Here is a 72,089-nt window from a genome sequence, read left to right on the forward strand (position 1 = left end):
TAAAGATATTCAAAACCCATCCTCTTCATTTTGAAATATAAAGCAATTAGCTATTGTCCACAGTTACTTTGATATACAATAATACCAGAATTTATAAATATTGTCTGTTGTAGCTGATAATTAAAGTGTAATATATGTTCTATATCTTGATGCACAATCTCATGACTTATGATTGAAAACACATACTAATGAATAACAATGCTGAAACATACAACTCGTTTCTTTAGTCAAGACTGCACAGTCTTCCAGGTTTCTGAACTTTAGGCAGATGTAAATGAGACAATAGACCCTTTTAGGCTATAATAGCATTTTTCCAGCACAAGAACCAAATACAACATATTGCCAATAAGCTGTGAATTAAAAATATTATAGAAACCATAAGAAAGACATGTTGTAAAACACTGAACCCTAATAAATCAGTTGCTCAAATGACCTTACAAGCATTACAGCTCCATTGCAATTCAGAGAAATTAGAATTTTCATGAGGGATCTGAGGCAAGCCACAGCTTCTGAAGGTCAGACACCACCTGGAATATGGAAAGAGAGCAATGCAAACTTCAGCTTCATTAGTTCTTCGTTGAGGATCTTTATTTCCAATCCCAAAAGAAAATACACTTTTTAATAATTGTAATATTACTGACCTTTCTCAACACCCTGCTGATTGATTGTATAACCTTTCAGTCGGCTGTGGTATTGTGTACTGTCAACCTGTTTCTTGGACAGCAGCTTAGCTCAATGGGAGAATAGCTGTGAGCCTCAGCTATGCAATTAAAAAGGTAAAACATTTAGGCTACAGGGAATGCCTATATCCACCAGAAAAGATAAAAAAGCAATTAACTATTGATCAAGGGAACAAATCAAGAACACAGAAGTGAAAGAATAGGTTTACTTTCCCTGCGGACTCTTAGTTACCTGGGTAACCAGAGCCTGCTTTTAGGTTGTAGATTCCCAGATCAGAGTTTGGAAAGAGAAATACCCTCTGGAGAAAATATATTTGAGTTCTGTGCATAAGGAAATCATCAATGAGAAAATATCATTTAAAAGACTAGAAAGGAATTAAGCACAGACGCCTAATAGCTGAATAATACAAAACTTTTCCTGGAACGGTAATTATTGCCAATTAGAAGGACTAATTAAAAATACCTACAGTTTTAAAGTGCAGAACAAGTTAAATGAACTGATTTCATTGAGGCATTTGGGTTCTACTGTCTTCTAATATTGACAAAGATGCGAAAATAGAAAAGAAAAGACAGCGATATTTTATTCTACTGTTTAAGATGTCAAAAACAACTTGATCTTTTCCCAATTTGATCTTTTTCCTTTTCTTCTGTACCTTTCATCCTACCTAGAAACCAATTATCAAATTAATATGCTCTACCTAAGCTGAGGTAATTCTCCATAGGGAATAACATCAAACTTGTATATTGTTTTGTCATTAGGAGCTATCCATGCATCAAATAAGTGTTCTATTTGAGCTTTTGCTATCCTAAATACCTTTTCCCATCAGTTATTACATTTGGACTACAGTTATTGGGGTCTTTGGGTATCCATTTCTTTCTCTAATATTATCAGAATCACTTCATGTTTTTCAAGCAAAATCTTTATTTGAGAGGGACTTTTAAGATCTGAAGAATTAAAAATATGCATCTAACAATCTCTTCTAAACATTTCTCTGGTATCTGTTATAATATTTTCCTGTCTGTATGTCTCTGATTTGTTTATTTTTTTGTGTATGGTATCTGAAGAATTTACTTTATCGTTCCAAAGAACCAGCTCACAGAAGTATTAATATGTATCAACATTATGTATATTTTCATTAATTACAGAACCTTCTAAAAAGAAATTTCTTTCATGATTTCTTCTTTGACCCATTCATCATTTAGTAGTGTGCTGTGAATTCTCTGTGAATTTGTGCAAATTATAGATTTTTGGCTGTTGATTTTAAGCTTTATTGCAGTCTGTTCCAGTAGGACACATGAAAATATTCAATTTTACTACATTTGTTGATATTAGTTCTTCCCCAGTAAATAGTCTATTTTAGAAAAGCTTTCAGTATGGGAGTAATCATAATCAAGGAAGTTAAATCTCTCTACAATTAAAATTTTAAATCCCCAAAGTAAGAAATTGAGAATCAGACTAGATGATAGAAAGACTTTCAACGCTCTTAGATTTGAAAAATAATATTGTATAAAGGACCATCTTACCAAAATCAGTTTACAGATTAAAGGAAATTCCATCCTACTGCCCATAAGATTGTTAACAAAAGTAGAAAAATATTCCTAAAATTCATATGAAACCACAAAAGATTAAAGTAATACTTTTCAAAAACAACAATAATGTAGAGATTACTATATTTCTTAGCTATATTTCATAGCCATAATAGATACAAAAAACAAAACAGCATTGGCACAACAACAGAAATGTAGATAAAGAGATCAGAAAAGAAGACCCCAACATAAGTGCACATAACTACAGCCTACAGCCATCTGATATTTGAGAAAGAGGGCAATAGCATACATTGTCGAAACAGAGTACTTTTAAATAATGGTGCTGGAAAAATTGTTTGTCCATGTGTAGAAGAATGAAATTTGATCCACATTTATAACCCTGCAAAAATAAACTTCAAATGAATAAATGTAAAAACATACAGTTTTAAAATTGTTAGAATAAAGACTACCCTACAAAACACAAGTATAGATAGAGCTACATTCATTTGGAATTGAGGTCAACAAGTGACAAATGGGACCTCATAACACTAAGAAGCTTGTATGTATCAGAGGAAACAATTATGTCAGGAGAAAGTCCACAAAGTGGCCGAGTCTTTTAAGAAAGGATTAATATTCAGAACATATAAAGAACTAAAAAATTATTGAATCAATAAAACATGAAACTCAATTAAAATTGGACTGTGGATTTGAGTAGAAAGTCTCAAAAGAAGGAATACAATGGCTAAGAGGCATCTTTAAATAGTGTTAAGCCTCCTTACCCCTCAGGGAAATGTGAATTCAAACTAATTTGATATTTCATTTTACCCTAGAATGGCTAAAACCAAGAAACCAGCTGAGAGCAAATGCTAGTGAGGATGCGGTGAAAGGAACCCCTTCACTGTTAGTGTAATTGCAAACTACTACCTCTGCTATAAAAGTCAATGTGAAGAATTCACAGAAATCTGAAAAAACTTTACTATATAACTGAGTTCTATCATTCCTTGATTTATACTGGAATGTCTCCACATTCTACTAGAGAGACACTTGCTCAGTCATGTTCATTGTCTCTCTATTCACGATATCTAGAAAATGCCTTAAAAATGTTAACGTTTTACCAATATATACTCACAGTATACACATAAACCCTGGGTTATTATAGACAATCTTAGTGTCTCTAGCAAAGTTTGTGTTTACAGAATGCCAAATATCTAAGCTTAAAAAATTAAGAGCATTCTCAAAGTCACTTTTTTCTTTCTTTGTCCTTTTCCTTTTTTCATTTAATTTTTAAATGTTTTATTGAGCCATATATTTTCCCCCTTTCCCTCCTTTCCTCTCCCCTCACCTTCAACCCCTTCCCATAGTTCCCATGCTTCCAATTTACTCAGGAGATTTGTCTTTTTCTACTTCCCATGTAGATCAGACACACTTATGTCTCTCTTAGACTCCTCACTGTTGTCTAGGTTCTCCAGGATTGTGAATCGTAAGCTGGCTTTCTTTGCTTCATGTCTGAGAGCCACTTATGAGTGGGTACATATGGTATTTGTTTTTCTGGGTCTTGGTTACCTCAATAAGGCAACTCAGAGTCACTTTATAATAAGTCATGTAATATACTTATTTAAACAGGTAATACTTCTGTCATGGCATGGTGGCCCTTGCATTGAGGTGTATAAATTTTTAAGCAATGAGAAACTGTTGGAGTTGTAGAGTTATTTACAGTTATTTATAATAATAAGTAATTACCATGCTTCTCTCCTGTAAAAATAACTGTGCTTTTCTTCATTAAAATAGTGATATATGCATTTGGGAATTTTTGGCATTATACACTATGAATATCTCCAGTTTTAAGTAAAGTTTTGTCTTCATCTTTAAAAAGCATCTAATTAATGTATAACCATAGAAAATAACCATGTAAGAATGAGATTTTCAGCTCTATCCAAGAAATACACACAGAGTACTCAATGCCTTACTCAACAAGCATGAAAAGATGTGTGGGAGAAAGGAAAGAACATATAATTTCACCTGGGACAACTAATTATAGTTATATTAAATATAAAACCAAATTACTGACCTTGGAAAATAACACAGTTTTGTTAATATACCATGGTTATTACAAAAATGACACAAATGTAATTTGCAATGAATTAAAAAAATCCACACAATGTTCATTTTGAATAAATAGAAAATATGGAGGTTATATTACATAAAATTATTAGTATTTTCATAATTAAATATTATTATTCAAGAAATTTACTTATATTTTTGATTATATTCTCATTCTTTTTAAAGCTATATTCACAAAAATATAGTAATTGGGTCATAGCATGCTAGTATTTTATACCAATAGAAAGCATTTTGAAATTTATTGCAAAATAATAGTACTTTATATCACTATAAACACAATGGTTTTCATAATGTAACCTAATAGTAATTCTAACAAATTTTTACTAATTCTAAATATGGCAAGGAATAACTAAAGTTTTAAAATGTTAGTCTAATTTACAGTCAATCTTAAACTTTATATATTTCTTCTTATGAGATTGGTAATGCATAGGTTTTTTTGGATTGCCTATTACTGTGGTTTTAGTAAGAATCTGACTTTTAATATTATGAATTTTAATTTTTTTATTTCATTTTAATACATTTTATACTTTACCTAACTACTATATTTACAAAATCTCCATCTCACACACTCCTACTTGCTCAGTTCTGTCTGATCCCTACCCTATATCAACTTTATGACTTCTTCTCTAACTCTTCTCTCTGTCTCTGTCTCTCTGTCTCTGTCTCTCTGTCTCTGTCTCTCTCTCTCTCTTTCTCTCTCTCTCTCACACACACACACGCACACACATTTTCCAGTTGCTGAGGTTACCCCCATGTGCTAACATACCCAGTTTATTCTGTGCTGGAAATTTATCCAGGGTTATATATATGCTAAGCAAAGAATCTAAGTGAGATACATTCACAGTCCAAATTAAGAATTTTATATCTGTCTTATTTGAAGCAAGTATTTCTGACATTGATTTTTCTTTCAGTTTTTTGACATAGCTGCATATATATATTAAAGCAGAGATCTTTTTATTAAGGCTTTTGTTTCCAAACTAGAATGTTTGCTAACTTTTTCCTTCCCCTCTTCTTTTCCAACATCTTCAAACAGCTGTCTCATTTGACTTTTCCTGTAACCACTTCTCTATCTTCTCGCAATAATGACACAGATCAGTACAAATTCTAAAATGATGTAGCTATTACATTGTAAAATAGAAGTGTAATGTATTAAATCACACCCCTTCCTTAATGGGCTCATATATACAATGTTCTCTATAATTGGTCCATGAGATCATCTTAGAGATACCCAGTGTAGAGATAAATTCATATATATCATAGATTTTATATCTATGACACAAGTGTTTCTATATCAAGGATATAAGTTTATTTGTTTATTTTTCATTAATAAATGATTAATTTCTAGTTGACTTTCCATAGTCTGTCACAGCTTCCTCTTGTAGATGTTATCCTTGCTGTCCACAGGCTTATGGTTATACACTGATAACTGATCATGACTTATCATTTTATTTTTTATTGTTAAATTATTGTTAGTTTTCTGTCCCCGATATTGTCAATTTTCTACTGCACTATTTTGTCTTTCAATTGTATAAAGTTGTCCTTGTAGGCATATTGCAACATATGCTTACATGTGTTACCATTTTTATCAACTATGAACTATTAGAATGCCATCTTCCTCTATTATATTTGTTGATTTCAAGTGTCTCCTGCTGTGCTTGGTTTTTAAATGTCAGCTTGTTTCAATTTAGAATTATGTGGGAAGAAAATCTATTTCCTAGGTTGGTCCATCGGCATTTATTTTTATAAGGGAGTGTGATAGTTAATTGGTGTAGGAAAACCAAGCTCATTGTGGGTGGTACCATTCTTTACAAAGGGGTATGTAAGACAGTAGAAAACTACCAACAATGTTTAAGAAAGCATGGATATATTTGTTTCTCTATCATCTCAGCTGTGCCTGTGATGTGACTAGCTGTGTGGAGCTAATGTCACTGTAATTTCTCTGCTATAATGAAGTTTAACCTGGAATTGCAAGATCAAGAAATTCTTCCTATCCTGTTTAAGCTTTTCAGGGTGCTCAATCACAGCAACATTAAGAAAACGTGCACATCTTCTAAGAGTTGTGCTTGTTTTAAATTGTATGCGTCCAAATGTCATTATTTTCTTTATTGTTGGCTTTTGTTGTAACGTTTCTTCCTAGCCTATTGACTTTAAACGGAGTCTAAGATCTCTTTATTTAAGAACTTTCAAATATTTTAATCTTTATTTTATCTGGATTTAATTTTTGACAGAAAGATCAATGCAGAGTCCTGGTTTTATTTTCCTCCTATGAGAATCTTCTAAAGGCTGTATTACTTCATAATTATTCTGCCTTTCATCTCTGAATCCAATTTGAACTTGGGAATTTATCAAGTTTTCATATATTCTGGATGTTTCAAATTCATATACTATGAAAAAAACTACTTCATGGTAATAATTATTTTGTGTTGATTTAGTGACAGTCATTTTGTAATGTTTTCTCAGGTTTGATAAAATATATTCCAACCTTTTAGAGCTGTATTTGTTTGTGGGAATTTCGTCAATTCAATCTTAATTTGTAAAACCATTTTATTCATTTTTATTTCAATTCTGGGTGTTCTGTAATTCCTATATTGTCTGCAACTGTCATAAATCATCTGTGGTGATATAGAACAATAGGAATTTATTACCAAGTTGGATCTGTAATTCCCAAATTGACTTGTGAGCAAGGTGTTTCTTTGGGATGCTTTAATGGAAAAAGCTTCTCTTGTTACTGTTCTTGCTTTCCAAGGCTCAGTGACTTCTGCCTGCATCTGGAGACGTTGTGGGAATCATTGTCTTCACGTCACACTTTCCATGCTCTCTTTATTCTCTATGTCTTTGCAAGACAAATTTCTCCTTCTTCTCTTATATTTTCCCCTAAGAATTCAAATCTTTGGATTTAAGTCTTCTGAATCCAGAATGGTATCCTCTTGAGATTATTGAGACTTTACATCCAAATAAGATCTCACTTTGGTCTTAATAGAATATCTGATATGGGTTTTGTTAGAATTTTTAATAGTAAAATTTACCAAAGTTTCTAAAATTAAAAAAAATCTGGGTCATGAAATACAGGGACAGGCTTGCTACTCTTATAAGTTAGATGAGAATATGTTCACACAATGACTAGGGACAGCATAATTTGCCAGATTACATCCTGCTGAAGGAAAAATAACACTATTTACAATGTGGCAAAACTCAAATAAATATTCAACTTAATGATATCATGACAACATCAATTTTTTGGGGTATGATAATTGTAGTGCTCACTTAAGATATAAACATTTCAAAAATTTAGAATGAACATACACAGGAAATCAACGTTCTGTCTTTGGAACTGTATGATTAATATGAAATATTTTAAGGTAAAATTTAAAAATATTTATTTATATTATTTTAAAGTTGTAGGAGGAGGGCCTGCTTGTTTGTACCAGCTGCACAGAACCAAAATAACCACACAGAAGCTGTATTAATTAAATCACTGTTTGGCCCATTAGCTCTAACTTCTTATTGGCCAACTCTTACATGTTAATTTAACCCATGTCCATTAATCTGTGTATTGTCACATGGCTGTGGCTTACCGGCAAGATTCTAACCAGCACTCATCTCAGGCAGAGAATCCATAGCTTCTGTGACTCCACCCTTCTTCCTCCCAGCATTCAGTTCTGTCTTCCCCATCTACCTAAATTCTGCCCTATCAACAGGCCAAGGCAGTTTCTTTATTCATTAATGCTAATCACAGCACACAGAAGGCAATCCCACATCAAAAAGAGGGTGTGTCTCTGTATGTGTCTGTGTATGTGTGTGTATGCATGTGAGTCCAGTTGCCTTCAGTGGTCAAGGGCATTAGATCTCTAGAGCTAGAGTTGCAGGTGGCTGTAGATTGCCTAATGTGAGTTCTGAGAACTGTACTATGGTTCTCTGGAAGAGCAACAAGTGCTTGCAGTCACTCAGCCATGTCTCTAGCCCCCAAATGAAAAAGTTAGACATGTTATATAAGGACATGTGAACAAATAAAACAAAAAAAGAAAATAAAAATAAATAATAAAATAAAATAAATGATGAAAAGAGGTGTGGGGAGCCACCAGAACATCAGCTACCATCTAATGAGATTAAGCATGTTTATTCCAAATAAAATATTCTGAAGTTAAACAACAATATTTCTGAAGACTATAAAATTTATTTAAGCATGTACGCTTAATACTATCAACCTAAGACAGCAGCTGAAATGTAATTTTATTGTTAATAGGAATGGAAATAAAATGGGACAGGTTGCCTGCAATTATCAATGAATTATCAAGATGATAGTATGAGGATATATGTCCTGGTAAACAGAGGAAGTTAGGAGAAAACTGATGCAACTCCTCTTGTTTTTAACCTGGCCACTTTGCTGAACTTTTCCAGTGGTTTTTCTTCTGAGAAAAATCTGCTATGTTCCTGCAGGCCACTGTAGTCAACAACAAAGGCTTTTTGAAATTCTGATCTATGTGAATCAACATCAGTCTGAGAGGCACAGGACCTCTGATCTTTGTTTTCCAAGCAGCTCCAATGTTCTGTAAGTGTGACTTACCTCATTCAATTGTCCACGCTTAAAATTTCTATTGTCCTTTCTAATTTTATCATTTAACACACTAAACATTTATTTATAAAATCATTTTATTAATATATTTTTTTGTTTATCAAAAGCAATTTCAAAAGTTTGTTATCCTGGCCTTTTATCACTGTGTCAAAACACTTGATATAAACAACTTCAAAAAAGCATCTTTATTCTTTATTTTGTCTCCTGGGTCAGAGATTTGAGTTCATGACCAATTGACTCAATGTCTTTTCTGCCCCTGGCAAAACAAAACTATCCTCATGGAAGGGTATGACAGGTTAAAGTTGTCCATCTCCACAATATAGAAGATAGACATGACTGAGCTGGAGACAAGATATGCTCTTCAAAGACATGTTCAGACATGTTCCTATAAACTAACTTCCTCCAACCAGGCCCCAGCTACAAAAAGGTATGAACAAAATGATAGATTAAATGTATAGCTTAAGAAAGTTCCTTGTTGATTCACTTATCTCAGTAGTATTATTTGCTTGGAACCAAACTTTTAACAATGCATGTGGCTTCTGCAAGAGGGCAGTTCAAATCCAATCCAAAAAAAATGCAATTTTTAAATTATAGCTTTTATGGCTGTACAATTTGGTATTATAAACAAAAATAAGTGGTAAAGCATAATCTTCTAAAACGTTAACTAGTGAAAAAGAGCAGATTATAACCATGATAATAATCTACTCTTGAATTACAAAAGAATGAGTATTTAAAGATAAATTCATGTGAAATCTAAGAAATATTGAAAATATTCTCTCAGAATGTATGTCAAAATCTGAAAGAATTTCAGAAGAATTGAAATACTCTGATGAGGGTAGTGATGAACAAACCATATGTTAGGAGAAAGCTAGTAGTGATGTTGCTCAGATGCAATAAACACAGAACCTAAGAAAAAAGAACAAAAGAAAAATATAAAAACAATCAATCCAAAAACAACTTTTACAGAAAATAAAAGTAAAACTGTTTGACACTATGCAGCATTAAGACAGAGAATAGAACTGGAAATTGAAGAATAACAATAGGGAACAAAATGATAAATAGGTAGGTAGATAGATAGATAGATAGATAGATAGATAGATAGATAGATAGAGATTAGATAGGTAGTAGATGATATAGATAAATAGATAGATAGTAGACAGATATATAGATGATAGATAGATGATAGATAGATAGATAGATAGATAGATAGATAGATAGATAGATAGATAGATAGATAGATAGACAGATAGATAGCTTTGTATGACTGGGAATCAATCATTTCATCAGTTAATGATTTTTATGTAAGAAAATACAAATTTTCACAAAGAAAATATACATTTAAAATAACATGGATGAAACTTCAAATCAATTTGTTAAGCTAAATAAAGCAGGCAATGAAATGTAGTACCTGCTATGTCTGGAAGATGCTATTTCCTTGGAGTCATCTGTTATCTATGACTATTAGTATCTTTCTACCTTCTCCTCTACTTAGATACCTGAGCTTCTAGGGGAGGGTTCTGAAAAATACCCTGGTTTATGGCTATAGCAATTTGTCATTAGGAGGTATTTTACTTTTATGTTCCTTTAGCAGAATAGTAATAGTGCATTTTATTCTAGACCTTCTAGAGTCAGGTTCTTAGATGCTTTACCAAGACAGATACACAGATGAACTCACAGAGATGATGAGAGCATGTTCAAGACCTGTTTAAGTTCAAACCAGACAAAATCCTAGTGCTGAGAAGAGGAAGAGCACAACACTCCTCACCTCTGATCAAGACACTTGGCAATTGATACCTTTTGGGGAATTTTATTTTTTCCAACAGAGTGTCACTGGGTGTATGGACCACTTTCAAGTACAGGCCCCATATCCCGGAATAGTTATAAGTTGGAAATAAAATGGACTCCATGAAATTTTGTAAGTGAACTTTCTTCTTGTTTGGGGATCTTTGTCTTATTGGTTTTCTTTTTTGTTGTTTTTCTTTGTTTGATGTTTGTTTTGATTTTTGTGTTTCATTTATTTGTGTTAACTTTAGGAATCATTTTTTTCCTTAGAGAGAGTGAGGACAAAAAAGAAATGAATTTGAGTGGGTAGAAATATGGGAAGGAGCTGGCCAGAAGTAGGGGAGAGAAAGAATAAGAGCAAAATATATGGGCATTTAAGGTTCACTTGAGAGGTCTACTGCTATTGTCCTTGTTCAGCTCATTTTTAAGCAACTGTGTTGGCAAAATGTAAGGGTGAAGCTTTTGATAATTCTGGCAGAACTAATCAGAGACGGCTTAGCTACCTGCACCTCCAAGCATAGTAGAGCCAATGCAATTGTCTTGCAACAGCATCAGCTGATTTTAATGGGCCTCCACAAGACTCGGCTTGTCAATGATCGATCACAGATTGGAGAGGGGCTCGCATTCTCTATTCGACCCTGCTGAACTAGTGGCTACTGATGGATTCTGTGGAAGGGACACACATTGTCTTTGGATGAATACCTGATGGGTCCATCTTTTTTCAATGGATATATCTAACTTCATCATCATGGGGATGGCACTGGCTAAACTTAGCAGGTTGCAAAACAAAACAAAAGGTCGTGAATGCAGGAAATGAGCTTCTAGCAAGGAGTGGAGGGTAGTAGAGGTGAAAAGGAGATAAGTGAGGATGGGTGTGGCAGCAATAATGATGATACATATATATAATATAGATGTGCATATACTGCATATATATATCAATTGTCAAAGAAAAAACTTAATAAAAGTTTAAAAATTAAAAGATATGATCTACCTCTGTGTGTATTTTTTCTGCTTTTGAAGAAATATAGTATATATGTGTGTATATATATGTATATATAGTGTTCCTGTGTGTCTCTGTGTGTGTAAGTGGAAGAGACAAAGATTAGTCAGGGTTCTCTACATTAAAAAGCCAAGAGAATGAGTATATATATTAAAAAGATTTATTATATTGGCTTATGTGATATAATCTGAGTAGTTCAATAATGGCGGTGTCACACCAGAAAGCTGGTATTGTATTTTTTCAGTTCACGAGGCTTGGTGTCTCAGGTGCTTCGATATGACAATAACAACTCAGAGCATTCCTTGTATGCCAATGGTCTTCAGTTTATATTGGAAACACAATGAAGTTGCTTTGAATATTAGCAAAGGAATGTGGTGGTACCAATAACAGAATGAACTTGCCAGCAAAAGTGAATGCAAACAGAAAAAAATTAACTATCAAAGGAAAACAAGCAACAAAGTTTCCTTCTTACATTTCTCCTTCATCTCACTTGCCACTAGAACATTCCTCCAGTCGTTTGAATGATAAACGTCCCAAATGGGCTCACCTATTTGAACATGTGTTCCCTGGCTGGTGGCAGTGTGGAGTGTTGTGTGATTTTTTTAGGAGGTTATGCTCTCCTGGAGAAAGTGTTTCTTTTGGAAAAGATTGTGAGAGTTCATAGCTTTGTTCCACATTCAGTTTGTTTGCTCTGCTTCATGTTTTGAGTTGAAGACTGGTCTTTGAGCTTTCTCCTCATGCTTCAAAGTTTTACCCACCAGAAGGGACTGTCTCACTGGACTAAAACTGCAGTTGGATAGCAACCATAAAAATTCTCAGCTACATAGTTTTCTTTAAAACGGTTTATAATAAATAAGGTTCAACTCCAGATGATTTCCTATTTGGAACTGTCTCTCAATTCTGGAGAATTTTCCCATGCAAAGTCATAGTAGACATAAAATATTTATTTCTTGATAGCTTACTGTCTAAAAGATTCTTAGGGTTTTATATCTCTAACAGGACTGTAGTCACTTAAGTACTAGTTAGATGAAAAGAGAAAATAAAAGCAGGAAGTTGTACATAGTGTCTGAACATTTGTGTATCGGTCACGAAGACCTGAACTTGATCACCAGCCCAATAATAGATATGTCTTGATGATAGAATATGTTGTTTATTTTCAAAAGCAGATATAAGAATTCAGTAAAAATTTCAGGCAGCTTAAAACAAGTGGGATTCATTATATTATTTGTTCTTCAGCTTAGAAATGCAATATACGGACTTGCTGAACATAGCGGACAATGAGGACTGCTGAGAAGTCAAGAACAATGGCACTGGGTTTTGATCCTACTGCACGTACTGGCTTTGTGGGAGCCTAGGCAGTTTGGATGCTCACCTTACTAGACCTGGAAGGAGGTGGGAGGTCCTCGGACTTCCCACAGGGGCAGAGAACCCTGACTGCTCTTCAGGCTGATGAGGAAGGGGGACTTGATTGGGGGAGGGGGAGGGAAATGGGAGGTGGTGGCAGGGAGGAGGCAGAAATCTTTAATAAATAAATAAATAAATAGAATAAAAAGAAATGCAATATAGTTCTTACCGGAAAGCAATAGTGGTACCTATAGGTTGTGGGTTCACTGAAGGTTCTAGAGTTAAGTCTTTCATTTCTGTTCGACAGATGGAGAATTCAATTTCTTGTATTTGGAGGACTAAAAATATTCATGTTTTGTTGGTTGATGAGTTTTGGAAATCTCAAGATGCTAGAAGGTGTCTGTTAGCCTCAACTCAATTTCCTTTCCTTTGTACACGTCAGCAAATCTGTACTCTTCTCTCGCTTGGAGTCTCTCTTGCAATTTCTCCCCTTGTCATATTTTTTCTTCACTCTCTTTCATCTTTCTCTTTTACACTAGGCCCACTGGACTGCAGAAGACACACATAAAATCTAGAAATAATCTCATTATTTTAAGATCAGTTTAATCACCTAATCCTAACTACAAATTAAATTAGCCCTTGCCATGGAAAATAATCATCTTACAGGTTCCAATGATTAGGGTGCATACATCTTTGGGAATTGGTTATTCAATCTTAAATAGAGTAGAATACATATTGCAGATCAATCCACATTCATGTGATCTAATTTCTCACAATGATACCTCCAGGAGTCCAAGTTTTGCTAACTCTGAATCTTGGAGGTCCTGTGAAAGCTTTGCAAACAATAATGCTGCCCTATGTCTGTACTTTTGTTTCAATCAAAATAAATATGCTTTACTAGTTGGCAAAATGGTTTGGTAGTCTCTGAAATATTTGCCTCATCAGTAGATAGTAAAACTACATGTTTTAGCCTCCTGAGTCTATGTTGGATCATGTGACTTTTGTTGCTCAATAGAATGTTGGCAAACATGGTATACACTTTTTTGATGAAAAAATAAACTCTTAATAAATGATCTTTTACTTTTCCCTCTGCTCATTCCATGAAGGAAATACAGTGAGGATGAGCACATAACAGCTCAAAGGGTCTTCGGTCCCTCTGTCACTAGTGGAGCATGCCATCTTCTCGCCTACTCACATATAAGATAATGATACTAAATAATCAAGGAATATACTTTTCCTATCAAGTATGTGAAATTAGGATACACTCTAGTATAGCTTTTATCACGTGCTCACTGGTATCATCTGCCAAATACTTGTTAAACATTTACTGTCTTGATGACTTGAAACAAGTCGCCAAATCAAATAAGTGGAAATAATTTAAATCGGTGAGCATAGGCTCAAGTGTGCTACAGGCACATCCACATGTACTTCTTTTCCTGGTTCTACTTGAAGGAATAAGTTAAAACCTTCAGTGACTTCAGAGACAATCAAGACAAACTTTGATTTTATCCAAATGTGAAAAGAACCAATACTCCTTTAAGTGATTGCCTCCCAGACTCTTGGTCACATACTTTACATTGTCCACTTGTATCTCACGCCAACTGATACTTTTTCTCTTCCACCTTTTCATTTTTAAGAGAACCCATGACACTTGTTGAAAGAAGAATAGAAACGATGTGTAAATTAAGTAATTAGAAGTAAAAATTTTAAATCCATGTTTTCAAAATTGTCCATAAGTTAAATCATTCATAATCCCTATTTTTTAAAACTCTACCTTAACCAATTGTGTAAACACAAACATCTGGGAGTAGACAACACCTTGGCATGAGATGCACTGTGTGGGAATACAACTTACTTATCTCCATTATATCAGGCACAATTTGTGAAGTCAATCTCAGTTCATGCCATCTTGCAATTAATTCTTTTCCTTAGAAACTATTTATTCCAGAGTTACTACATTTAAATTTTGCTTATCCATAGGAATTTCACCAAACATTGAAAGCGATGATCAGAGACAGCATGCTAATATTTAGATGAACAGGAAACTGAAAGCTGCCAACACTCATAGTATGCTGCTGAGCAGGTGAGAAGATTATTGAGGGCAGCTGAGCCAAGAGTCAACACCGCATTCTCACTCCCCCGCCCCATCGACCGGGAGTGCTTTATGATTTGCTTCTCTTGTCATCATCCCGAGGAAAATGTGAATTCTGTTTCCAAGAAGAGAAATGCTTTCTGCAAAACATTCCCCACCTATTGATGATCATATGTAATTCATCACCTCGAAATAAGTTGAAATATTGTTTAAATTAATGAAAATCTATGCATTCATACATGTAAAGCAGCACTCAGAGAGAGATATTCATTAAAATCTAGAGAGCGACAGCCCTACTTTATTGTCTATCTATGTGGAGGTGGAAACCCTACCTCTATCATAACCCAGTATTTTTCCTCTCAGCCTATGTCATTTCACCATGTGGGGGATGGTATTAAGTAATAGCATCGTATACAACAGAAAATAATTAGAAGAGAAAAAGGGGTGAGTACAGCAGAGCAGGAAATTAGAACATAAAATGTGGTTCTTCTGTCTTTGTTACTCTCGGTCAGCCACTGCAAGGAGTTGTCTATCGAGGTGTGTCACTTTTGAAATTTTCCAGGTGTAAAATTACTGATTTCATTTAAAAAAAAAAGCCTCATGAAAGTACCTATCTAGAATCAAACATACTCCAATTAAACTACTGTCTGGGAATGTGGTCCTGGTATTGTCACCAACCACAGGGTAGAAATTTGTCCAAACTTAAACTACTGTTTAAGCAAAGCAGATGCATAACACTGCATATTTATATAAAACATGATCTTATCTCCCCAACAAGAGCCTTTATTTTAGTCTTGCTAATGTCATGAAATGAATTAAAGAACTACACGATGGAAAGTCTATAAGGAAGGCTCTGACCAAATGAAGCCCTCAGCTCGAGGAAACTGCACTCCATACAGAGAGGAAACATTATGTAGGCAAAGCTTTATCTCTTGTTTGTGTGAAAAGTATTGATGGGTCCAGTAAAACTGGGATCTCCTCATTTCTATGTATTTGTAGCTCATATTAAAACACAAAATGATGGGGCACAGTACAGATGGAGTGTTACATTGATATTTTGGATTATATTATCTATTCTTGAACAAAGTCAATGTCATGTCTGGAGCTCATTGTTCATTATGTTTCCTCTGTGGTCTTCCTGGTTTTATCCTTAAGGCTCTACTGTTCTGAGAGAGAAATGTCAAAGATGACAGCTATCTTCAATTAAGCTCTCTGCTTTTTTATTTTAATATGAAAAGCTTTTGACAAAGAATCATGACAGTTTATTCTTTCTTTTTCCTCTTGGGAACTCAATGATGAAAGGCTTCTGAGGGTTCAGTGATTCAGAAATCTTTAATCAAATAAAAAGTCCTTTCATTTATCATGAAGAATATGACACATATGTGTTCTCCCCTTACTATGTTATACCTGGTATTGTCTCTCTACTAAAATAATGCCTTTATCTGACTAAACAAGCTTTGTTTAGCTGTAGATTTCCATTTTTAAGGCATTTTATGTGGAAAAGTTAAGAAAACAGCAATGTTAATAATATTCTTATCATTGAAAATTATTTCTACATACTGATTATTTTCTGTTAATTTTGAACCTGCTTATCCTAATAGTCCAGTGTTAGGTTTCATCTGACTTACTGTCTGCTTAATACTTTTATTTGTGTTCCTGTCCTACACAGTGGTCTCCGCCTTAGAATTGGTCACTTTGTATTCTCCTTGATTATGGGTCTTTTCCATTAATGATGTGCTTTTAGTAACCACTGCATATTTTTTCATCCCCATGGATCAATTTCATGGCTTTGCACATTCTAGAACAGTTCTTTACAACTGAGCTGCATCTACAACTCTTTGCTATGGGACAGTGATTCATCAGTCTTGAAGTCCTTATTCTCTGCCTCCACTTTGTATGTTCATATCCTAGAGAGCTGAGTTTACAAGGACATACTATCAGGTTGATTCAATAAAGCAATAAGTATAATGCTGTATTGCTACAGTAGCACTACCTGTTAAATAGTCATTGGGTTAACATTATTGAACTTTCTAGTGTAAAGATAATATCATCCAAATAATAATATGTTATGATCATTTCAGGCAACTAAGATGAAATTAAGTAGCAGAGATTTTACATAATACTAGTAGACAGAGGTGTCTATTACATAGATATTTTGGATAGGCAGAAATACTCTATGTAGTTAGTCTGCTGTTTGGCCTTAATGTTTATTCTGATATATTCAATATCAGTGGTTATTTTCATGATAAAGTTAATCTTCATTATATTTTAGGCTAAGAAAAGAGAAATTTGTATATTTATTTTAGTGGACAGATTTACACATATTTATAAGGCATAACACAATTTGCTACATATATGGAATTATTATATAAACTGATTAAAAATTTATTATTTCAAATGCTTTATCTGTGTATTTGTGTGGGTATGTGGTAAGAACACCTAAAAATCTACTATCCTCACCATTCTCAGGTATACATTATATTGTTATTAAATATAGTAATGATTAAGTTCACTAATAATCTGAAAAGGATTCTTCCCAAATGCAATTTTTTTATATATTTTACAAATACCTCCTCAGCCGTAACTACTCTTCTCTAGATACTTTTCTAGTTTCTCATTCTATGAACTATTTTTAATGAGTGGAATCCTGTTGTTTGTCTTTATATGCCTAGCGTGTGTTATTTAGTGTAATATCCTCCAGGTTCATCCACATTTTCACCAAAGCTAAGATCTCAGTATTATATAAGTATTTTCTTCATCAATTTATTCAATGACTGACCTTTAGACTGATTCATTGTCTAGACTGTCTAGGACCTATACAGTTAATAAACATAGACCTTGGCTATGAACAATTCTGCAGTAGTAAGACTGTAATTCTCTCTGGAATATAATAATTTCATGACTTTTGCATGTAAAGTCATTAGTAGATTTCTTTGTCACTGTTCTGATGCTGCAAAGAGACAAGACACCAGGCTACTCTTACAAAAGAAATCATTTTATTTGGGGGCATGCCTGCTGTTTCAGAAGGTTGGCCCACAACCATCATGGCAGGAGGCAGGCAGGCATGATGCTGAAGTGTGAGCTGAGAGTTTTACATCCTGATCTGCAAGAAGCAGGAAAAGAAGAGAAAGACACTGAGCTTGTCATGGTCTTTGAAACCTCAAAGACTATATACCCTGTGACATTATTCCTAACACAAGGTAACAGCTCTTAATCCTTCCCAGATCATCCCAAAAACTGGAGACTAAATATTCAAACATATGTGCCTATGGGAACCATCCTTATACAAATCACCATTGTAGGGTTTCTGGATCAGCTAGTGTTTTGAATTTTAAGGTTTAAATAAAAAGTCTTCCACACAACATTTATATCAGTGTTGTTTTGCTTACTGCAACTTAGTGGTAGATTTCAAATACAGTATTAGAAACAACATAGTTGGTTTTATTTTCTTGCTGTTTCCAATAAGATTGATCTTTGAAGCCTGTTGTTTTTAGTTTTCCCCTATTGTCATAAAAAATATCATTGAAATTTTGAAAGAGACTACATTAAAAGTGTGTTGATTTTGGCTGATTCTTTCACCAATGAATATGAGATAACATTTTTTAAAATTTGTTTCCTCTTCAATTTCTTTTATTATTACTTTATACTTTTCCATTTATTGTTGTTTTGCATCTTTGGTTTAAATTATTCCTAAATATATATTAAATTTGTATAAATGATAATGTTTAAATTTCTTTTGGGGTAGTTCATTCTATTTGAAGAAATGTTAATAATATTTGTTCTTTTATTTTTATATTCTATAACCTTATCAAATTTATTTATTACTTTAGCAATTTGTATACCATAATCAAAGATTTCTGTATATAAAATCATATCATATATGAGCAAAGATAATGTGCTAACATTTTTATGGTGTGGATGCTTTTTTATTTATTCCTCGTTGCTAATTTCTCTGCCTAGAACATCTATGTTAAATAGAAATGATGAGGGTGGGCACTCATGTTCTTTGGAAAAATATTTCAACATTCCATAGTTAAATATGATTTTAGTTGTGGCTATGTCATATATAATTTTAATTTTGTTGAAATATTTTCCTTATGTATATAATTTATTGATAAATAATTTCTAACATCTTTGTGCTCTCCTAATTTGCATTTGACCTTGAAGAATTTTACATTCATAAAAGGATTTTCTATCCAAAATATTTAATATAAGGTATTAGCTTGATCAATATATAAATTTAGTACTGATAGTTGTTGGGTAAATACAACTTTCTAAACTCAAATAACTACTGATACTCACTACAAACTAAGTCAATAAGTAACAAAGAATATCACACAAGACCATGATTCACGGTGTGAGAATTAGAAAGACTATACTACTCTGAGGAAACAACTGTATGAAGTTTACAATATTTCCATAACCTTACTAGAATAGATTAGCCATCAAAAACAAATGAAAAATAATGGAGAAAGAATGGGCCACTATATGAATCCAGAAAGAAACAACCCAGCTGTTTATGAATACAGGTGAAGTTACAAGGAAATATTTAATCCTTGGTTTGGAAATACTGGTTATAGTTATCAATAGACTTATAATTTCCAGCGGAAAAACCTATTTATTCTGGTAGTGGGTAGAGGTAAGATTTGCATGAAAAATAATCTTAGGGGTATTTGGGAGGATATTGACAACATGTTGTATTTTAAATAAATTAAAAAATTAATTAGCTTTATTATTTCTTAACATTTATCATATATGATACTTCATACCATGTCAGTTTTAACTAATAATACAAATTTTTGTTCCTAGTTAATAGAAAGTAACCAGAAGTAGTGAAAGTTTATGTATTGATCTCAAAAAGCAATAATAATATGATCTATCAAAATCAAACAATAGAATAAGGAATAGAAAAGACAATAACAATTTTGTTATTAAGAACATATGGTAAATTGTTATTTTTAGAATAAAATTACTAGAATATAGATTTTTCTTTATTACTTTCAAGTTATGTATGCTTAAACTTTTCCTTGATAAATTACTTCTGAAAAGTTCAAAGAAGTAGTGCCTATATAAACACAATATAGGCTGTAGCTTCCAAAGCATGAAGGGTGAACCTTGTCTTCTTTATGACACTTGATTCATGGGAATTCTAGTATTAGTACCTACTGCTTTTGGAAAATTAGGCTAAATTTTCAAAATTGTTTCCCCTTTGATGAGCATCTATTACCTTGAGTTTTTTTTCCTATAAATTATGATATGAAAACTTGAAAGCATATGAGCTCACACATTTGTTTACTCATTCCATTAATAATGAATTCTTATAATATTCCGGAGACTTTGCAGAACGTGAAGTAGTTTGATATTCTGCTGTGCTTTCTATTGATGGAAAGTTACTTGTGGAAGAAAGGGTTTATTTCACACTACAGTTCATCAGGAAGAAAAGCAAGGGCAGATACTCAAAGCAGGAATCCAGATACTGAAATGGAGCAGAGGCCACGGAGGTGGGCTGATTACTGGATTCCTCTCCATGGCTTGTTAAGTTTGCTTTCTTCTTATACAGTTCAAGATCACTATCCCTGGGGTTTTGTTTGCCAAAGTAGACTGGGACCTCCCACCTTAATTATTAATCAAGAAAGTACCCAACAGTCTTATCTACAGGACAATTTCATGGTGGAAATTTCTAAAACTAAGATTTGAGATTCCCTCTTCCCAACTATATCTAGGTTTGTATCAAGTTGACAAAAGCAAACAGCACAATTAGCTCCTTGTTTAGTTGACACACTGGCACATTACCATGAAATCATAATTTTTAATTTCATTTTTGTTTTAAGATTTTATGCTGATATTAATATAACAACATAATACAATAAAATATATTTTTAAAACCCCTGCAGTATTTTAAAAGCACCATCACTCCCAGTCATCTTGCCAGCACCCAACTTTTCCATTCTTGATTGCTAATATAGGAAGCAGTACGGTAAGTCCTCTTTTGGCAGCATTGGCATGAATATAAACTAAGTGTTCAGCAAACTATTTTTGAAATGATGTGTTTCATTAAGAAACTTATCTGAAATGACCCCAGTCTGACATTTGCTGTGTTTACTACAATTGTCGAGCTATTAAGCCTCTTTATGCTTCTGTTACTCTCGTTGGAAGCTAAGAATTATAATAGTATCTATTCACTAAACGTGGATATTTTATAAAAAGAGAACTAAATTCTTGTGACTTGCTTAGAATATCCTGGGAATGTGGCACCCATCCAGTGAATGTGGATTGTTATTATTATGTGGCTACTAAATATTTGATAAGACACATTTTCTACTGCAATCAGGTTAAGAACATTTTAAGTGAACTATTGCCTCTAAACACAATTGAGAAAATGACCTATTTGCCAGCACCCAAAGAATAAACATAATTCTATTCAGAATAGTCAAACACAGACAACAAACGAAATTAGTAATTTATAGAAAAGTAGAAGGGATGGCTAGGCTCCCAGGGACCAAGTGATATCAAAATTCCATCATCAGTCCATGAAAATAATATCACAAAGGTCTAAGAGGAAAGACTGACAGACAAGTGTTGTATATGCAAAGAGATATTATCATTACTGGGAACTTCAGGAACCAAGGAGTGTTCAGGGATACATAATGAAATTATTGAATCATTTTTTCAACTATTTTCTGATAGAGCTAGTTCCAGGACAAGAACAAAAGCTACAGACAAACCCTGTCTCGAAAAATCCAAAAATAAAAAGAAAGTGGGGACTTTTCTTTCTTTCTACCTGTCATGTTTGTCCCCTTGATTAAACCATAGAGTTGAGCGACATGTACAGTGTAGCTGCATTATGGCAAGGGGGATAGACTGCAAGGTTCCAAAGAATATTCCTGGTATGCAAACTTTATGCAAGATAAAAAATTTATTGCAAGTTAGTAGAAGCAGAATTATCAAAAGAAGTATACATAAAAGGCTGTCCAATGACAGCAAGATCAACAGGGAGAGTCTAAAAGGAGTATGGAAGTTCATCATGGCTACTTGGATGGTTCAGGTGCACATGGTTGTACTGAGACCGTGTGTTCCCTCCACAGCATTCCTTCACCCTTTGCTTACCAGAGAGGGAAGGGGTTGCATAGGTTAAAACAAACCAACGCTGTAACCATTTGCTTAGTTTCATTTGTCTTGTATGACCAGCATTATTCTACTGATTAGTTGACCTACCACCTTTGCAGGAAGCAAATCCCTCTAAAGGGAGCCAATGACACACCCTCATTTGTACTGTCAAAGCTGAGTCTTCTGAGTGTCTATTGTCCCCTTGACGTATCAAGGATCTTGGAAACAGGGAATTTATTTAAGGACATGGTGATAAGCACCTTACTTTTACTCAGTGGTCACATCAGTGTCCATTGTTAAAGTCATCACTAAATTTTCTGATTTCCCTGTGTCATAGGTAGTGCAGTGTGAGCCTAGAGCATCCTGAGCACTTCTTTCCAGAGGTCCCCAACTCAAGGAAATCAGAGTCTTGACTTTGCACAGGAAAGATTTTCAAGATGAGCTACCGTGAAGCTGGGTTTGATAGTCTTGAGCAGGCATTTCAGCAGAGTTTGAAGCAGGAGTATTTAGAGGGAAAGAAGCTCTGCCGAGAGTAAGAGCTGCCCTCGAGTGAGCTTCTCAAGATCAAGCCGCACAGTGCCATGCGTAAAATTCTAATTGCTCTCTTCACATCTCAATAGGCTTCAAAGACCATCCCCTGCCCTTTCCCCTTATTTTTCAATAAATGAAATATAGCTCTGGTGGTGCTGTGTGTAAAAAACACAGGTCCCTGAGTTTCACAGTGTTAAAACATTTCTTTTACTATAAATATCATTTTCTGAGAAATTGTAGGTTTCAAGATGGGAAAGGAGAAAACACATCCCTGCTTGGCCTTGCGCAGTATTGACTGTTACTTTAAATATTTTATTCAAAACACCTCTGTGTAATACTAGATTTGTCTCTGTCTGGCCACTTCACAAGAAATATTGATGATCATATTGCATTTCTTTGCTCTCAGCTAGCAGGAAGTTTCAACCCGACTCTGAGGTAAGAGGCTTCTTCCCTTCTCATGCCCCTGTAGCCTTCCCTGTTTATCTTGCCTCACTTGTACCTAAAGGTCTGAAAAGATGAAAGACTCTGAAGAAATTGCATAAGATTTTATTATTGGTTTAAGTCTGATTTATATTAAATTTTACCGGTGCTGGGCCCTTTTATTTTATTTGCAAAAAGTTAATAATTTTGTTTTATAACTTTTGTTTCATTTTTAAATGTCTCCACAAATGTCACATTCTCCCTGGATTATTATGCAGTGTTTAGTCACAAATGTAGCCTAGATTCATTTCCATATTCATAACAAAATTACTAAGTGTTTTAACTACAACTAATAATTACTAGATTAACTGCAGCTGTTTTTCAATGGCAGCAAATAGCTCTATCAACTTTTCCTAGAAAATAAGGTTGGTTTTTTTAAATAAATTGCTTCTTTATGATTATTTACCTTCATAAGTTAATTTTTCATTATTTTCATTCCTTTTAACTTTTACACTTAGTGTTTTATACTTATTTACAAAAATATATTTTATGTAGAAAATTTTGTTCAAAGTTTTTACATTTTAAAAATGTAAATGAAGAAAAGCACTAGCCCTATACATGCGTACATAGACTTCACTGTAATAAATCAGGGAAATTTCCAGTAGTTTAATGTTTGAGATTCACACTTAGTAATAAATCTCATATCCTATATTGTCATATATGTCTCTGTATAGTCTTTGTCTTTCCTCTGGATTAAGGACCCTATAATATGAGTTTTTTACAATGTATCCTAGACATTTACTTACTTTTGAATATCTTTTATTTCTTTGTAGAACATTTCCTACAAGTATACAGTGTGCCTTGATCACATCCTACCTCATCTCTTACATTCTACTTCCCCCATGTATCGCTTAAACATCCCTACCCCTCCACACTGAGGTTCTCTCTCTCCCACTGACCTTATTAGTTGTGTTCTCAGCTTAACATACCTGGAAAAAGAAGCATCAGTTAAGGCAGTGCCTCCATTAGATTGACTAGAGATATGTATGACAGAAAGTTTCCCAATTGCTAATTTATATATGTTAGCATCCCTAAGAATGTGGGCCTGGGATGTAACTGAGAGGCAATCAAAGGCTATGTAGAGAGGCCTAGAGAGGAAACATTAGTTTTCCCCAAGAGCAAATTTGGGGATAAATTTTCCTGATAAATTATCAAATGCTAAGTGGACAGTTGTAAACACGTGTACATATGAACAACTTTAAATGGACTCAGTCATTTCCATATATATATGTGTGTGTGTGTGTGTGTGTGTGTGTGTGTGTGTGTGTGTGTGTGTATAAAGTAATAATGAATTTAAAGGCAGCAAGAGTCATGGGAACATGGTAGGAGATGGATGGAGATAGGCAGAGGTGGAAATTCTATCATCTCTCTTTCTATATATACATATAAATGTATACATATAATCTATCTGTCTATCATCTATCTATCCACACACACACACACACACACACACACACGTAGCAATCCTCTATGGCCATTCTTTCCATTAATCCTTCTATGTTCCTTCCTTGAATTGGCTTGCCTTGATGAGGGATTGCAATCTGAAAGCCAAATGAATCCTTTCTTCCCTAAGAAGATCTTTATCATGATCTTCGTCATCTCAGCAGAAAGCAAATGGCAACAGAAATTGATACCAGGCATTGAAATACAGCTCAGATAAACCTGATCATATTGTTTTGGGGGAATGATTGCAGAAGTGTTCAGAACATTGGGCTACAAAAGCAGTTGAGCTTTTACATGCTTCAGCGGTTCTCAACCTGTGGGTTGTGACCCTTTTGGGGAGTCTGAGATATCCTGCATTACAGATATTTACACTGCAATATATAGCAGTAGCAAAATTACGATTATGAAGTAGAAACAAAATACTTTTATAGTTGGGAGTCATCACAACATGAGTAGCTATATTAAGGCGTCACAGCATTAGGAAGGTTGAGAACGACTGGCTGAGAGCTTACTGTGATGTTTTGTTCCACTGTGGATAATACAAAAGCAAATGAAGAAGATAGAGGTTTGGCATATAAAATTTTAGAGAGTAGGAAAGACTCTCTTAGAACAGTCTGTATGGTATTTTGGAGTAAGCAGCTGGGGAAATAAAACTTTGCTTTATTTGGACAATAGATTCTGGCAAGTTAGGGTGAATAAATCAGCTATAATTAAGAGAACAGCATCATAGAAGTGAAACCTTCTGAGGAATATTCCCTCAGAGTTGGCACACAGAAGCAGTTGTTCACAGAGGACCAAGGATGCACATCAACTGGCAGCAGGAGTTGGCAAAGTGTTTTCCACATGGTACTAGTACTGAAAGGCATGATGAGTCAGAGACTTGAGTCTTGCCACTGTTTACTAAAGTCACAGTCTTTCTCAAGAGAAGCCAGCATAGTTCACTGGTGAAGATGAAGTTTCAGTCAGAATGGAGATCTCAGCATATTTGTGATGCCAGGACCATGGGACCACTGTAAGTACAGCCAACCTTAACCTAGGAGGCAAGCTGTGTACACTGTGGGTGACAGAGTCAGAGATGTGCTTACCCAACCTCTTAGGAGTCCAGAAGTTTATTTGCAAATCTCAGACATTGTACCCTGAAATAGTTATACCACCAGATTGGGTTTGGCTGTGTTATGACTGCAAATATATACTGGCTGTTCTTGCCCTTTGAAATAAGAAAGTATATAACTCATTTATTATTTTTTACAGTTGCTCAAAATATGAAAGTTTGAAATTTTGTAGTCTGTGAGACATTTAGAAGCTGGACTGTGTTTATATTAACGTTAACATAAGATCTTGAGAACAAATAAAAGCAAGTTGGTTTCAGCTGTTTTGTAGCTTCTCTTTCTTTTGGTTTGCATGGTAAGTGCCTGATCATCTTACTTTTTAAAGAACTATTTGTTTCATTGATTCTTTGTGTTGATATTTTGTTTTTGTTCATTTCATTATCTCATTCATTGCTTATAATAATTTGTTTCCATCTCCTGATTTTGGCTTTGACTTACTTGTTTTGGATGCCAAGCCTAGGATTTATCATTATTTATTTGAGATTCCTCTGATTTCTTCATATAAGCATTTACAACTCCAGACTTTCCTTTAGGACAGCTATCATTGTATCCCATAGGTTGGAATATGTTGTGTTTTTGTTTTCATGTGATTCTAGGAATAATTTTATCTCCATCATGATTTCTTCGAGAGTCCCCTTGTTTTTTCAACAATGTGTTGTTTGATCTCCATGAATTGTATATACTCCAGGCTCCTTCTCGTCATTTATTAGTAGTCTTATTCATCTATGATCAGATACAAGGGATCATGTAGGATTTTAAGTAGAATGTTGAGTCTAACTTTGTGTCCTAATGTAAGATACACTCCAGAGAAAGTTCCATGGGCATTTAAAAAAAGAATGTATTCTGCAGTGCTTGGTTGGAATGTTCTATAAATGTCAGTTAAATGTTTGATCAGAAAAGTCATTTTATTCATTTCTCTTTCATTTGTTGAAAATGCCTGTAAATTGAGGAGAGCAGGGTATTGGAGACACCAGCTACTGTTTTGTTACGGTTAATTTATGGCTTTGCATCTACTAACATCTGTTTTAGGAAATGGGTACACCTGTGTTTAGGCACATATGTTTAGAGTCATCATGCCTTAGTGATGGGTTGTCTCCCTACACAGTATAATTACCATTTCTCACTAGTTTCAATGTGAAGTCTAGTTTGTCATATATTAGAAGAGCAACAGCTACTTTTATCCAGGGCCCATTTATTGGGAACTACTCCCCAATAAGCTCCAGAACATACGTGTTATTCAAGTACTCGCTGCTGTTCTAGCTTTGTGGCCTTCCACTCTAACTCAAAACTTCCCTGGCCACAAAAGAGACTCTAGTAGCTATTTTCTTTATGAAGCACATAATAAAAATGATAATAAAAAGTGACTGCATTTTTGTTTGTCTCCAGGATCTTGGTAGTAAGAAAGATATTCCTTTGTTCTATTTTACATACAAAACTATCCCTAATGAATATTTAAGCAAATGAATGCTAAATATAAATGAATTGCTTACAATGCTCAAGCATTAGAATACCCACATGGATGATATCTTAATGAAATCTCAAAGAAAACTAGTTTGAAAAATTAATTGAAATGATTTTAATTGGCCTATCTCTTTTGTTCATTGTCGTTGAATGCTTTTAAGTATTTTAAAACATTGAAATTGATGTTGTATTGGGTAGTTTAGACTAGTCATAGATATCAAATTTATTTTTCTCTATTGACATAAAAATAACTGCTCTCACCTCAGAGAGTAGAAGAGAGAGTTCCTCCGGAGGCAAATATAAGTCACCATGTCCTAAGGAAACAGATTGACGTTACTGCAAATATAAGGTTCCAACATGGAAGAGGGCTCACAAAGTTTTTATAGCAATAGGATGAAAGAAAACCACAAATCAAAGCCCCTTTGAAATTCACGGGTAGATATACCTACCTACCAGGTAGGTAGCCAGTCAAGTGGGAACATCTGCCACAAGCCGTAGATGCGGCTGAGCAACATTGTTAGCCTTTAAGTAGATGATAGCAATATGTTAGTATTGTTGACCTCAATACAACTCCTACATTAAGAGAATAAGAGATAGTTTATTCTAGAGACAAATTTACTTTACCATGGCTCAGAAACGAATTTAGGTTAGCTCAAATTCCATCTATTGATCTAGTAACACTTCAAAGAAGTTTTTATAGTATCAGAACAAAGAAAAACATAAATTAAAGCACCTTGCAATATTTGGTAGATGGGCGAGAACAAATCAGAGAAATCTCTGCTATCTGCCTCAATTGCTACATGAGGATACGCTTTACAGCTAGGATAATCTGTTGTATCTAATACAACTCAAACGTATTTCGCAAGGATGTTTGGTCAGGCACAGAAGTAGTGGAGGAAAGGTATTATGGGTTCTAAAGATAGCCTAAGACAAATTATATTTGGAATTTGTACCTGCAATAATACATCTCTACAATCATAGAAGTTAAATAATCAGACACTGAACCTTAAACCAAGGTTAGGCTTCTTTGTTTTGTTTTGTCTTGTTCTCTGGAATATCCTTTCACACTGGGAAAGGCCATCACTTCTCTTTCCAGAGCATCAGAGGATGTCCTTCCTAGGTAACTCATTTGACTTAAATCTTTTCCAGGTTGTTCGTCTAGTCTGCTTCTCCTAGACTGATCTGTCATCTCAAAAGCTCTAAGCCTCTACAAGGCCACTCATCTGATTTCTGTTTCAAAAGTTCAATTTGCCTGAAAGTCTCTACTATGGGTCCTTAAAGTTTATTTATGCCTGGGGGGGGGGGACTGGCCTACTGTATCTAGTTAGTTTCAAAGCTCCCTGAAGCCTTCATGGTATTTATTTCTGCACTGAAGGAGTTTCCTGGCAGGATGGAATGTTCCACCTCACCGGAGAAGATCCTGTTGCATCAGTTCCCTGTAACATCCTACATATGAATGAATTTCCCTGGATGTAGAATCTCATCTAAGCGGAAGCTACTACCCAAAAGAAGGGAACAAGGGAGGAAGGAGGCAGTGAGAGGAGAGCCGACAAATCTGTTTGAAATGTTATAATGAACTTTAATACCATGTATTTTAGTAGAAATTTGAATTAATATTTTTAAAGTAATAAAAATAAACAATCATGAAAACACCACTGATGAATTAATTCTAACAATTTTTACAGCCAGGTTTTGTCTAGTATGTCTAGGTACCTACTACCCGGAGGGGGACAGGAGAGTCTGTCTTTGATGTGCAGACCAACTCATACTTAGAGTCAGAATGTTGGAGCCAGGAGACATGTAAATGATGACTTAGTGTGATTGCTGTCTTTCACAGATGAGAGAACTGAGCCCTCAGAATGATGAATTGTCTTTTCCCAAACTGGTTAATGGCAAATCTGTCACTTAGACCAACAAAATGGTTGTAAAAGTGCCAGTTGGAAGTACTGTCTGGCTTATTAGGAGAATACTTCTGCCCGTTATTCTTTACTCCGAATATTGAAATGTCTATTCCCAGAGCATATCTGCTTTCTTTTCAAAGCATAGTCCACAAACAAGAGTTTCTCCCGAACAAAGTGAAACGGGGGGAAAGCAGGCATGTTGTCAGGAGGGAAATGTGTGAAGCACTGACGCATGAAAAACCTAGCCTCGGGCTTTCTCAGGATGTTCTACAAGTGGACAGAGCATCTCTGAAGACAATATGTGTTTACACGCTGTCATCTATGCATTCATTTGACTGGCATTATTCAGCGTGGCATATTTACGGTTTAGACACTGGGACTGTGTCTGGTTTAGAAAGCCATAAGCTCTCAGTAGCCTGTGTAACATGGTTATTTGAAGTAGGAGGACCAAAGCAGAAATTCTCAAATGTGTTTCTAAAGAAAGAAAGAAAGAAAGAAAGAAAGAAAGAAAGAAAGAAAGAAAGAAAGAAAGAAAGAAAGAAAGAAAGAAAAAACACATTTTCATTTCTGATCTTGCAATGTTCAACTAGACAGAGGCTCTTGGGGCTATCTGTTCTTTGCCATGATCAAACGGAAAAAAAATCATCAGCATGGCAATAGTCAAAAGCTTTTAATATACTCATGTAGTGGATTGAAAGGACACGCACAAAAAAATGAAATAAAGGGAAACTAAGGTGAATATTAGGCAATTAAGAAGATAAGAATAACTTCAGGGAATGAAAGAAGGTAGATGCTTTATACAAAGGACAAATGATAAGATTAGTGATTAATGCTTGTTTTTTGTTTTGTTTTATGACCCACAGACACTCCACATTTTCTGGTCACTGATTCAGATATGTATTCCAAGCTCAATTCAGGTCTGTCCTGGAATCCCAAACACATTTTTCTATCTAAGCTTTGCGTGACTGATTCTGAGGAAACACATTCATAGACTGCTGAGACTGTTGAAAGCAAGGAGGTTCCTTAAGTGTGTGTGATCCTTTATCAGCTTATGTACACCCAACTATGAGATGTAAAGGAGACATCAAGTAAACGGTTCTACCCTGTGGGTTGGGGGCAGGCTCCCTAATTCTATTCCTGCTCTTCCAGAAGCCATTCCTACTGCTATGATTGGCTGACTCCAAAAGAGGAAGGTACTGCCATATATCCATGCATTTGCTGGCAAGCCCAACACATTTAAATCCATTCCTACCTATTAAATCTACCAGCGGAGGTTGTACAATGAATTATATTTCATTATATATGTCCCGTTTCTGTGAGAATATGATGAATTCACAGCAATTCCCTTACATGTTGACATGTAGTCATGAAGGAAAGGGACAATATTGAAATTTTGCTGAAACATTCTAGGTCTGTCTGGCAGGCAGCCCTTCCCCATCGCTGTGAGCCCTGAGTCTATCAAAGAAAATTGCTGGGGAAACAGCAAACAAATGTCATAAACCCTGCTTTCATTTTGTTCCTTCGAAGAAAGGACTCATACAGTTTAAGCAGATTACACTGCTGAAAAGAAGCCTGGTGACATGATTAAAAGACAAAATTGCTCCACTTACATCACACCTAAATTTATCATTGTGAACTTTCTGAAGTGTACTGAAACTTCTCTATAACATGAATATTTTTAGTTCAATGGCAATAAGAGTAATTGAAACAATATTGAAATCAACATATAGCTTTTGTAATTAATTTTGTGTCAGATATAAGTTTTTTTTTAAAAAAAAGGAAATCAAGATCTTTTATAGCTGTGGAGAGCTAACAGGAGACAAGACCTTTAAAATTAAATGAGAATTTTGCAGCAAGGTAAATATACATCAGGGAGGCATGAAGGAACTGAGTCTATCTGTAGACAGATTGTCAACTAGTAAATCATTGCCTACTGCAGGCAACCCTTCATTTAAATATGGCTCACAAGAGTATCCCACTTTATGTACCAGCTACAGAAGGAGTCACCTGTTTTATAGAACATGGTAGCAGGTCGCTGAGTCGTGACACAATGACCAGCCGAAGCACCCATTTCCTGTGTGTATGTGCTTTCTTGAAATAGAACTGCATTTTAGAGTCTACACTTCAAGGCAAAGAAAACAGAACAGGTGGGAGACCTCGAGTCTTCCCTCACATCCTTCACCAACAATCCTAGAAAATCAACCCTGAGCAGTGCCCACTGGCGTGATGATAGCTGAGGCGGGCATAAACATATTGTGCATTAATCTCTAAACTTTAATTTTTCTTCTTCTAGGGGCATTTGGATTGCAAAGCATACTTTAAATTCTAAGTAAAGTGTCTTGTGAGAGAGGGAATGCTCAATAAATGCTCGGCAATGATATTATCTTCTAGGTCACTAGAGCTTGAGATAAGCACACGCTTATGCTCAGAAATATTTGTGCAAAATTCAAGCAGAAGTCTAGGTTTTTTGAGATAAGTATATGCTATGCTAAGAAATTCTTATGGAAAATTCAAGCATAAGCCTAGGTTCCCATGAAAACACTAACTCCTAATGGATACATGATTCCAGGATGTCCGCTCGTCACTCTCTTAGTGACATAAAAAACAGAGAATGCGCGTATTTCAGGCAAGAAACAGATATTAGTTAACAAGCTGAAAATACCCTGTTCAATCAGGACATATTTCTTCTCAATGGATTTTTAAAAAATTCTCTGTTGTCTCATCATTTTCTAAAGTTATATTTATATGATTTAGTGTTTATGGGAGATGAGGAAAAGGAAATGAGGGGAAATATGAATTTTATAGTAAGGGTTATTTAGAAAGAAAATTGGTCAAAGAATCTTTTAAACTACCTTCCTACAATAAAAAAGTATACTTACTTCCCAAACACTAAAACTATCATTAACATGCAAATAGATTATTTCTTCAAATAATAGAAAATGAGTTAAATTTCATACAGTCTCCAATTTACACAAGAATGGCAACACCACTCCCTCAGGGAGAAATAGTATATCTGTATCATGGTATTTGTTTATTTCATAGAAACATTAATAATGTAAAAAGATTGAGCCATAAAACCATCAATATTGATAGTATTGTGGTAAGATGATGTTGCTTGTGCAAGTTATATATGAACTTATGTACATGTGTGTATGCATATGCATATATAGTGTATGTATGTTATATTTATTATATTTGTGAAAACACATATAACAATAATATGAATGTATGTACATATATCTAAAGTGCTGTTTTACATATAAGTTAAGCAATACTCATCATATCACAATACTTTCAATAAATGATTTTTAAGGGCTTACACTTTCAAATTTACTGCTTATATTTATTCAATAGTCAATACACACACACACATATATACACATATGGATATATATATGTATATATTACACATACTTTCTTCCCTAAGTATATACACTGTCTTCCTTAATATTTATTTGAATATAAACATCTTTCAAACTCTCTAGTGGACTACTGGATAATAATAGTAAATAATATTTACTTGATTAATCATATATATATATACATGTATTCTTAAATGTTTCTTAGATGACCTTTGATATTTACTTGCCTATAAACATATTTCAGATTCTCTATTGGACTGCTAAATTATAATAGTAGTATTTATTTAGAATTTACCATTTGGAAAAAAGCTAAGTAGTACCTAAAATGCACTAATGAATTATTACTCACCAATCTCCTTGAAAGATGCTATAGAAAAGTTCAGAGACACTTAATAAATTGCTCAAATGCATTTGCTTATCATTTATTGTCCAGGGACTTGTCTCATCTTCTACTAAAAACCAAACTTAAACTAATGCTGTGTACATATGAAAGAAGAAACAGTAATAAATAACAGCAAAATAGTTTTGTGAAAGTCAATTTAGGAAAAATAAATCATTTTCAAAAATGTAATTTTTAACAGCAAAAAAACCCCAAGAATCTAGGATTTTCTTTCAAATGAAGATGTAAGAAACTAAAATATAAGATTTATATACTGAATTATGCATATAATCACATTTTTTGAGAAAAGTAAAAGCTATTTTTCAAAGGTCAGAGTTTGAAAGAATGAATTTAGGGTCTAGGAGGAAAATTACCATCTCAATCAGGGTCAGATAAGGACAATAGAGAAATGTTATAAAATGGCTTGAAGGGTGCTGTCAATCAGAAAAAAAAAGTTTGTGTTTTATAACAAGCTCAGATTATCAGATTCATCTAAGACTCTGTGTGTGCTTGTCCGTGTATATGTGTCTATGTGTCCTTATGTTGTGTTTGTGTGTCTGTGTGTGTGTGTGTGTAAATTATTAGCAGCACCTAAGGACTGGTAGCTGTACCAGGGAAACTTTGGAAGAAAACAGAAGTGTTTGAAACACTTTAACAGTTTACTGTTCTCTTATGCTGAGGACGATAGTCCTCTTCACATGTTTTGGTATTTTGAATGAGAACAGCTTCCATAGGCTCTTATGTTTGAATACTTGAACCCTAGTTGTTAGAACTCTTTAGGGAGGATTAAGAACTGTGTGTTTCTTGGAATAGGTGTGGCCCTAGGAGTGGGCTTTGACATTTCAAAATGCTCATATGTGCCTATCTCTGTCTTGTGGATGTGGATCAAGATGTGAGCTCTCAACTGTTTAGCTACTCCATCACAAACTCTAACCCTCTGAAGCTGTAAGCCAACTTAATAGCTTTCTTTTATAAGTTGTATTGGTCATTGTGTCTTTTCACAGAAAAGTAAATAAGACATTTGTCAATCTCCCTGTGTTCTTTGGTGTTGATGCACGGTGCTGGCATGTGGGATTCTGATCTAAGCTGATAGTGTTAGGCATGACATTCATTGACTTTTCTCTTTTCTGCATTGCCAGACGACGGAAAGAACCAGGCAGGAGACTGTCCACAAATCCTAGGTTTAGGAGTTTCTTCAAAGCACATATGAATGAGGGAAACTACGTTGGAATTTGACTGTTCCTCTTATTCTGGGATCATTAGCTCACTGGCTCTCTGAAACACACGTCTCAATCAGCCTGTAGAACTATTGCAGATATGATCAAACCTTTTTATTTATTATGATTTGTGAAATTCTGAAGTTCATCTTAATAAACAGAATTACTGTTTTGCTATATACAACATTTCCTTTACTGTTCTTGTTTCACTAACTATGATATTCACCCCTGTGTTGTTAACAGGAGACTGGATTTTTATTTCCTTAGTGCATTATGGGACGCAAACTTAAGAAAAAAGCCTATGACCAAACTTCAATGCTCACACACCAAACATCTAAGCTGCTGCTCTGTAGATCAGATCTGCAGCTTGTTATTCACTAAACTCTGATTAGCCACTAAACAAGAAAGAGTCACGTGTTGCATAAGATTCATCAAGATTGGCTTCATCTCGTCTTTTACTACGTTTTTCTCTGATGTCTTCTTACCAAGGAAGTACCTGCTCAGAAAGCAGACCTCTGGGGAAGAGAGTTTCCCACCCCCCCCCACCCAAGTCCCTGATGGATCCATCTCGTACATCTTCTCAGGTAGGTACAGTGCATTTTGAACTTGAAGCTGTCATTCTTCCCCTGGCATGGCCTTAAGTAGCTTCCTCTGTTCTTGGTGGTCTTTTAAATGTTCTTTCAAAACTCTCATTCATTTCCTTAGATGTCAGCTATGTGCTAGCTATCATGAAGAAACAGCCGTATTTGCTGTTCTTTTGAGGCAAGACCGCACAGGATAGTTCCAGCTGGCTGGTCAAGAACTTGATTATAGACCAGGCTTACCTTGAACTCACAGAGATTAGCCTGTCTCTGCCTCCTGAGTGCTAGAATTGAAGGGATTAATGGAATGGGCTATTATGACTTGAAGATTTGTTTACTTGATTATCCTTGATGAGAGAAAATACAGGTCTTTTTTGTGCTCCTCTTATATCCTTTAATCCTCTCTTATCAGGTACTTATTCCTCCTGCTGCTATTTTAACTCACCAGTGATCCATGGATTTTTTTTTAATATGCTTAGTCATGAGAAGCTGATGAATTTTTGATTCTTGCCTATCACCCCATGGTAGCACAGGGGGGAAAGGTGGTAAGAAAGCTAGTGGCTCTGAGTGTAAGTATGTAAATGCTTTGGTTACACCACTTCTGGGTCAGAACAGCAAACCCCAAAACTAGGTCAAGATGCTATTCTCTCTGATGATGAGGGAAGAAACACTCAGACTGTACAGGCTGATTTTTCCCAGGAAAGAAAAATCCATTCTGCTCACCAAAATGGAACTAGAATGAAATAATACGGTTAAACCCAAAAGGGAAGCTGTCCATTAAAATATAATATTTGATTAATAAAAATCAATAGGCACACTTGATTTAAAATTATAACTCCAAAATTGTTTCATTGCATAAAATAAACAGTTATAAAGTTTGATTAACAATGCGTTACAACTGCTCCTCTTTCCCTACAGTGAGATGATCTAATCCAATTTATCACCTTTGACTAAGTGTGATATTAAACATGGAATATTTCGAAAACTGCTCACAACCAACTGTAGTCAACAATCTTGCCTAGATTAAATAACACCATCAAGTCCTGTTTGGGGTTAAAATGGAAGAGAAAAGTCAGTTTATTGAACTACATCCATATATGAGAATAAAGGAAAGAGGACTCATAATAATAATAATTGGTGATAGCTGTTACTAATTACAGTAACATTTCATGATGACTTAATGTACTTTCTACATTATCTCATTGCTATGAATAGCTAGCTTTCAAGGCAGGAGCCTCTGCTGTCTGCATTTTAAAGGGTTTTAGCAAAACAATTACACAGAGAACATAGATGAAGAGCCCAGAGCATCTCATACTACTATGTGGTACTGACTACCACGTTGGTTGGAAGCATCTACTGAATTTATCTACATTATCAGTTCAGTAACAAAATCCAGAGCAACTGGCGACATCTAGGACACACCATCTTTATTACTTGCCTGTCAGCCTTCAGCTGGTATATAAGATAAACTGGCTCATTTCTCAGAAACAGCAACCTGAGATTTTATTCCTGGGATCATCAGATCAAAAGTCTCGTGGCTACTTTAGGTTACATTATGAGTCTAAGCAGTTTGTGCCTGCATGCAATAGGAAATACTCCTCTTGGTGATTATCTATGTTTAATTCATATTGCTTCTTCCCTTTACATACTGTCACTTCACTCTGTGACAGCAAAACTTACTTGCTCTGGATAGTGAAGTTGAGTCTATAGAAGTCTCAGTGGTACGCTCCCTTCAATCCTCCTGCACCAGAAACCTTAAACTCCAGCCTCCTCTTTCATTAGAATCCTGAATTTGTTCACTGATGATCACTACCAGGTTCCAAATGCTCATCAAGAATACAAAATCACTGTTAGAAGTGTATTCATCAAAGATTCTACCCCATTCTATGTCACTGCTCCTGAACATATATACAAACTGCAGGAAAAATAGCAAAGCATGTTGGTGGCATGTTTAGCTATTGCACCATATGCACATGCATATTGTCTTGTAACTGATGCCATAACTATGTGCTTAATAAGCAATTCTACGAACTACAAGACCAACTATTTCTGGGTGCTGATAGGTAAGATTTATGAATTATTTATTATTAATAATAGTAATAATATTCATTTTAGCTTCTTTCATTGTAAACAAACTTACTGGGTAAGACTCACTCTAATACAGTGATCTACACGACAGTACCACAAAGGCTTATAGAAAAATTAATTCATGTCTAGGACTAGTGTTTGTTCTGTAAAGACAAATAGTGTCAGGTAAAGAATGGAAGCGTCGCCGGGCGGTGGTGGCGCACATCTTTAATCCGAGCACTCGGGAGGCAGAGGCAGGCGGAACTCCGGGAGTTCGAGGCCAGCCTGGTCTACAAGAGCTAGTTCTGGGACGGGCACCAAAGCTACAGAGAAACCCTGTCTCGAAAATAAATAAATAAATAAATAAATAAATAAATAAATAAATAGAAGGGTCTACGACCAATGATCAAATTGCCCCCTGAAACTTAGGATCCCATATGCAGATTCTACCTGGTTGTTATTGGTGACACTTTCCCAAATTTAGAGTCGGTTAGACACCTACAAGAGAAATGAATAAAGATCCCCCTTCTATGCTGTGATTTTTGCCCTCACAGGACATTTAGTTTTGGCAGGCACAGGTTTACTGTTGCAATTTATGTTTATGCATGGGTTACCTAGTAAGCTATAATTGGGGTGAAATTTTCCCAGTGACTCTAAGAGAACACATTCTTCTCACTGGAAAAAGGACATATAAGCAGTCACATTCAAATTATCATTCTTACTTTTACATTATGTAATTATTATAGATATTGGAAAGATTGATCATTTTAAATACATTTATATATTTATAATATATTATAAAACAGGTAAGCTCTAGGGAGTCAGAGTAGGTTAAGCCAGGTTAGATATTTCAGTGAAAACATTTATGTTTCTATATTATTTTCATTTGCATATCTTGAGACAATACAAGTTGATTCAAAAATTACAGGAAATTACTCTAATTTTTGAAAGAAAAAGAAATCATAGCATGGATAATAAAGTCGTTTCCCCCACACGAGTGTAAGCCCCTTGAGAGATTCCAAAGTGCTTCACTACATTTAGTCTGCAGTGTTATTTGGTAATTATACAGCAAATTATCTATTCTTCCTTCCTAAACTCTATTAAACAGTTAATGAAAAATTTAAACACTGACATCAAATAGTTTATTTTAATAATATTTCTCTAATCCTGATCTATCAGTAATTAAACATTCATTTCAGTAAAGCTGTAAGACAAATAATACTGCATTTCCATTGTAAGCCTGAACGTGCATGAAGGCGGTCAGTCTTCTCATTTGCATGCTTTATTGTGATGATATCCTGAGTTGAGAGCCTCTTGGAAATACTGCATTAAATAGGCCAGACCTTGCCATCTGTTATTCCCATATTAGAGACACCCAGTCCAAACCAGAGCTTGAATCATGGCAGCAAATGATGTTACCCAAAAACGAAGGAAGAGAAAGGTGGAAGAAGAAAGGAAAGAAGGTGGTGGCATACAGAGAAAAAGATGGAAGGAGAGGGAAGGAGAAGCAATATTCTCTTATCATAGTTGCTCACACGATAACATTTAAAGCTCTATACTCCTTGCTCCATCATAAGACACTTGAAAAGTATGGGCCATTAATCTCTTGCATCACCACCACTGAAGAAACAGAATAAAGAGGTATTGGTTTTTTGTTTTGTTTGTTTGTATGTGTGTGTGTGTTTTAAGTGCACCGTTTGCATTTTCACTTAGTATGTGGTATGATTTAGATAGGAATTAAATATTTTTGTTACTATTAGTTGACAACTTAGGATTCTTGGAATGTATTATTCTAAACATATCAAGAGCGTGATTGAAATGAGATTTAATGATTTACAAAGAATTGTTAAATTGTTTTATATCTTCAGGAATCACACAAGGAAAAGCATAAACAAACAAACGCTAGAACCAAGGGCTTTACAGGAAAGCCTACTGACCTAAGTACAGACAGTCTGAGACTGAATATCAGAGGCAGTGGCTGCTCTGTGCTCTGCTCTGTCCTGTTATCCTTTTGACCCTATATGGTAGTAAACACAATTGGTCCTGGGAATTCATTAATCAGAGAATGTTGAAAGCATTAATAGATGAGAAATTTAAGGTGATGTTTTTCCAAACTTCTTAACCTTTCTTAAAGTTACCTGCAGAACTAGCAGCAGTAAATGCACAAGAAGGAAGCAGAAAGATAAGACATTGAGCGAACGCTATTGCTCACCCAACCCTGTGATTCCCAAATCTGGTTCACCTATTTCTCCATTAAGTGTGTTGTCTTTTATGATATTACAATGCTGAACTCATGCTCTTCCCTTGTTCTGCACATGTGCTTGTCAGACACCTATATCAGAAATACTAAACTCAATTGCAGTTGGAATATGAGGTTCATATTAAGAACATATTAGGATCCTGGTGGTTGCACACACCTTTAATCTCAGCTCTTGGGAGGCAGATACAAACAAATCTCTGTGAGTTCAAGGCAGGCCTGGTCTACAAAGTGAGTTCCATGACAATTAGGACAATTATACAGAGAAACCCTGTCTTGAAAACTCAAAAACAAAAAAGATAAAAAAGAACATATTAAGTATAGATCTGTCCCCATAGGGAAAGAAGTTTCACTGATTTCTGAAGATATTAAAAACCCTTTAAGACTTGAACAAATTACAAATAACTCATACTTATTTATTTTTAATATTTTCTTTTATTGAAAATAGATTCTTTTCTCATATAATATTGCGATTTCAGTTTCCTCGTCCTTTATTCTTCCCAGTTCCATCTCCCCGCCCCTCCCTTTGGATTCACTCCTGTTCTGTTCTTCTGGCTCTCATTAGGAAAGAACAGGTTTCTAAGAGATATCAACAAAACACAGCAAAATAAAATATAATAGGATCAAGCAAAAACTATCATATGAAGTTGAACATGGAAACTCAACTGGAGGGAAAAAAGTTTCAAAAACAGACACAAAAGTCAGAGACCTGATAGGTTATAATGGTAGATTATTGAATCTACTCTGAAAAAAGAATGGGGGATAAAGAAATAGGATAAAAAGACTGACTATTGAATCTACTTTTAAACCAAAAAAGTAACTACTAGTTTAAAATATTTTACATTGATATGGATTTTTATATGTTGATACAAATTTAAGGTTATTTTTGTTATAATATACTGTAAATATATTTCTAACCATGTTCAAGGTATTATACCTATACAGCTCATTTAACAATGTAAGGAATATTTTTATTATCAACCATTTAGGATAATAAGGAAATGCAGGTTAGTAATTAGTCAACTATTACAATTAAACTTTTAGCTATCTTAGGAAAATGTATTGAATGTTTTCATCAAAACCTGGATCACATTTGGATTGAGTACATGGTTAAAAATGTTGTGCAGGAAAAATATTACAGTCCAGCTTCTTGGATACAGACTAACTCCCCTTGAATAACCAAAATTGCTATAGTTTTATTTCCACAATTGCCAAAAGACTCATGATTCTAACAAAACTGAGCAGCTGACAAGGTTTTTCACATTTCTCTTTTCAGCTTAGATTCAAAGAAAATATATGAACACTGTAACTTCCACCTGTAGCTTTTGGTTGACATGTATTACCTACAGCAACATGCATACATAAAAACTGATGGTCATAGGAATTCATGCTTCTGTGTCTAAGCAATGGAAGCACCAAGGCAGCAATGTCTGAATCTTCATGTTTGTATCACTAGCATACTGCTCATAGAGAAAATTTCTGAGATAAGCCAAAGTAAAAGGAATATTGGCTTTGAACATTTCTATAATTCTAGATTATAATTGGGAGTGGATGTTTACCAGGTCAAGTTTGAAGATTGGAGCATGTTTCCTTGTGTCAAATATAAGCAAAGAACAATAAATCATCCTGTAGCAAGTGAGCAGAATTTCTTAAGAGAAAAATCTATCCACTAAATACTTAATCAAAGCATTTAAGTTGGTGTGATTGAATTCTCACTAGCTGTAAGAATGGCATTGCCACGAGCTCATGAAATATGAGGAAGAACAAGCAACTGTGGTTGTTTTTTCCTTTGGCTTAATAATAGTAGAGAATAGCAGACTAGATAAACAAACTTCCTGGGCTTCTCTATTGCCAAGTATGATTGAACAAACACCACTTCGGGATAGGGGTGAGGAATACTTGTTTCAATATAAAAAATATCAAATAAACTGTGAGTTTGAAAATTAGCCATCTCTTGGGGGCACTATATAGCTTATACTAGTTGCTACAATGGGAGTCATAATGGATAGAAGCTCGTAGCAGTTTGCAGAAATAGATATTTGAAAGAAAAAAGGAATGGGAGATAATTTGAGTGTATTAAATGGGATAAAGTTATAGCCAGCAGTCAGGACATGTATTTGCCATAGTTTTTCCCATTTCTGATTGAGTGATTTAATGCCACAGTAGTGCCTTTGTCTCTGAATTCTACTTTTCTCGCATTCAAAACGTAGGAAGATGTGATTGTTACTTTCTTATTCAAAATTTTTGTGTCCTTCAAAATAGTTCTGATATGTTTTTCACATTATAACACTTCAATTGTGGTGTGGAAAATTATTTCATGAATTTGCAATGGTATTTTTTCCTATAAATTTTCTTCCTGTTTTTTCTTGTTGTTTGGAGTATTCAGAAAGACGGCTGTTTCTACAGGCAATCAAAATGACAAGTTAGAAATGGAAGTAATAATTGTGAATACAATAAAGAGATTTAGAATAACACAGACATTAAATAAACACACAAAATTCCACTGATGTCTTCCTAAGATTGCTGAAAGCATTAATTACTAACTATGAGCCCTTTTGGTGTATATATATATATATATATATATATATATATATATATATATATATATTAAGTAGACTCTATGTGCAAAAAGAATCTATATGATAAAAGAAGAAAAGGAAGAAAGGGAGGGTAAGGTAGGAAGGAACATAACATAGAAAAGGAATACATAAAAAAAGAAAAACTCCGAGCTAGTTTAGTCTTCTTACAATTTTATCTAATTCTCATTTCTCCATACATTCTGCATTAATAACTTATAAAAGAATTTCTTAAAAATAGATGGTTGATGAGGCTAGGCAGATAGGACAGTCAGCAGACTACTTGCTTAGGGTAAACATGAAGACCTAAGTTTGATTGATCTCTTGCATGATAAAAAGCCACGGTTTTTGGGTTGTGTTATAATTCGAGCATTCATGAGCATGAGACAAGATTCTGGGACATGCTGCCTAGCCAGTCTCACTGGTGAACTTCAGCTTTTATGACAGACCCTGACGATGAACTAAGATAGAGAAGTCATTGAGGAAGACACCAGAGATTGATCTATGACCTCCACACATTTACACATTTCTGCACTGCACCCAAACACACTGCCACACACAGATATGAGCACACATGCCCAAGTGAGTATCCTGTTTATCACCTTCTTAAAACCCTTATTGCTCTTTAAATTCCTCACGAAATGAAAACCTCAGGGTGTCACTGGGGTCAGGGCTGTCTCTCAGTGGAAAAGCAGACGCACAACATGCACGAAGGTCCAGTTTCCATCTTCTACATCCAACCAAACAAAGCCAGCGCCTTCTGCTCTTCGAAGCTGTAGACAAGCTGAGGCCTGCTTTTCTCTACAGTCTCTTCTTTTCCATTTTTCTTCCTAACCAATGTCTAGCCACACTGGCCTGAAAGGTCTTCAAACACCACCAGACTCTACCCTAATCAGAGCTCACCAGCTACTCTCCTGGCCTGGCAAACTCTCTTTCAACTTCACCCATTCTGTGGTCTCTGCTCAAATATAACTTTCTCATAAAAATCCTTTTCTTGATCACGGTAACTAAATAAACTAGCTGAATATAGAAAAACTTTCTCTGGCCAGGAGCTTGTATTAAAGGGTTACTAACCGTGTAAGTAAATTACTTCTGAGATAATTTTTTTTTATATATATAAAAAGCTCCCTTAATTAAAACCTTCGGGACAACAATATGGCTTAGAAGGTAAAATCATATTAACACAAGCCTGGGAACTTCAGTTCAATCCCAGAACACACCTATTGGTAGAAGAGAACCAGCTCCCCAAATACCCTCTGACTTCCACCCCTCTTAGAGTTTCAAGAATGGAATCCCAAAGAAAACAGAACAGTGAAGTGAAATGCTTATACTTTGAAGTAAGGACACAACTCTGAAACAACTTTGCTGTGACAGTGGGCTCAGGAGACCACACTCCTGCCATCTCACGTGTGACGATAAATGCAGAAATGGAAACAAATCTAGCTTCACGTTACTTGTTTAGCATTTCTAGGTTCAACACTTCAGAGAAAGACAATGTAAAAACAGTTCAAGCCTAGTTCAGTGTGTGTTGAACAAATATGAAACTTCAGCCAGTAAATGCAAGGGTGAAACATCAACTCGTGGCCACACTTCCTGAAAATTAAGTACAGGAATCCTGGTGAAAAGTTTGTGGCACTAGTAAAAACCCATGTTCAAATACCTTGCTAACTTTCTAGAGGGCCGTCTTATTTTTATTATTGCTGTTAAGAAATCCCGTGGAGTCTGAGGTGGAGGCTAGCTGCACACGACTTTCACTACCTGTCACAGTGACTCTAGAATATAGCCCCAAGATGATTGCCCATATTTTCCTAGAGTGTTTTATTATTACAAAATGAATACTGCTGTTTTCTCATCAATGGCGGCTGTCCCAAGGAGACAGTATTAGTCAACTTGTACAGCAACTTCAAGCTGGCAAGCTCATAGGCCTGAATCCATTCCCTCCTTTCTACCCAAACTGCCCCGTTCACAACTATCACACATTCTACTCCCTCCATTACAAATCAAAACATTTTTTTTTTTGCTCCCACATTTTCCTTTTCTTTTCTCTGCTCCTCGTCTCAGATTCTACTTCATCCTCAGAGGTATATCTGTCTAAATTCTTGTCTCTCAAATCCCAGGGAAGTTCTATCATTCTTTCCAAAACTTTCTCTGATATGATCCCTTTTCCTCATACCAGTATGTGATGTGCTCTTTTTTTTCCCTGTGTCCTCAAATGGCTCACATGGTATTGCATGGTTTATGGTGACAGAAGGTGTGTTTCTAACCTTGATGGCTTGTTGTCTTATATGGTATGTAACGCATTGCTGACAACTCGGCAACCCAGAGTTGAGGATATAGCTCAGTGGCAGGATGCTTCTACATAGGATCTATGAGTTGCTAGGTTTGATCCACAACATCTCAAATAAATAAATAATTTTAGTCTAATATTTTTAACTCAAGTGAATTGAGTTGAATGATGAAAGTTTGTCTTGACTACTGAGCATAAAAGATTGGGAGAAATTTTAGTGTCTGAATTAGAATAGTAACATGTTCTCTTCATTTCATGGGGGAAGGGGCATCATCCAATTTCCTAAACAGCCACTTTTGTTTGCCAACAGGTACAGTTGCTTTTTCTTGGAGGTGATAATAACTTTAATATTCTGGAATAAAGTGGATGGGTAGGATGACAGGAAAAACAGACATGAGTAGAGAAAGCTCATGTCCAGCCATGCCAAGTTCCCCCCCACACACCTGGTCTCAGTAGAAAATAGACTTTGGAAACCCTCTAGCCAAAATTTTCCAAGACGAAATTTTCATGAGTTTTCAGAGCTATAGAAAGTTAAGGGAAACCAGAGGCATAGAAACATAAGAATAATTTGTAAGTATGATGGCAAGTATGTTTCTACCATTCCTTTATTTCTGGACATGTCTTCACTGTCCAATTAATTTTTTTCTCTGATTTCATAGTTTTACATGGTTTATAAGAAATAATGGTGATCATAGGTATAACTTATAACTTTAGTTGTTCTGTTTGTAGACTTCAGCTTTAGTTTTTATCGAGTGTTCATTTAAATTTCTTACTTGAACAAATTAAAATTTACCAATACTCTCGTTTCATTTAGAAGGAAGTTTGAAATCTTACTGTTCCATCAAAGCCCAAGACTGAAAACAAGAGAGTCATCCAAACACAACAGGGAACCACTGATAAATATTGAGCTGGGTCGCAGGAAGGAAGTAGCCAGAGTTCATATACAAATTCTCTCACTAACTCAATCTGTGACTGTCAACAGGTTGCTCTGGGTAAGTTTGGAAAACCTAAGTTTTGACACTTGCATGAGGATAGCAAATGAAACTGTTGATTTTGCAGATCTCTTCTGGAAGTATCTGGAGTGGTTGGTAGGCACCTTCAGAGCTGAAGGAGCGGGAAGTGTGTGGAAGCTATCCACCAAAACATCTGCATGTATAATATAAAATCAAGGTCAGATATGTGTTAATCTTCAATACATTTGTTTTGTAGTCTGATTGTTAACAGCTCCACATTACTATACAGACATAAAGCCAGAGGCATCATCTCAAATGTCATGGCAGTATAGCCTTGGCTGTACTAGAATTCAGTTTGTGGAACAGGCTGACCTCAAACTTAAGGAGATCCACCTGCCTTTGCTTCCTGAGTGCTGGCAATAAAGGCTTGTGCCATCATACCTAACTTAAAGGCACCATTTCAATTCCCATCTTTTACTTACAGTCCACATCAGATTTAGGGAGTATATATATCTTCAGATGTATCCAAAGTCTCATGTCTCAGTCTCTCACCTGCCACAGTCTCTCTCTGACTCTGACTTTTATTTATTAATATCAATGAGAATTCATGCTACCGCTTCCAACCCGTTCAATCTCACTACTCTCTTGTTTCCGCTATTAAGACTCCAAAGGCAAATAGTCTTTCAGGAACTTTGAGAACATAGCACCTTCACTGGTTTAGCCCAGAGGGCACGTCCTTCAAGAGAAATATATTTCTTCTCAGTTTCTCCGGAATACTTTATTCCATAACTGGCTCTGTGTGCTATCAGGAACACCAGGCCTTTAGCCACGGATGATAACAGAGGACAGGGATATCAACAGCCAATTCCTGCTCCCACATCATCCAACACTGACCTTGCATGTCTTACTTTACTGCTCTCCTTTTAAATGACACATTAGAGATAATTTTCATCTTTTGGAGGGGAAAAAGCTGATATGATTAGAAAGCAATATGTGTGAATCATATAACTTTTTGAGAAAAGAACACAATTGTTCTTTTGGTCAGCTATTCCCTTTTATGTCTTTTTCTTCTTTCATAAAAAAATTTCATTATTCATTATAAAGTGATTTGGGATCAGAAAAGTAAAGTTAAACTATCTCAACAATTTCTTTAATTTGTGGTGTGATTATAAGTCACTCAACTTAAATCATCCTTCCTTTTCTTTTCTTCAAATTGTGGGTAATGCTAGCCTGATGAACTGGTCCTGGGCTATGAAGAAATAGCAGACTGTAACTACATGTGGTGCAGACAGCTGCATTTGTATGAGAGAAGTAGAGGGAATGGTATGCAAAGTCAATCACTGGGTCAGTTATAAATATGAGAATTTCTTCCATTGTTGTTGGCATTGTCAATGGTGAAGAAGATAGTGATGTTGATAATGATGATGTTCCCAAACCCTCCACTGGTTTTACAAAAACACTTTGGAGGTTTATCTCAATTAGTTCTTTATATCTGGTGCCATGGGAGGTCTAGACTGGTACAGACTTGCTAAAATCCAAAGAATGAATCACTGCATGAATGGTATTAAGTACCTTGGTCTCTTTGGATTGCCTTGTGAATTTGTTTAGGGACTGTAGCAACTAGAAAACCTTAAGGACTTTAAAAAAACATGACAATTAATTTGCAGCCCCAAGGATTTCCTTTCTGTATCACATTCCTTCCTTTGTCTCTTGATAGATTTCTAGATGTAATTACTTTGCTACAATCCCTAAAGGAGGAATAAACCTGCCTTAAGCCTCTGTAGAATTATCTTCCAACACATTAAAATGGCATCTGTGTCAGGTTTTTATTATCAGTGCCCAATATGGACATGGTGGAGAGAGGAAAAGGGCAAAGCCAGGCAGATGAAGGTGTGATCACCACGGCCAGGAGACATTTGATTATGAGGATGGAACACACGGCTCTGACATTTCCTTATTCACCTTGAAGGACTGGGAGGATATCCCTCAGTTTCTGGAAACTGCACCTGCTTTTTGGGCAGTAGCACAGAGAATTCAGTAGGCTTTGAAAATAGTAATAAAAAGTAAAAGCTTGAAATAAATTTCTATAGTAATTTCAAATCTTAGTAGAATAAGAGCACATATCAGACAGTCTACAGAACGCAAATACTTAAAACATGACCTATAAAATAATTTTGAGATATTTGAAAGGCTTGTGTCTAGTTTTGTATTATTTTATTTCAATTAAAAAGAAAAAGGGAGTCTTTTTTCAATAAATATAATGTAAACATTTTTTATACCTTACCTTTTTTTCATTGCAATTTTAAACTTAACATAAAAAGTATTTGAACTTTATTATGGTATTTTCAGACATAGTATTGTTTTCTTCTAATTAATACCCTCCACAATTGGTCCCCTTGATGGTCACCCTCCTGTCTAATAGCATCCCTCTGTTTTCACGTGACATGTATTCAACAACTTTTCCTCCCTTCACCCCACCCTTAAAAAATGATAGTCATGGCCCCCATTTAAAATCTCTCTCTCTCTCTCTCTCTCTCTCTCTCTCTCTCTCCCTCCCTCCCTCTCACCCTCTCCATATTCTTTTCTCCTTCTCTTCTTCAAAGTCCTCACTGCAGTTGTCTTTTCCATCTTTTGCTAGGCTTAGTCTTAGAGGATTTTTCAAAGCTACTGTGAATATATTTTTCCTGATATATTTTTCAAGTTGTTTATTTGTACACAAGAATGCTACTGATCTGTGTGTCTTGATTGTTTTTATCCTGCTACATTACTGAAAGTTCTTATGAATTTAAAGTATTTTTTGTGCCATCATTAAGATAGTTTAATTGTAGGATCATATCACCTGAAAAAAAAAAAAGCAATGTAAGCAGTATTGTCTCACTTCTTTCTTTCCTGTGTTTATACCTTTTCCTTCTCTCTCTTAAACAAATACCCTTGGCATTTATTTATTTATTTATTTTGGTTTTTCTGAGACAGAATTTCTCTGTGTATCCCTGGTCTCCCTGGGACTTGCTCTGTATACCAAGCTAACCTTGAACTCTGAGATCAGTCTGCCTCTGTCTCCCAAGTGATGTAACTAAAGGCATGCACAACCATTGCCTGCCATAATTCTGGTCTTATATTTTTCCTGATTTTGGATAACATTATTTCAGGCTTTCACAATTTATTATAATGTTAGTAACAGATTGCAACATATAGCCTTTATTATATTGAGTAGAGTTCCTTTCTTGTTTAGTTTCCTAGAGTCTTTTATTACAAAATATCACTGAGAGAAATTTTTCCTGCATCTTGAGATGATCATGTGATTTATATCCTTCAGTCTGAGTTCTGTATTACACTGATTGATGTGCATATTTTGATTTAACTAACCTTGCATCCCTAGGGTGAAATGAACTTGACTATGATGCCATTCTTTATTGTGATATTTCCTTCTTTGGAGTTTGACATACTTGCTTAAAAACTCTTTCATTTTTAAAAAGGAAATGTCTTACCTCTTCTTGAAAATGCCCTAACCATAACCTAAATGTTCTGGTAAATAATGATATTTTGTTGGCTCTAGTAATTTTTCCAAAAAATTCACAATAGAATATCTATATCTAGATATATAGAGAGAGTATGGTTTGTAAAATGAGCTTTTCAAGATTCTTTTCCTTTTTTTTTTTTTTTTTTTTTGGTTTTTCGAGACAGGGTTTCTCTATCGTTTTGGAGCCTGTCCTGGAACTAGCTCTTGTAGACCAGGCTGGTCTCGAACTCACAGAGATCCACCTGCCTCTGCCTCCCAAGTGCTGGGATTAAAGGCGTGCGCCACCACCGTCCGGCAATTCTTTTCCTTTTTACTTTGTGGAACAGTTTGAGTCGCGTCTACAAAATACATAGAAGAAAGAAAACAAAACCTTCTCTTTCACCCAGTACAAAACACAACTCCAAATGCATCCAAGGCCCCAATAAAAGAAGATGCTCAAACTCTGATGGAGAGGAAGGTAGAAAATATACTTGAACTCATTAGCACAGGAGAGGAAATTCTGAACAGAACTTTGGCAGTGCAGCCATTAAGATCAATCATTTACAAATTGGATCTGAGACAAGGAAGCTTCTGATCATCAAATGACACCATCATTTGAATGACTAGAAAACCTACCTTATGGGAAAAGTCTTTTACAGCTATGCATCTGAGAGAAAGCTAGTATCTGCAACAAACAAAAAACTTTAAAAAATTATAGGTGTCAATGAAACAACCAATTCTTTTCACAGGACAGAAAACTAAACAAAGTTCTCAAAAGACAAAATACAATGACTGAAATTTCATTTTTGTAATGTCGGTATACTATCTGTCAGAGCAGAGCAAATTAAAACTAATTTGAAGTTTTATCTTATAACAGAATGGTAAAGACAACCCCTCCCCCCCCCCCAAAAAAAAAAGCTCTGGCAATGTCTTAGGGTTTCTATTGCTGTAAAGAGACAATACAACCATGACTACTCATATAAAGAAAATATTTAATTGGGGTACTCACAGTTCAGTGGTTCAATCCATTACCATTATTGTGGGACATGGCAGTGTGTAGGTAGATATGGTACTGGAGGAGGAGCTGAGAGTCGTACATCTTACAGGCAGCAGGCAATGGTCTATAACACTGGGTGTTATCTTGAGCATATGTGTGCTCAATATGTGCTTCCAGTGTGACACACTTCCTCCAACAAGACCATGCTTCCTAATAGTGCCACTCCCTTTAGGGGACATTTTGTTTCAAACCACCTTGGGCACGGATGTGAATAGAAGGGGCATTCTTTTCCCTGCTGGTGGGAGAGCAAACCGATTTTCACTATGGAAATCAGTCTGGAGGTTCCTCAGCAGCGGTAGAAACAGATCTATTACATAACCTTGCTATGCCACTCTAGGACATGGACCTAAAAGATGCTGTTTTCTACTGTAGTGATTCCTATTCATCTAGACCTATAACTGTTCTAGCTAGGAAATGGAAACTGATGAGATGTCTATCAATTTATAGATTATGAAAATCTGGTAGGTTTATACAATAGAATATTTTTCAGTTTTTGAAGATGATGAAATTGTGAAATGAGCAGGTAAAGAGATGATTGAATTTTTATGTTTCCTAGTATGCGGTCTATTTATAGAATGATTTCTATGTCTTCTGTATCTGATGAAGAGAATATTCGATAGATTCAGTTATTCCATTTGTCCTATACGTTGGCTAACTCCGAAGTTCCTTTGTTTATTTTCTTTCTCATTTTTGAAGGACTATTTCTTTCTTTTTATATTATTTTCATTGAAATAGAATTACATCATTTACCCCTTGGAATAATAACAATATCTAACAGACATGCTCATGTGGAGGGGAAATTTGTCATAGGATTTTTAGTCTAGGAAAAGAACTACAGGGAAGTCTTGGTTAATTTTCCATTTACAGGAGCTATCTAAAAGTGAGAGTGGAGTACTGGGATAACCCACTGTTATTTTACCATAATCCAGTTGACCTTTCACATCCATTAGCATTTTAAAATTAAATTAGAAGCACCAACATTTGGTATGTATGTTTTTACAATTATTATCTTTTGATGGATTGACCCATTTTTTAATTTTCATTGTCCTTTATCTCCCATTAGTAATTTGGGTTAAAATGTGCTTTGCCATATATTTGAATAGCTTTTTTTTCTATTTCTATTCTTTTGATACATTGACTTTTACCCTTAGGCTCTCTTGTTGTGGATATCTTTGGCAGTAAAGCGTGCTTCTTGGAGGGACAAGAGCATTGAGTATAAACTTTTTTCAGCCTACTCAGTTATTTTGCGTCTCTTTATTGGTTAAGTAAAGCCATTACATTTAAGGCTACTTTGAGAGTCACTTTCTTCATTTTTGAAAGTTCACTGACTTGCTATTTGTTCTTTATTTTCTCCCCTATTAGTATTAGTGGTTTCCGGTGTTAGACTTTATAGATTCATTCCTTTTTTTTTCATTTATTCATCTTTTTACTCATGAAATTTGTCCTTTCCTGTTCTCTAACTTTTGAGACTCTCTCCCTCTTCCATGTATAGTGTAGGATTCTGTTAAGTATGTGGAGTATTCTGCAGTATTGGTGTGGTGGCCAAAAGATACCGCAATTTATATTTGCTTGGAAATATACATATTTTTCCTCTATCAAAAATGATTTTCTTTACTGAGTATAGGATCTTGTTTAACAATTAATTCCTATGCCAGACCATGGTACCCCCTCAAAACCAACAAAGAGACTGCGTCCCATATGTAAATATAAAGAGCCTTTATTCTTACTCAGATTTGAACTTGGGCTCTACATGTGTCCAATGCATTGACAGGATGAGAAAGTATCCTGTTCAGTTGGGGTAGGGTGTTTTATAAAAGCAGAGGTTGAGGTGAGGGATTTCTAAGGTTTAGGACCCCTGATTGGATGTCATTTCTAAGGGTGTCTTGCTGAAAGGTAATAGGTATGCTGGGCTAATAGTTGGAATGTTAGGAATTTCCCTTGAATGGTCTGTTCTTCAGTCCTGCCTGGGTGGTCTCAGTTAATATTGTCTTAAGGTAAATCCTACTGGTCTCTATAGAGTCTGTCTTGGCAGGTGTGTATCAAGCTGCCTTGGGCCCTACATTAACTACATTCAGAGCTTGAAGAATGTCAATCCTTGCCATACATTTTATAATCGCTGATAAGAAATCTGATATTAATATGAGAAGCTTGCCTTTGTAGGTATATTTTGATTTCCTTTAGAGATTAGAGTTTTCTTTTTTTTTTTTTGGTTTGTAATTTTGACATCTTAATTACAATAAGTCATGTAGAGTTTCTTCTCTTGACACATGTAGCTGAGATTCTAAATGTCTTTTGTATTTGGAAATACACCCTTTTCTTTAGACCTGAAAATTTTTTCAATATTATTTCAGGGAACAGATTGTCTATAATGCTAGCTTTTATTCCCAGTTCCTCTTTTCTCAATAGATTCTTAGGATTTACCCTAATCAAGTCTATTGATCCTATTTTCCTATATACTTTTCATTAACGAAGACTTTTCTTCCTCCAAATTATATTAGTGGTAAATTTCCTTCTTGAAAGTTTAGTATGCTGTTAAGTTTTTCAATAATATTGTTTTTCAATGATATTATTTTTTAGATGTCTTGCTGATACTTTCCTCTATGTTGCACACTTCTTTCCATATGCTGGGTGAATTTATTTGTATCCTCTTGAGTATCATTTTCAGTAGTAATGTTTGAAATGTTCATTTGGTACCTGTTTTGGTAATGTTGAATTCAGTACTCGAATTATTATGTTTTGTTTTGTTTTGCTTTTTGAGTGAATGTTTCTATAATGTTACTTCGTCACCTATTAGCATGAATATCAGGTTATTTTTCCTCTTTTGATTTTATGTTAGGATATTCTAATTTATCAGCCTACTATTAAATGGTTAACCACAACACGACCCATCAAGGAGAAAGCAAAGGGCTATAAACAGCAACAACATGGAACCATACAAGACAGAGGAAAATACTGAAATAAAACAAGAAAAGGAATGACATGGGGTGAAGATAAAAGGGCAAAAAATCAAAACTATATTTACAAGGAAGAAAAAATATCAAATAGTTATATAGTTTAAAATGAATTAAATTTAAGAAAGGGAATAAAAATTAAAAGCATGAATATTTTGTTAAAACCAATATAATCAAAATACCGCAAAAAGGATAATAAAAAGAAAATGGTAAATGGGAGGCAAAGAAAAAAAGGTTACAAAAGAGAGAAAAGACCAATGATAAAATGTATTATGAAAATGAGTTGATAGACCAGAGGATAAAGGTCATTTTTTTAAAATATGATAAGGTAAAAAAATTTTCTAAAAGTATAGTAACTAAAAGGGGTGGGACACAAAGGACAGAAAACTAAAACTAAAATTAAGTGACAAGGTCTAGTAAGGTGAGCATCCAAACTGCCTAGGCTCCCACAAATCCAGTACGTGCAGAAGGATCAAAAACCCATTGCTATTGTTCTTGAGTTCTCAGTAGTCCTCATTGTCCGCTATGTTCGGCGAGTCCGGTTCTATCCCATGCTTTTTCAGACCCAGGCCAGCTGGCCTTGGTGAGTTCCCAATAGAACATCCCCATTGCCTCGGTGTGTGGGTGCACCCCTCGCAGTCCTGAGTTCCTTGCTTGTGATCTCTCTCCTTCTGCTCCTGATTTGGACCTTGAGATTTCAGTCCGGTGCTCCAATGTGGGTTTCTGTCTCTGTCTCCTTTCTTCGCCTGATGAAGGTTAATATTCAGGAGGATGCCTATATGTTTTGAGGTGGGTGGTCTTTGGACTTCCCACAGGGCAGGGAACCCTGATTGCTCTTAGGGCTGACGAGGGATGGGGACTTGGATGGGGGACGGGGAGGGAAATGGGAGGCAGTGGCGGGAAGGAGGCAGAAATCTTTAATAAAGAAATAAATTTAAAAAAAATGATTAACCCTGTATGTTTCTTTGAGACTAAACAGCTATAGGACTGGGAGGGACAGAAACCTCTGTCAACAAGCTCAATCTTGAGTGGGGTTCTGTTTCAAAACAACAGACAATCAAGTACATGTATCTAAAATAAATAAATAATAATAATAAATAATAAAACAAATAAAATAAATAATAAAATAATAAATAAATGATAAATAATAAAATAAATAAATAAAAATAAAATTAAGTGACAAGCTACAGCAACTCTGTTCTGTCCTTGACCTTGACTGGAACAGGTGATTAGTAGCTTGTGGCAACAAATATTTTGTTTTTTGTCATTTTCATTACTCTCGTTGCCAAGTATATATTCCATTTTGATTCATTTACTAAGGTACTCTGTTATTACCAATGAAGTAAGTGAATCATCAGAAAACCTTACTAAAATCCCCTTTTCCAAGTAAATGACTCAGTGAACAATAATTAAATGTCAGGAAATGAATCATAGATGGTCTGCCAACATTGTGCAGTGTTTTTGTAAATAAGGGAAATAATTTCAAAAAGAGGCAGAAGCCACTAAAGCTTCTAGAAAAGTCTATAAGGCCTCTGGAAGGTGACTGTTATTTACTAGAAATTCATAACTTAAGCTGTCACTATTAACCCTTCTCCAGTGTCTAGTGGTATAAGCCTACTTGATCCTCCCTTCTACACAGTCTCCTCAAAACCTGAGATTTAGCTCAGGACTCAAAACCATTTCTCCATCTAGTCTGGCCACCCTGCCTTTCCACAAGAAACCTCTAGACTTCTGCCAAAACCATCCCTACCTGCCCCTGAAATACAGGTCCTTCTTGTGCCATATCCACCCTCTCCATCCAACTGGAACCTGAACATCCTTATCTGCCTAGATCTCATCATAAAAATAGCACAGAGATCAGGATTTGTGTAGGGTATTGTGAGATGACATAAATAGAAATTCTTAGCCCCATTCATGAGAAGTGGCATGCTTTACTTTCCACTTTCTAACCATGGTGAGCTTAGCAGTATTTAGACTATGAAAATCATTTCATCCTAGAATCTGACTTTCCATATATAACTTGGAAATTTTCTGTTATGCACAGAATAAAGAAGACCAGGATCTTTGGGGAGAATGACCTGATGATCATTCATGAGAAATATGAAATACACCTGAATGGTGTTCTAGTTACATTTTTCAGTGTACCTCCGTTAGTTTCCATGGGGAAGCTTTACAATCAAACTTACATTCCTGCTTCTATGAGCATCTTATTTAATGTTATTTAGGCATTTCTACACTTAAATCTGAGCTCCTCTTTCAGGGAACTGATTTGTAAAAGGCTTAGCCCCAATTTGGTGTTAAAGAAAGGTGATACAATATTTAAAACATGGGTCTTAGTAAGAGGTCTTCTTGTCACTGAGAAAATGCCCTGGAAAATATTAGGATACTCCCCTTCCTCTTTTCCCTTTCATTCTTCTACCAGGTGGTAATACTTGCCTCACCATCAAATCCTCCTAACTTGTGCTGGCTTGACTACAGTTCCCAAAGCTACAGATTCAAACAATTGTTATCCAGTGCTGTGTGTTCTAAACCAATGAGTTGAAAAATATAAATTGTTTTTTCTCAAATGCTGTTTACATCTGTGTAAATCTGATTAACAAAATCCTTTTCTAAATTCAGTATGTTCAATTTATCTGCTATGGACAAGACACTAAAGTGACCAAAGAGATAGCAATGATGCTTAAATCCGTACTCATCCCTACGGAGATCAAAATAAAACATTAAAGGGCAAACAATGATGAGTCACTTGGAAGAATGTTCAGAGAGTTCAATAAGGGAAATATACTCAGGGTGACATGACCTGGACATAAAGGGTAGAGTGAGCTAGATCAGATCGAAACCACTGGCTATTGATCACCCTGATTTCCATAGGTGGTGGCTATTTTTAGTCATCAACTTGACACAACCTAGAATCACTTGGAAAGAAGATCTTAATGAAAGACCTTCTAGATCAATGTGGCCTGTTGGTGTGTCTGTTGGAGATTGCCTTGCTAATTGATATAAAAGGATCAAATCCTCTATAGACAGCACAATTCCTCTGGCAGGAGATTCTAGGTTGTATCCGTATTTTTTTTTCTTTTTTTTATTAATTAATTAATTAAATTATTAAAGATTTCTGCCTCTTCCCCGCCACCACCTCCCATTCCCTCCCCCTCCCCCAATCAAGTCTTCCTTCCTCCTCAGCCCAAAGAGCAAGCAGGTTTCTCTGCCCTGTGGGAGGTCCAAGGACCACCCACCTCCATCCAGGTCTATTAAGGTGAGCATCCAAACTACCTGGGCTCCCACAAAGCCATTACATGCAATAGGATCAAGAACCCATTGCCATTGTTCTTCAGTTCTCAGTAGTCCTCATTGTCCATTATGTTCAGCGAGACCGGTTTTGTCCTGAACTAATAAGCAGGCATGCATTCACCTGTCTCTACAAGTTCCTTCAGTTCCTGATGCCTAGAAATCCATGAAATCATGGACTAGAACTGGAAACTGTGAGGTAGAATATACCCTTTTCCTGCTAAGTTGTTCTTTCATTTTTCAGGGTACGCCTTCACAAACAATTAAAATAACACAAGAATACCACAGAATACTTCACTTGTAGAATCCGTTTTCACAGATGGGGAAAACAGGAGTCAGAGAACTGAGCAATGTTTCTACAGTCTTTGGTCAACTGAAAAGCCACTGTGTGAATCAAAATTTAATTTTAAGAGCACATTGGCACCACTGGACAGAAAGAATCAGAGATTTGCAGGTCACTCTACTGGGCCTCCCATGATTCCTCTGCAGTTCTGTCTATGGCCCCCACAAGTTCAGTCAATTTTTGCCCTATAGAAGGGAATGTTAATATGTTTTCAAGCACTTCCTCTTCAGCATTCTAATAATATCACATTTGTACCTTTTCTTACCAATGATGTCAGATTTGACGCATTTATGGTGTAGTTTTGTCCCTTTTTTTTCATCTGATTGGGACAAAGGAGCTAGTTCTAATTAGCTTACATATTAGAGTTTATGCATCATTCTGGAACTGCCTGGGGGCCCATTGTTATTATTGGTACCATAAAATGCTACTCATTAATCACGATAAAGCCACACAAACACTTGTGCAGTATGAACTTTTAACTTGGGGAGTCTCTGAAAGAATCTGAGGTAATTCAAATCATGAAATATTTCATTAGCAGCCACTGGGCTAGTCCCAGCAATCAGGAGGGCTCTGTTTATTCCCACTTCAGCTGTCCTTCTACCTGACTCTATTTTGACAGGCAAAACCAATTAAAGTCACTGTTTTGGAACTTATTTCACCTCCTCTACTGTTCCTTCTTGTCTCCACTCTCTATTCAATCTGTCATTAGTACAAACTGCATAATACTCTGACTTCAACTGACCAAAGCCATAGAAAGGAGAGAGAGAGAGAGAGAGAGAGAGAGAGAGAGAGAGAGAGAGAGAGAGAGAGAGAGAGACCAAGAAAACTGAGTATTTTGTAGACAAGCAGGAGACCTATCATGGAATGTGAAAGGTTTTGTGGTAGGACTCAGGTGCCATAGTGACTGCATTTGAAGGATTATGCACAGCAGCCCCTTCACCATACTGTCTTAAGGGACAAAATCAATAGTGGCAGAGAAAGCAGCCATGGGGAAAGGATGATTAGCTTATGAGATGTTAAAAAATATTTCCAACTCTGAATAAATGCTCAAAGTCTGGGCTAAGGCAGATGGAAAGGAGTATCTCATGGTTACATCAGGAGCCTTTCCTAAATTTATAGAGAAATATGTTGAATAGAGACAGGAAGGGGTTCTATAGCAAGGAACCTAAGACATGAGAGTAGGCATTAGAGGTCAGCTGTCTTTGCTTGACTTAGATCATTTGGGCATCAGAATCATAACTTGGCTAGGTGTGCTCTAAAAAGTAAGTTGATGATCTAGGTTGTACCTCAATAGTAGTGTATGCTTGGCATTCACTCTATATGGGGTTCAATTCTCAGCATCACACACTAGAAAAGATATACAAACCAACAGTGTCTTTTTTATTGTTTTTACTGAGCTATATATTTTTCTTCACTTTCCTCCCTTCCTCTACCCTCTCCTTCCTTCCACCTTCTCCCATGGTCCCTATGCTCCCAATTTACTCAGGAGATCTTGTCTTTTTTCTACTTCCCATGTAGATTAGATCCATGTATGTGTCTCTTAGGGTCCTCATTGTTGTCTAGGTTCTTTGGCATTGTGAATTATAGGCTGGTTTTTCTTTGCTTTATATCTAAAAACCACTTATGAGTGAATACATATGATATTTGTCTTTCTGGGTTTGGGTTGCCTCACTCAATATGATGTTTTCTAGATCCGTGCATTTTTCAAGATGTCATTATTTTTTTTCTACTGCATAGTACTCCATTGTGTAAATGTACCACATTTTCCTTATCCTTATCCATTCTTCAGTTGAGGGGCATTTAGGTTGTTTCCAGGTTCTGGATATGACAAACAATAATCCAATAAAAATGGGGTACAGACCTAAATAGAGAACTCTCAACAGAGGAATCTAAAATAGCTGAAAGACACTTAAGGGAATGCTCAACAACCTTACCCAGCAGAGAAATGCAAATCAAAACAACTCTAAAATTCCATCTTACACCTGTAAGAATGATCAAGATCAGAAACACTGATGACAACCTATGTTGGAGAGGCTATGAAGTAAAGGGAAAACTCCTCCATTTCTGGTAGGAATGCAAACTGGTAAAGCCCTTTTGAATATCAATATCATGACTTCTCAGAAAATTAGGAGCCAACCTACCTTAAGACCCAGCCATACCACTTTTGGGTATATACCGAAAGGATGCTCAATCATACCATAAGGACTATGTTCATAGCAGCATTGCTTGTCATAGCCACCAGTATCTTTAATGTATAGATAGACTGACAAATCTCACTTTGAATCTATTTTTAAATTCTTTTGAAATACAAACTCTAAATGCATAGCTTGATTTTTTTCATAGATGTATTTAATAGTGTAACCACCACATTTAGGAAAGCATACATTTTCAATATTTTCAGTGGTCTACAGCATTTCCAGATGGAGATGGAGATTCTTTCATAAATTATACTGTGAAGAGTACAAAACATCTTGAGAAATCAGTAATTACAATGGTAGTGGAGGAAATAGTGTAGAGGAAAGAAAATTCTCTGTTATACTTTGCTTTTACTTTGTTTAAGTGTCATTCATGTCCTTCTTCTTTTTGAGGAACCTTAAGGCATTCAATCACATTTATGGAGACTCCATCTCTTTGGATTCTGTATGCCTTATCAGCCGGACTTTCCTCTTGTCCTTTTTTTTTTTTAAATTACCTGTCTAATGAATAACGTTCTTATATGCTTTTGCCAATAAACCTTATACATTTGTTCAAGATGAATTTCTTTGTAATTTTGGTGGATTGAGTTACTTTAAAAAAAACACATTATAAGTGTATTAACAATGCCAATAGATGGCAATGTATCTTAGACTTGTATCGTAATTTGAATATTTTACTCTCTGCTCCCTGCGAAGGACCCATTCTTTCTCTAGAATCTACATTGGGAACACCTGCTATGATGGTAACATTTTTGAGCTTCTTTTTTTTAAGTAACCTAAATTATTGGAGTATTTAATATATACCAACAAATATACTTACCCATCTTGAATCAAAAACTTCCAATGACGTGGTAACTTTGCAATGATGAGCTCCTTAAAAAGTATAGATCGAAAAAAAATGTATAGATCGAAGTACTCACTGATATTATTAAAAGAGGAAGGAAAGGCAACTACAAACAGAAAAACTCATGTTTTCCCTGCTTCTGTTGAAAGTAGTTTCTTGCATTAAAAAATCTGATATAAGACTACTTAGCATTTCTATTGTCTTCTCATTACCAAATGAAAGTGGAGAAATAAAAATTATGTTCACGTTTCTTTTCCTTTCTTACCGTCCTACTCCCCAAACTATATCCTAACCAACCACACCTCTTATTTCTTCAACCTTCATCTCATACAAGGATTCTATAAAAGAACTCTATACAAGTTCTTTTCTTCACTTGGGTCAGTTGCTGCTACTCTTTGACCAGTTAAATGTGTTGGGACCAATTAAGTCCTGGCCTTCAGCTGCTCTTTCTTGTCTAGAGCCTTCTAATTGAAGTTACTAGAAGTTGTGCCTAGCCTAAAGGATCAGAGGATGGAATTTTCACCTGTTGGCCATTGACTGCAGGGTATTTAAGCCTCCATGGTGCTATTAAAGAAGGGCTTTTCTACCAGCGATTGAAGGTCCGTGTGTCGGTCTGTCTCTGCGTGTGTTTCCTCAACCTCCAACCTCTTGCCCAAAGCTCATGAACTGTATTCTAACGCATAGAGCATAGAGAGCAGATCAGGGGCACAGTGTGCAGCAAAATGTATAACACATTTGCTTTGAGTTTTCCCCTATGCCGAGTTGTTTGTCTTAGATGGTCATTACAGTTACACACTAAGCCCTATGTAAATATTTCTAATAAAAGGAAATTTACATTTGACCATGGGGAAGAGAAGAATAGAAATGAAGTCAACTTCTGATTTTATGAAGGGGAATATTGATAAGACTGCAAATTTGGTAGAACAAACCCTACTTTTAGAGTTTTCATTCTATATTTTCAGGTACATCCTCTGTCCGAGGACCTCCCTTTTACTCCAATAAAACCACGTAGCGTCTCATTGCTTCAGCATTTAACAAATAAGTGTTAAACTTGCTAATGGTTGGAACTATTCCGGATACGAAATTGTCCCCATTATAGAGTCTTGACCTAGTGAGTTTCTGGCGCAATAACAAAATAAATAAGGATGCAGTTTTAAGTCATGATGAATGTTACTAAATAAAGTCAATGAATAGAACAAGTAATTTTCTTGAAATGACATGAACCATTTCTAACTATGATTAGGAAAAACCCTTCTTAATAGACAATTGATCAAAAGCCTAAACAGGCCTGAAAATACCTCAGATAGGGTATTCCAAGCAATGGAGAAAAAGCCACTTTGTTGATTTTCTATAAGATTATGCCTTAAGAGCAATGTGTTAAGATGTCAAGTTGGCAAGGGAGAGAGTTATGATTGCTAGTAAAATTGTTTACAAAATTTAGAATCACATGCAAGATGAGCCTTTGAGCATGCTTGTTGGTAGTATCTTGATTGCATAAATGGAGGTAGTAAAATGCACCCACTTTGAGTGATATCATTCTTTGCTAGGGATCTCAGACTATAAATGGAGAAAGGGAGCTGAGCAATATCATACATGCATGCATTTTTGTCTACTACATTATTGTATGTGCAATGTAACCAGCTGTTTTAATATGTCCATTGACTTCCCAACCATTATGGACTATACCTTAAATTAGATCTAGAATGAGCATTTACTCTCTTAGGTTGCTTTGATCAGAAGATTTTATGTCAGTAATAGTCAAAGAAATTATGAAAGGCATATAGAAGTGAACATAGGATCATATCATACCTAAAATATGTTTCAATGTAGAACAAATAGTATCTCCTAATGAGCTTGGCAGGGTGAATATAGGAGTAAAAGCAAGAAATGAAGATGCTTTGTAAAAACTTTAGCCTGAGTAATTAGGTTGAAATAGGAGAGATGAACAAGGAATTCAAGGAAGGGCATATCAAAGTACGAAAGTTAGGCACATAAATTTAAAATGCTCAGAGAACACCCACTTCAGTACCAAGCTTATGACTTGTTGTGTTAGCATGAGGTTCAAAGTAGTAACAGTGGGGAAAACAGAGAAGTATCACTATAGAACTTACCACAGGAGACACTTATGGACAGTAGTTAAGGGGTAAGCTAAATTAGCTAGGAGAGTATGTGTCAAGAAGCTGTGAAGAAAATTTCCACAGAGGAAAGACAAACAGTACAGATAACGTGATATTAATAGAATTGAATCTAGCTAACAATTGTAACTGATTTGTGACTTTCGGTCTCAAGTAGGTCAAAGGCACCATGACCTGACGAGGAACACAGGCAGCCTGAAAATATCACATTCTTCACATTTCTCTATTGCCTTCTTATTTCCTCCTCTATTCCTCTAACTTAAAGTCTCTATTATCTCCATATTTCTTAAAATATTATACAAAAATATAATTCAAATCAAAGCCCCTTAAAGCATATCAGGTTATGAGGCATCTTGCCAATGAACTTTATCTACCTCTAAGTATAGCTGTGTGCACGAAAGAAAAAGTAGGAAATGTTCGAAATCCTTAGTCATGAGAGAAATGCAAATTAAAAAATCTCAGAGATTCCACTTTTACCTGTAAGAATGGCCAAGATTAAAAATACTAATGATAACTTATGCTAGAGAGGTTGGGGGGTAAGGAACACTCCTGCATTACTGGTGGGAATGCAAGCTGGAACAGCCCCTTTGGATGTCAGTGTGGCGATTTTTCAGAAAATTAGGAAACAATCTTCCTCAAGACCCAGTAATACCACTTTTGGGTATATATCCAAAGGATGCTCAATCGTGCCACAATGACATTCGCTCAGCTATATTCATAGCAGCATTGTTTGTCATAGCCAGAATCTAGAAACAACCTAAATGCCCCTCAACCAAGAATGGATAAGGAAAATGTGGTGCATTTACACAATGGAGTACTACACAGCAGAAAAAAATAAAGACATCTTGAATTTTGCAGGAAAATGGATGAAGCCAGAAAACATCATTTTGAGTGAGGTAACCCAGACCCAGAAAAACATTTTTTGCCGGGCGGTGGTGGTGCACGCCTTTAATCCCAGTACTCGGGAGGCAGAGGCAGGCGGATCTCTGGGAGTTCGAGACCAGCCTGGTCTACAAGCGCTAGTTCCGGGACGGGCACCAAAGCTACAGAGAAATCCTGTCTCAAAAAACCAAAAAAAAAAAAAAAAAAAAAAAAATTTCACATGTACTCATTAATAAGTGGTTTTAAACATAAAGCAAAGAAAACCAGCCTACAAATCACAATCCCAGAGAACCTAGACAATATAAGTACCCTAAGAGAGACAAACATGGATCTAATCTACATGGGAAGTAGAAAAAGACAAGATCTCCTGAGTAAATTGGGAGCATGGTGACCTTGGCAGAGGGTTAAAGAGGAGGGGAGAGCCGGGGAGGGGAGCAGATAAAAATATAGAGGTCAATAAAAATCAATAAAAAATTAAGAAAACTAAGAACGAGATGGATATAGGCTATCTGGAAAGATAGGAAAACACTGGCATTAGGGGATGATGGTATGAGTTGAGCAGGGTGATGGGCAGATTGAGATTCTATCGATGCAATGCAGGGTATCTAGACAATATACAATGGGAATACGTGGAAAAAGCAGCACACAAACATAAATCCATTCTGCTCTTAAATGAGCCTTCCCTCAGGATCTCAGCTTCCTATGGGCTAATTGAGACCCGTATTTATGATGCCTTACATAACGTTTGGCACACCATATGTTCTGGATACTTTTCAAGTAGATTAATGGAGGTTTTGGCGTGGCAAAAACATGCTATTTTGGAGCTGAAGGGCATCTTAGAGACTTTCTAGCACAACTATTTTGTTTCAAGGTAACAGAAAACTGCTCTTAGAAAAGTGACATAATTTCCTGAATATTGTCTAGTGCTATTGAAAGCAACAGCTTTACAAGAGGCTCCAGAGATACCTGTGTTAATGAAGAGCTAATGAGTAAATAGGGCAGGAGTGTTTCTAAAAATGCACCTTTAAATTTTTTCTTAATTACGTTTCTTTATTGATTTTGTATGTGTAACATGACACCCATATAGAGGTCAGAGAACAACTTTTGAGAATTGATTCCTTTTTTTTTTTTTTTTTATCATATACACCCTGAAGATAGAACCCCAGTCCTCTGGCTTGACAGAAAACACTTCCACCAGGTGAACTATTTTGAAGGCTCATCTTTAGGTATAGAATGGAAATCAGAAAGAGGTATGCCAGGTAGCCTAAACTGACGTCCACAGCTAAAGTTTCAGACAGATTGAATTAAAAAAAAAAGTTTAGAAAAAAAAGTTTGCTGGTGAGATATAAGGATAAGGAATTAGTACCCTGTTTTTCACTATTATTCTTTGTCATCAGAGCATGCATATGTGTAAGCACCTGTGTTCCCCATCCCTGAGACGTGTTACTTGTGTGCTGTTTGTCAAACTACTGAATATTTTAATGGCAGAATCTTTCTCTGGAAACTGGGAAAATTGCTGATAAGTACTAGTAAAGTTCTATAGTGATATTCAAGATAATCAGCAATCTGACTACAGGACAAGGCCAGTTCTGGCATCCTCTCCTCCATTGCCCAGGGTCCTAGCTGGTGACATCCCCGTGGACTCCTGGGAACCCCTCTAGAGCCAAGCCTCTTGCCATCCCCAAAATGACTCCCTTCATTAAAATATCTCCTTCCCTGCTCCCATATTTGTCTTTCCTACATCTCAACCATCCCACTCCCCAAGCTCTACCCAGCCCTCACATTCTCCCTTCTCTCTCCTCCTCTCCCCTTCCCCACAAATGGAGATAGAGACAGAGACCAACATTGGAACACTGAACTAAGCTCCCATGGTTCAGCTGAAGAGCAGAAGGAGGGAGAAGATGAGCAAGGAAGTCAGGACCACGAAGAGTTGGTCCACCCACTGAGACAGTGTGCCTGAGCTAATGGGAACTCACCAAACCCAGCTGGACTGGGACTGAATGAGCATGGGGTCAAAGTGGACCCTCTGAATATTGCTGACAATTGGGGCAGACTGAGAAGCCAATGATAATGGCACTGGGATTTGTCTCTAAGGCATATACTGGCTTTTGGGGATCCTATTCTATTTGGATGCATACCTTCCTAAGCCTGGATGTAGGGGGGAGGGCTTTGGACTTCCCTGCCCTCTCTTAGTACTGGGGGGGGGAGAGGGGGAGAGGAAGCAGGGAGCAGAAGGCAAGTGGGAGTGGGGATGAAGTGGAATTTTTGATTGGTATTATTTATAAAGTATTAAAAAAATAAAATTATATATATATATATTTGTACTAGTAAAGACTTAATGTGATAGTCGGTGTGAGATGTTTCCCTTTGCAGTATGTAGAAAGTGCAAACGTCATGATAAATGGGCAGAAACCAGCTGGCCAGGGAAAGAAGACACTGACACAGAGTGTGTTTTCTATAGCCGTGTTAACGCGGGCACTCTCTTTGGACTTCAGGTGTTTCATATGAAAAAACAAATTTTGGGTTAAAAGGTTATGGCTTTTTTCCTGGTTTTCTTCCAGAGTTGAGAAAATATTTCTTTCCACCTAAGCTAGATTTACACAGCCTTTGTTGTTGATGTTGCTCTTTTGTGTTGTTAGGGTGTGCTTCTGTTGTTAGGGTGTGCTTCTGTTGTTGGTGCATGCGTCACTTCTTCCTGCTGCCCACATTCGTACTTCTCCCAGATCCTGGTAACCCTTTTTGTCTGGTCGATCAACATATGTCTTATTCTCAGCTCATCTGCCCCTGAGGAGATCAGTCAAAACCTCAACAAATATATGGGCTGAAAACACTCTAAAGTGTTATTCCTCCCTTAAGGTATGCATTTTAATGGGAACCCTTGAAAACCTAAAAGCCTTGAAAACCAAAAGAAATCAATGTTTAATGGTGGCGTTTGAAGCATTATGACAAGGGAGAAGAGGCTGAAAGGAATTTCAGATCTCACTGAACACAGACAATTCATCTTATGGATGAGCAAGCTTAGAAGAAGAGAAGGAAATAGCAGGTTCCTCCTAAAAATCCAAGGTTCATAACTCAGGCAGGAATGCAGATTGCTGCACTCAGTAACAGGATGCTCTGTTTCACATGTCACGGTACCACAGTGCCTCACCTCCAGCGAGAGGTCCCCTGCTCTGCTGCTCATTGCTCATATCCAACAACAGCAACCTCACCTGCCCAGAATCTATGAGCAGCTCAAAGTTGTAGACATATCCTGAACCGACAGTTTACCCTTTATAAGGAAAATGATCATAACTATTAAAGCTTTAAAGGCCATATTATTATGGAAATGATAGTATAGAATTGGTTTTATATCACTTTATTACAATGGGAAGACATATATATATGGAAAATATCTTGCTTTGGATGCAAGGTGTTCTTATCTATTCTTATATATTTCCCATAATCGAACTTGGCTCATACCTTCAGGTATAAGCACCATAGCTAAATGAGAAAATTGAACTTTATTCTCCACTGGAGACGGAGAAAATATAAGAGGCCAGGAACCTACAAGGCAGTTGGTACATATTTCAGCAGACATAGAAATCTACAGACAGTCTATAGTGATCTACAGTCTGCAGCCTAACATGACTGGACACTCTTCCTGTAATATGTGCACGTGACCTCAAGCCTTGTCCTTTTGTTTATCTTTTAGGACTTGCTTATTATAAAGTTTTAGTTCAGATATGGTGGTTCCATCCTCCTTTAAAATAATAAAATAATGAATAGAACCATTCTGGGTGGCCGTTTTTTCTCCAAGGGACTAATTCCAAGGTAGGTGGAAATGTAAAAAGAAAGAGGGTTTAAGCCTGAAAACAGGAAAAGAAGGGCAAAGGTTATATTCAGAGCTATTAAGAAAAAAGAGAAACAAAAACCACGAGAAAAAGCTATAATACAGCAATTGTTCAAAAAAGATCAGAGACAAGGGAGACTAAGAGAACAATTTTAAAAGAAAATGCATAAGGGGGATGATAAAATTAAAAAAATGAGTAAAATTGCTAACAAAGACTATTAGAAAATAAAAGGTAATCACAAAAAAAAAGTCTACAATGAACAGCAAATTATTTACAGGTCACTAAAAGCTGGGAGAAGATCAGAAATAAGTAAAATAAAAGGAAAAATAATTTAAAGTTCAGCCCCCAGAGAAGCCCTGATGATGGAGATTCAAAGGATAAAAGGTGTGAGGCAGTGACAAATAGTGACACAATACACTGAAGGCACAGACTGTTCAGAGTCTAAGGGTGGAGCTGACGGTGGGAACAGGAACACATACTCTAGTTATGCAGAACCTTTTCAAAACTTTTCTTAAAATCTATTTAGAAAGCATTCAGTATCACTTTAAATAGCATTGTCAGGATGATAAAGGTATTTTAAGGCTGTAATTAAAGGCTTACTCATGCATAAAGGTAACTGTTGCAATATCACAAAAGCTACTTCAGGGACCCTTGTGTCACTGTACATTTCCAGGGAGTTAACCCTGACAGTCTACAAGCATAATTTTGTTATATTATCTACCTCCCTGAAGGGAGGCATATGGGATTTTCCAGTTAAGTATCAAAGGAAAAATGGCTTTGAACTTTATATTCATATATGTGAAGTAAATTTAAGGACATTTGGGGAAAAAAAAAACACGGCACTGAATTCTGAGTATATTGCTGTGAACAATACAGAATTTTTCCCATTGTGCCCTTCCTCCAACTCCAACTGCAAAATCTAACGTGTTGCCTGTTCCACCGTCAACAGGGAGTCCATGTCAAGAACCATGCATGCAGGTGCATTGTCTTCCATGTGCCATTTTCTTTGAGCAATGTTCACATAAGTATCTGTGTAACTTCTCTGACAACCCAAACAAAAAACTCCCTGTCCCTCACCTCGCTCTCCTCATGATTCCAAACTTGACGGGCTTCCCATTTTATTTAAGCGGTTGACACTTAAAAAGAAGCTGGGTTTTTATTATCCATACTTCATAACTTGGGGGCAATCAGGACCACTGGTTGATATGATTTTCTTTACTCAACACGGAATGTTCATACAGAACTCTGCACAGGGAGTTTGTAAGGAACATATATTAAATGTTGTCTTTAATTTAAATAGATTGTAGAAGAATTTACTTCTCAAAACCTTAATAGGGAGTAAAAGAATTAACATGAAAATTTAATCAGCTGTGGAGTTCTTGTTGATATAGAAGTCAGATTCGATGACCGTGAGCCAGGGATCATCTATCGTTCTGCGTTCCCAGAGATGTCAATGAGTTCTGAGAACATTCTTGGATATAGAGAAACACCTAATGATTCACTTTATTAAGAGGGTTAATCTAAGCAACTTAATAAATATCTATGTCATAAGATGAGAAACAGTACTTGGTCATTTCATGATTAACATCAGTGTTAGGAGTTGGAATGTACTCATGTCCTGGGTGTGGCACAGCCTCCTAGGCCCTGGATCAGAATCTAGACTGCCATATTCATTTCCAGTCCATATTAGTTCTCATGACATTTTTTTATCCCAGTAACTGTGTCAACCTCAGTTTCACAAATATATGTGTAATTGAATGGATGCTAAAATGACCTGGTATGGGCCACTCAGCAGAGTTTGAATTTATGAATGGAAGTCCTTGGTTTGGTCTTAGAGAAAAATTCTCATCCTTATCAGTGGTGACATAGAAGAAGAATTAAAACACTCAAACAAAATGTAAAGTAGTTTTCTTCTATGCATTGCATTTAGGATATCATATTTGGAACATAATAACCCATTGTATAAAATACACAAATACATAGAATACACAATAAATACTCTTGTCTGTATACTTTAATTTGCATTACAATCTCCTGACCTGCAGACCTGTGCCTAGCTGCAACTTAGCTTAGTTCAGAGGAAAACTTCCAGTTTTATATAACCAGATCCAAGCAGCACACTGAATATTCATAATTTGTTTGCCTGCTTCCTTTGTTTTGATGAAACTCCAAAGCAAGAAGCAACAAAGCATCCTGCAAAATAAGGGACCACTTTAACTGAATTTCTCTTCCTTAATCTAATGCATCTGTAATAGCTGAGCCCCACTGGCATAATTTCCTTTGTCATACCTTCTTTGATCCTCCCAAAAATCCTTATGCCACAAGCAAGGGAATCATTAGTGTTTCCATTTGACATACCATGCTTTTTATAATAATGTAGAAATTAGGATGTAAATTGATAAATCAAAAGATGTGATTGAGTACCTTCCCAAAATCCAGCCAAATGATAAAAAACAGCAGCCTTCAAGGGAGAGTACACTATTCTTTATACACACACACATAAAAGAGACACACAATAAAGACTTATACTAATTGTTAAAGAAGCGTATGCACATAAAGATTTAGTTATTACAGAAAGTCTGCTAGCAAGAACACTACAGAGCCGTTGAGAATGGAGCAGATCCTGGCAATTGTGCACTGCTGACAATAAATACAAAGTGAATTCAACCAGAGTTGCCTGTGGCCAGTCATTCGGGGAGCTTTCCCAAGCTCAGCAGTGAGGTTGCCAGGGAAGATCAAGGACACTTCAAGTTCACTAACCTGATTCATGCTTGGAATCGTTAGAAGGGCTGCAGTGACAGTCACGAGCATGTTCTTTTAGCTTTTAGTCTTGATATCGGAGTTCTAGCCAAGAGCGGTGGGACACGGAGGGCTGCTGTTTTGTTATCTTAACTGCCTGCTATGTTATCTGACTTTGCAATATAATCATGGAGCTCTACCTCTAGTCAAATAGATGAAGTCTTCCTAGGATTTTAACAACATGTCCATAATCATATCGTATATTAAATAGAGCTCCCTGTTAGACTATGGATAATATACAAATAGGAAAGAAAGGTGATTAAAAGAAAATTCTGCAACTGCTTTATTCCACCCAAATGTAGGACAGATGTGACATGAGCAGTCTGAGGGGAGTAAAAAGGAACTGATTCGAGTAGAGGACAAGGACTTCGGTCCCTCCGTTAAGGAAGCAATACACTCACTGCAGCTGAGACCTCATTTTCCCGGCACACACCTATAACAAATGTGGATGTTAGTAACTGCAAAAACCCCATATTTCTCTCTACTTTTGCCATTTTTCTTCTGTTAATCAACATGTGTTCTATGACCATATAACCCATACCCACACCCTCAGATACTAAGTTTAGATTTTAAATATGACAAATGCCAACTTTTCCCTTTAACCATGTGTCCTCAGATCTGACATTTGACATCTCCATCTGGCAATTAGCTTTAATGGGAATAAATTTAGAGATATTTTCCTCTAAATCAGTGGTTTCAGCCTTCCTAATGCTGTAACCCTATAATGCATTTCTTCATGTTGTGGTGACAGCCAAACTGTAAAATTATTTTTGTTGCTATTTCATAGCTATAATTTTGCTACTGTTATCAAGTGTAATGTAAATATGTTTTGTAATGTAATGTAAATATGGTCTTAGGTGTCCCCTGTGGAAGAGTCATTTGACTGCAATGGGGTTGCAACCTACAAGTTGAAAACCACTGCTCTAAATGACACCCTCTCTAGAAATCTCTCAAAAATCTATCACAAATATTGTAAACAGGAAATTATCCGACTAAGTTCTCTGCTGTAAACTGGAACCTTCTCTGAATACTCCGTCTTGGTTATGGCCCCATCCAATCTAAGTCTCACTTCTTTGATTACTTCCTTCCTCTTTCCCTCCGTCTGTTTCTTATCATGTTCTTCCCTTTCTCTCCTGTCTTTCTTTCTCCCTTCCTTCCTTTTTTTCCTTCATCTCCCCTCCCTCCCTTCCTTCCTTTCTCCTTCCCTTTCTTCTTTTTTCTCCTTTTTTCATTTCTCCCTTCCTTCCTTCATTTCTTATTTCCTTCCTCCCTCCCTTCCTTCCCCTCTCTTTTTCTTCCTCCTTATTTCTTTCCTTCATTTCTTCCTTCCTCCCTTTCTCTTGTCTTGTTCAATCCTTCTTCCCCTCCTTGTCTTCCTCTTTACAATATATGTATTTTCTTGTCTTCCTATATGAGAGCAAAATATTCTTCTCTCATTCCAACTACAATAGTTAACTTTCATCATTATTATTATCATTATTATTAATGTGTGTAGTACTGGGAATTAAACCAGGGCTTTCTACTAATAAGGTAAACACTCTTCCACTTACCCACACCCCCAGCCCTATTTATTATCACTTTGATGATATAAATATTTTAAACATGACTATTTTACTCATATATATTCTTATATATAGTTAATATTACATTTGGTATAACTTTTTCTTTACTTTAATGCTCCCAAATGAAAGGTAAAATATTTTCTATAATTCAAATGTGATTTAATATTCCCCTGACAACAGTACAGAGAAAATATTGCAGAGTCTGTTTCCTAATTCCCTTTTGCACGCTCTTCTACTCTTCTCTCAGCTACACATCTGTGCCACATGCTTTATGGAAGAAATGTTCTTTATCATGAAATTCAAATACATTTCCAAAATCTACTGACATATCCATACCGGACATTATAAGATAAATGCACCAAGCTTCCTAAAGTGAGGGGCAGAGATGGAGTCTTCCTATGTAATGATACCAATAAAAGAAAGTAGTCATTTCTAGGCATGTGAGAAAAAGCACCTCCAAACTCCAGGGGTTTATGGAATAAGTCTAAACACTCAGGGAACTGGGCAATGAGTACGAAGTAAACACGAACATTCTCAAGTCAACTCTCAAAATGAAGACAATTCCACTATGGCCAGATATGAGTAGGAAGATGAACTACATTTGTTTTCATTTTCTTGTCTGATCCTAACAGCCCTATTGTTAATGATCAGATGTGCTAACCCACATGAAACTAATAGAAAGAAGCTGGACCATAGCATATCTTAATTAATATAGGTTAATATTACATTGTCCATTACTCAGGTGGAGAGAAGAGCAAAGTTGGATCCACATGAGCAAGCTGGTCTGACAATGCTCAGAACTTAGACAGCAAAAAAAGAAGGAAAGTGTGCAGAAATCTTTTGGAGAACAACACAATTTCCAAGATAACAGGATATAAATATTGTTATATTATTATTGTTGTTATTATTGATGTTGTTATTATTATTATAAAATGGGATGGAAATTCGAGATAATCCACCAAAATGGAAGTTTTTGGAGTCATTCAGAAAAGCTAAAATGTAGGTCTTGGGATGTAGCTCAAGGACAGAACACTTGCCAAGCATGCACAAGGTTCTGAGTTTGACCTCAAATACTGAACATATAAAAGACAACTAAATAGATATTGTTTAGAAAAGATTTTTACTTATGTATTCATGATACAATGATAATAAATTAAATTTATAAGGACAATGGATTTGCCTTCAGCCTTCAAAGAACAAAAGCTTCAAGATAAACAAAGTTCCAAATGGATGGGTAGGTAAAAATAGGAAAAATATTGTTAGGCATAAATTGAAGTCATAAGGGACACATAAATTTAAGAGAAAAATCTGTATTTTCTAAGAGATTGAGGTGTGAAAACCCCTGAATTAAATATAAGGAATTTGGGGAACTGTATGGAGATTGGGGAAGGTACCACACACACTTTTCAAGAAATAGGAGAAGCTGAATTATTTAAATTATTAAAGGTGAATTTGATGTTTATTCTGATATGTGGTTTAAAAATCACTTGTGAAAGGATGTGTGTGATCATGTAGAAAGACAGGCCCAATTTAATGAGGCATTATATCACGTGTGTTCCAAGTATCAAACTCAGGTTTTCAGAACCGGCAAGAAGCACCTTTACCAACTAAACCATCACAACAGAGTGACTATTTACAGACAGGGCAACACAATGACCTCAGGTTGGAAACCTTCAGATCCCCGTGTTCAAGTCTCAGGGGTACTAAATCTCTCAGCGTTCCTCTGTGTTCCCAATGAGGTATATAGCAACGAGGTCATGCCTGTCCTGTGACTTTGTACTTTTCCCTCCTCCTCTTCCGTCTTAGTGGCATTTCAGTTGCCATATCCAAGTCTCCAAAGACCTAACGAACAGCAGTCACAGCTGGCATGCGTG

The sequence above is a fragment of the Chionomys nivalis genome, chromosome 20 (genome assembly GCF_950005125.1).
Source record: "Chionomys nivalis chromosome 20, mChiNiv1.1, whole genome shotgun sequence".
In the NCBI taxonomy this organism is placed as follows: Eukaryota; Metazoa; Chordata; class Mammalia; order Rodentia; family Cricetidae; genus Chionomys; species Chionomys nivalis.